Below are 72,089 nucleotides of genomic sequence, written 5' to 3'. Positions count from 1 at the left end.
TTGGTTGAGCATGCCTGTCTAACAGGTGTGCAAAGATAAACATCACAAAATAGGTTCCCTCTGATTTGTTCAGAGGCTTGTGTGTTTTTGCTCAAACCAGTCACATCTGGTACAGTCACTTCCCACACTTGGTATTTGTGGTCTTTACTGTGACACACCTTTGCAAAATGTCCACTTTTGCCACACTGCCTGCAATTTACATATTTTGCAGGGCATCTGGGGTAATTGGCAAAGTGCATTGTAGATCCACAATGATAACAAGTACTCTCTTGGCGTACGTATCAAGCTTGTGAAAATTTTGGGTTTGCAGGTTCATTTGATGTGTCCTGATGGATGGGGTCATGTCCGTATTTCCCCACGCTGGTATTGTATTTACATCCTGAAAGGATGTCGACGTGCCGCGTGTAATCGCTTTTGCTTCCTCCATGGCTGATTCGATTTGTGCGCCATTGTGAGGGCTTTCTGCGGTGTTAGCTCCGGTTCCAAAAGAAACCGTTCACGTATATGAGCTGCAAGGGTTTTTTTTACATGAGCTTATCTTGTATCATTTCATCAGAGAGGTCACTAAACTCGCAATTAACCGCAATCTCACACAAAGCAGCAACGAACTGAGCAGTGGATTCACCTGACCTTTGTGCTCATTGACAAAACTTTTTTTCGTTCAAAAACAACATTCATCTTTAGCATGAAAAAGGCTGTTAATACACCACAGCAGCAGAGTACGTGCCCTCATCAACTGGGAGGGTATAGGATAAACACTGCCCATCACTTCCTATGCAGTGTATAAGCAATGCGCACTTCCTCACATCAGAAATTGCATTGTCATTTACCACCAGCATCAAGTTCTCGAACATGTTCATGAGGAGCAACATGTTCATGGGATAAAATGTATTGAAGGCTCACCCACACTTGGTAAGAATGCAGCAGGCAGTGTAAGAGCAAGGTGAACCACCCTTGTCATCAATATGTTGTGTTGCAAAGTCAGCTCACACAAAGGATCTTTAGCTCAACCACTTGTAATGGTATATCCTGCTGTCCCCTCACGAGACAGCCCGTTGACGTCATGCTCCAGGAATGTAGACTATGGAAGTATGGAAATGACTGAACCTGTGTCCACCAGCATTTTCGTTGACGATTCCACCACATCAGTTCCGGTTCATCATGCATTAATTCATATTCATGCAACTCCCAACACCACAAGGTCCATAATAACAATTTGTATTGGTGTCAAAGCCAGTGACCAATTGCAAATTAATAGTGGGATTATTGCAGAGATGGCTTTTAGGGGTTAAAGATGTATAGCTTAGAAACAGCTATTTCCTTTATTGCATGTTTTAGTTTAAGAGTGAGCTCAAATTCATTGTGAGAGAATACGTATTGATATTGTGTCGAAAGCCTGTTGTCTCCCGTCTTAATGTTTGTGTCTGAAACTATGTTTTCCCTTTACCATTTATAATGTTTATCCTTCGAGATCTGTTCTTTATGTGCTTTTTCGGGACTAGGGGCCTTGCATACCAACCAAGGCACAAGTTTTGGCGCGAGTGTGCCGGGCCTAGAACATTCGAGTATAGTCGAGAAGCTCTGCAGACGGCTTGCCCTTGAGTGATGCCTGAATGGCTCCAAACTTCAGTGTACCGGCCTTGGCGACTTTACGGAGCAGGGTATCACCGGAGGTAATAAAAGGGCTGGCTGTCGGAAGCTCGACGTTCGTCTGGTTTGGGGTTTGGTGAAGGAGAACATGCTGTGGAACTCGAGCATGGAGTCAGAGCATGGAGGCCACTTTCACCCTATCCATCCATCTCCAACACAGAGGCAAAATCCCAGTATCATGTTAATTTCCCCTTCAGACCTGCGTGACCACGTTGTCTGCCTGCTTCTCGTGCTCGGGACACATTCATTCTGATTCGCACACCCGTACGGGCTATACTGCAGTATTCCGTGTCTTGTGATTTTTCTCTCTAGTCCTTCTCCTGTGTAATGCTTGAAGCCTTCAAGGATGACATAATAAAGACCTTCCGACCATACAAAGCTTCAGGGCACATATCTCTTGCATTGTAAAGAAGGTGATTATAATGACTGCATTGCTGTTCTCATCCTCTCCATCTGAATACACACTTTGAATTCACTGGGTCTCATTTATTTATTTGGACTATCACGATCACTGGGGAAATTGCTCTGTTGGCTTTTATAATCCTTTGAGGATAATTTGGACTTGAGCGAGTAATGCTCCATTGAAATTACTCTCCTGCTGGATGCAGCAAAATGCTCACACACGGTGTGGAGAGAAATCTGACGCATTTCCAGAATGGCCACAGACTATCCAAATTGAAATAGGTATCGGTGCAAATAGGCCCTTCATCCGGCTCGGAGTGTCTGGACCGATTGGCCGACATGACCACCGTACCAATATAATCAAAAATGTCATGATTTTACTGAACGTGGTCCAAAAGTCCTGCCCCAGAGGGTAGCATGAAAAGATGTTCTACGAATAAAAATAATTAGTTTACGGGTTTACTCAATTATTTTTCGGCACTTTCATTAACAAATGATAACATAATTATGATAACTAGACCAACACTCACTCGGTAGAGCGCATACCTCCGCTAAGCTGAATAGTTTACATTTTGCATCCCAATGGTAGGTCAGATCTGGATCCGAACCTTCACCAAAATCTAATTGCGCTTGTTCTTGTCAACTAATCAATGAGGCTCCCTGACCGAGAGAATCTGGTGAGCAAGATCAGCATCAATAAAGCGAGCAACATGTCTGTACAGCCATAGCTGACGCTCACAGACTATACAGGAAACAAATCTCATCTGAATCTCTCAGCAAAAGTTTGGCAGACACATAGTCGGATAGTCCAAACATTGATAGCCAAGGATTCTCCAAACAGATCTGTTACTGAAGGAGTTAAATCTCCATCTCAGATCCTTGATCAGAGTTCAAGTCTCACATCCGTATAGCAAGATTGGAAGCACCAAGGAGTTAAAGTCTCGGACTTTCGTCCTCCTGCACAGGTACCGACAGTGCCACACCACATGGTTCAGTGAATCCGTGACTCCCCAGGTCCGACCCTGTTGACTCCGTATATGGAGACGTGAATATCACGGTAAGGTAAGTGAATCTCTCTGTGACCTCAACATCCTTGCCACAGACAGGTATCGTCAACTGGAAAATATTGTGGGGGTTACATTCCTGGAAAATGCTGTGATAGTTAAATGAGTGATTTGAAAAATGGCATTGTGTATGCTTACCATCAATGTCTCAATGAACTTGCTGCCTTTTGTAATTTTTCCACAATAAAACGTTCAAATTGTCCACTTTTTTGAAACACCCTGTATGTATATATTGTTACAGTTGTTTATCACTACATGGACTTTACGCCGCACCTTGACAATTTGAAGTGTTGTTCCCCCCGTAGTTGGCAACTGTGATAGACAATCCAAATTTCAGATAAATTTCATCATTGATTCACTGACCAACATTAAATTTTTTAAAAGTCTTTTTCAAATAAAAATCTATCTTTGTTTTCATCAGGCCACATACCCATGGAAAAGACGAAATGAATCAGAAGCTGCATTTTGAATGCAAAAAGGGCGACATCTTGAGACAGAAGAGCAAAAAGAAGCACGATTAAGAATAAATCAAGAGAATAAGGCACAAAGAAAAGCAAGTTTGTCTGTGATTGATTTAAATGTATTTAAAACACAAAACAGAAGTTTAGCAGAGATTTGTTCGTCAACAAACGGATGATGAGAGGACATCAAGGAAGACACAAATTCGTCTCCAGCATTAGAGAAGATGGCAGGCAATGTTTGAACACCAAAGGCAGCTTAAACAGGAGCAACATCACTCCACATCCAAAGATATGGAGTTGAAGTATGCCAAAATGGCGGATACAAGGCAAGGAATATTATCGAAGTTGTAATTGTTTTGTGTGGTGAATATATAAATTAATGAATTAATAAATGAAGAAATAGTGCAGCTTACAGGAAACAAATATGACATGAGAAACACTCACACACACACACACACACACACACACACACACACATATATATATATATATATATATATATATATATATATATATATATATATATATATATATATATATATATATATATATATATATATATATACATATATATTGGGCCACTGAATTAATACACCAGGGGGTTGACTCAGCCTGTCATCCTTCCGAGGTCGGCGAAATGAGTACGAGTGTACTGGGCCGGTGTATACCCGAGTTAAAATAGGTGTACCATATCCCTGTGTTGTAAGAGGAGACCAGGGTTGCGTCAGGAAGGGCATCTGGCGTAAACATGTGCCAAATCACTTTGCGGATCATACGGATGATCCGCTGTGGCGACCCCGAACGGGAGCAGCCGAAAGAAGAAGAAGATGATATGTATATATGCTTATATATACTTGCAAATACCACCCTTCACACTGCTCATGGGAATACTAAATGGGTGGAGAGAGGAAATTGGGAGGAGAGAAAGAGAGGGGTGTGGGAGAGGGAGGAGGTGGAGGGGGAAAGAGAGAGGAGGGAGGGGGAGTAAGGAGGGGTGTAGAAAAGGAAGGCAGCAAGAGGTGAGAGGAAGGGAAGACAGACGTGCAGTGGAGCATTAATGATGATTCATAGTCTCATCAAATGATTCTGCTTAGAATAACAGTGAAGATGAAAACAAAATAATGTCTGAAATTCATTTTCTACTGGTCATACCATACATACCACCTGGAGACAAACACCGCCTGAACATGTCCGGAGATCATCGCAGTCTGGAAACAAAACATCACTGAGAGATAAACACGGCCCAGACACATCCAGAGCCAAGCTGTCTGGAGACAAACACTGCTCTGAGACTTCTGGAGACAAACTCCCATCCAGACACGTCCACAGACAAACTCCCATGTGGACAAAAACGCTGCCTGGACACGTCTGGAGTAAACACTTGTCCAGATATGATAAGCTGCCTGGAGATAGAAACTGCCTTGATATGTTCGGAGTCAAACATCGCCTGCAGGTATCCAGCGCTTAGCTGTCCGGAGACAAACACCTCCCAGATATGTCCGGAGAAAAAAGCTGCCCAGACACGTCCATAGACAAACATTGCCCCGACACATCCGGTGACAAACAAACACTGTCCAGAGATAAACAATGCCCAGACACGTCCGGAGACAAACTGCATCCCAACACCTCCAGAGACAAACTCTGTCCAGAAACATCCAGAGACAAACTCGGTCGGGACACAAACACAGAGAAGTCCGGAGACAAACACCGCCAGGACAGGTCCGGCAAAAAACAAATGCTGTCCAGAGATAAACAACACTCGGAAATGGCCAGAGACAAACTCCGTCGAGACATGTACAGAAAGAAACAATGCCCGAACACATCTGGAGACAGACTCCATCTGGACACATCTGGAAACAAACATTGCCCGGACAAGTTCTGAGACAAATGATTTCCAGACACTTCCAGAGACAAACAATGCTGGGACACGTCCGGAGACAAAGTCTGTCCTGACAAGTTTGGAGACAAACAACACCCAGACACGTCCGGACACAGACACCCACTGGAGATAAACACTGCCCAGATACGTCTGGAGACAAATACCATCCGGACATAATCACGCCCTGATATGGAGGGAGAGAGAAAGAGAGAGACAGAGACAGAGAGAGACAGAGAGAGACAGAGAGAGACAGAAAGAGACAGAAAGAGACAGAGAGACAGAGAGACAGAGAGACAGAGAGACAGAGAGACAGAGAGACAGAGAGACAGAGAGACAGAGAGACAGAGAGACAGAGAGACAGAGAGACAGAGAGACAGAGAGACAGAGAGAGAGAGAGAGAGAGAGAGAGAGAGAGAGAGAGAGAGAGAGAGAGAGAGAGAGAGAGAGAGAGAGAGAGAGAGAGAGAGAGAGAGAGAGAGAGAGAGACAGCCTGTTTGCTTGTGGGTGCACGGCAAGGCTGGGCGCAGGCAACGGACCAAGGCACGCTCACACAATTCAGGACATTTTATTTGACGCAAGGCGACTTCTATTTGGTGAGCGAGACTGGATTCCCCCCCCACCCCCACCCAAATGAGCTGCTGGGTTCCCTTGTCTCATGTTTAATTGTTTAGGCATAGTGATAAGCATCTGCTCTTTGTCTCTTTTTCTATCAGTGCCTGATTAATTCTTTATTTGTTTGCGATTATTCTGATTGATTTGGAATTTATTTATTTTTACCACACGGAAATAAAAAGTTCTTTGTATTCATTTATTTTCTTATGAATAAATTTATTTGTTGACGTTCCAACCTGTCAGTGCTTGTCCTTTCCTTCCATTGATCCAGCATTGTCTGAACCTAGATCAGGTCAGGGAAGGTGTGGGAGCATGTGTCAGAACAGCGCGTCGCTGCGACCACTTTCCGCCAGTACTCCAGGGGCATCCGTCTGGCCATCACCCAGGCAGATGCCAGGCCCATCCCCATCTCCTTGAGATGATGGTCAACCTGCTGAAACCACGAGGAATGTGGTCGGCCCACTGGCCTCCTCCACTCATGAGACTCCCTCAATGAGAGAATCTGTTGAGCAGGATCAGCGTCAGGAAAACGAGCCACATGTCCATACAGCCGCAACTGACGCTCACGGACTATGCAGGTAACAAATCTCATCCGAGTCTCTCTCAGCAACCACTCGGACACAAAATCCGACCAGCGATAGCCAAGGATTCTCTGAAGAGACCTGGTAACAAAGGAAGTCTCCATCTCAGATCCTTGGTCAGAGTCCAAGTCTCGCATCCATAGAGCAAGACTGGAAGTACCAAGGACCTGAAGACTCGGACTTTCGTCCTTCCGCACAGGTACCGGCAGCACCACACCCCATGATCCAATGAATCCATGACTCCCCAGGCCCGACCAAGACGTCTATTGACCTCTGACTCACAGCCGGCAGAGACATGAATATCACTGCCAAGGTAAGTGACTCTCTCCACGACATCAACATCCTCACCACAAAGAGAAACAGACAGGACAGCAGCATCCAAGATGTCACCGAAAGCCTGGATCTTAGTTTTGACCCAAGAAACCCGTAATCCCAGTGGCTCCGACTCCTCATTCAGCACCTCAAGGGCCCCCAAAAGGATATCTAAAGTCTCCGCAAAGATGACTGCATCATCTGCAAAATCAAGGTCCGAGATCTTCACATTCCCAAACGATGCACCACAGCTTGATCTCTCTGACATCCTCCCTAAAATCCAGTCCATACAAGTGCTGAAAAGTGTGGGGGCCAGTACACACCCCTGCCGAACTCCAGTAACAACTGGAAATAAGTCAGAGATGGTACCACCACACTTCACAGCACTCTCAGAACCAGAGTAGAGGTCAGACATCACCTAGATGTTCAGACATCATCACCGAGTTGCTACAAAATAGATCGACTGGAAGGTAATTACCAAACTAATTGACCTGTTATAGTTGGCACGCATCAGCGGTTAAACGCTCGGCTGCCTGAATTAAGATCTAATCAAGATAACGTTGGTGCTCTGCCGAGGGCACGCTCCCCGTTCAGGAAGCCACATGACCTCCAGTTATACAGCAAAATTAGATGGTGGATACTGGAACTAGTGGTTAGCTGATTGGCGTTCATGGTTCGAAAGCAATCCACTATACCACGAAGTTAACTGTGACCGAGCGGTGGCTCCAAGTCCAGGTCTTCCAAGGACAAATGGCGATTAACCCCTCATAAAACACCCGGTACCCGGTAGCCGTAACTATAATATATATATATATATATATATATATATATATATATATATATATATATATATATATATATATATATATATATATATATATATATATATATATATATATATATATCACCCATTTATCACGGGGTTAAGTTCCAACCCCCCCCCCCCCGCGAAAATCTGCCAAGTAGCGACCATATGTTTATTTTATTATTTATATATATATATATTATAAAGCTTTATGACCCTCCCCACACTCTTATTAACCTTTCCCATACTCTTATAAACACTTCCTATACTCTTAAACATATATATATATATATATATATATATATATATATATATATATATATGTATATAAACACACATGTTGTTGTTGTTGTTGTTCGTCTTGTTGTTGTTCGTCACAATTCTTCTTCGTTGTTGTTGTTCGCTCCCGTTAGGGGTCGCTACAGCGGATCATCCGTTATGATCCGCATCCTGATTTGGCATAGGTTTTATGCTGGATGCCCTTCCTGACGCAACCCTGGTCGCCTCTTACGACACAGGGATAAGGATTGGGTTTCGCCTTGATTCCGGGTTGCCCTACACCCTCTCATAGCGCGGCTCAGTGCAGAGCTCCCGTCCTCAAGCGATCCTCAAACCCAAGCCTCCGAGTAGCCGGATTACAGGCACACGCCACTACACCCGGTATATATATATATATATATATATATATATATATATATATATATATATATATATATATATATATATATATAAATATATATATATATATATATATATATATATATATATATATCTGCCTGAATGATATGTATATATATATATATATATATATATATATATATATATATATATATATATATATATATATATATATATATATATATATATATATATATATATATATATGCCTGAATTATATGTATGTATATATATATATATATATATATATATATATATATATATATATATATATATAATTCAGGCATATATATATATATATATATATATATATATATATATATATATATATATATATATATATATATATATATATATATAATTCAGGCATATATATATATATATATATATATATATATATATATATATATATATATATATATATATATATATATATATATATATATATATATATAATTCAGGCATATATATATATATATATATATATATATATATATATATATATATATATATATATATATATATATATATATATATATATATATATATATATATATATATATATATAACCGCAAACTATTCAGTCAATAATTCCAGCAATCTCCATGCGTGTGTCTGTCTGTTTGTCTGTGACCACCGTTTCTCGATGACCGCCGGTCCGATCTGATTGAAACTTGCCAGGAATATTGGTGGAGACCCGCGGATGTGTCTTTTCGAGGTTTGATATCAATCGGACGAGCGGTTCCCAAGTTACGGCCATTTATCTGTCGACCAATGACAAGACACGGTGATATGACGTCACGAATGACGTCACAATTAATGCTTATTTATTTTTTTTTCCACGATTGATGTCACAATTCTTTTTTTTCGTTTGGTATGACGTCACAATTGACGCTGGGGACCTGAGTATGTGCCTTTTCAAGGTTTGATATTAATTGGACAAGCGGTGCCCAAGTTATGGCCATTTATCTACCAAACCAATGACAGCACCCGCTGCTATGACGTCACGATTAATGTTTATTTATTTATTTATTTGTTTTGTTTGTGAATACATTTACAGAGAGAGGGGTGAGAGAGGAGGGGTGAGAGAGGAGGGGAGAGAGAGGAGGGGGGAAAGAGGAGGGAGAGAGGAGAGTGAGAGAGGGGGCAAGGGAGGGGCGAGAGAGGGGAGGGAGAGAGGGTGAGAGAGAGGGGGCGTCACAATTCAAGAGAGGGGAGAGAGGAGGGGCGAGAGAGGGGGTGAGAGTGGGGGCGAGAGAGAGGGGTGAGAGAGGAGGGGGAGAGAGGAGGGCAAGAGAGGGGGCGAGAGAGGGGAGGCGAGAGATGGGGAGGCGAGAGAGGGGAGGGAGAGAGGGGGCGAGAGAGAGGGGCGTCACAATTCAAGAGAGGGGGTGAGAGTGGGGGCGAGAGAGGGGGGTGAGAGTGGGGGTGAGAGAGAGGGGCGAGATAGAGAGGGGCGAGAGAGGGGGCAATAGAGGGGGCAAGAGAGAGGGGCGAGAGAGGGGAGGGAGAGAGGAGGGGCGAGAGAGAGGGGGCGTCACAATTCTTCTTCGTTTGATATGACGTCACAATTGACCCCGGGGACCTGAGTATGTTTCCCAGGTGTTTCCCAAGTTATGGCCATTTATGATACGGTTGGTCCGATCTAATGGAAAAAAATGCCCCAATCCAGTCTTTGTTTACGAGAGCGAAAGAACGAAGCTGCACATACTGGCACGCCTCACCCACGAGAGAGGGTACTGGCACGAGAGAGGGGGAGAGAGGAGGCGGCGAGAGAGGGGGGTGAGGAGGGGGGGTGAAAAAATGCCCCAATCCAGTCGTCGTTTAGGCATCTACGGGCATGCACCTTCCGGCCCGCACATACGGGCCCGCACTAGTATATATAAAACCGCAAACTATTCAGTCAATTCTGTCAACGTCTAACTTTCCGTTGATTTACTTCACTGAGAATCCTTGGCAGTCTTATCAGTTAGTGTTTATTTTGCTGTCAAAGGAAACATCATCGCAAAAAAAAAAAGAAAACCATTTCGAATTCACTTCCAAACTCTCTCACTTACAAACCGAACCGGGAACTCGTTATAAATCGTTACTATTTCTTCCACTATTCGTCTGGTGGCAGAATATGGTTTTGAAGTGGGAGTGTCTTTTGGGATATTATATATAATATTTTGTTGCTGTTTCTCGTAGAACTGACCCTACTGATCATAAATAATCCAGGTGGCAAGCTGGCACCGTTGGGGATTTTAATTTTATTGAATAATTCAAAATGGCCACCACCAAAATACCTTTCTTCCAATAACTCGGCCTAAATTATACATAGAGACTTGATTTCGATTTCAAAACCCATGTTTTAAAGGTCTAGAAACGCAATAAAATACATCACTCTGGTCTACAATGTCGTTATCAACACTTTTCAAATGTTTCCGCATACAAAAATATCTCAATGAAGGCTGACAACATTATGTTAAGCATATAATCGCTCACTTTTTCAATTGACTTGTTTTGTGTTAAAACCTATATTATCTTACTCTTGGGATGCAATTATAGACATAAACGAATGATAACATGTTACTTGTACAATAGTAATCGTAAATTGTTTTTTTTTGATAAAATGATACAAATTTGTATCACACATCTTTGTTAATACAAGTTACACCATGATGTCCTGTTTATTATGAAATATCTTTTCCTCTGCATTATGCTACAAATAGTCATTTCACGATGCATTGGAAAAGGAATTCCAAGGAAGGACTTTCTCTGTTTGTTTTGCACTTTCTTCCAGATATTGATGTGGTGGTAGCTGAGAATAATGAAATGTCAAATAATTACTGTTTCTTGTAACCAATATAACTTTGTACTATTGGGGAAGGGTCTAAATATTGCATGCTTCTAATTTCAGACAAGACCATAGAAAGCCACAGCTGAATAACAAACTGACATCAATGGGGTCATACCTATGGGGGGTTGCCAAGGTGACAGTGGTGAAAATCCTGAAATCCAGGAAAAGACTGACGAAGATAGGTGAAACACAAGAAGAGATGCCCCAGTGCCATAACAGAGGCCACTAAATTCATTGCTGCGTGATGTGGATCACCTACATTAGATGAGATGACAGGACTTAGGTATGAGTTATGGTCGAATAAGATCTCCAATCACAAGCTCTGTTCAACTCCCAAGTTGAAGGCTCACCCACCAACAGCAGAGGCATTCGAGGAGCATGTTTTCAGGGCACATCTCCAAACAGCTATCTGGAAAGCAGCAATGGGTGCAGATCCACCAGCTCTGAACCCAGTTCATTATGGATGGTCAATGCACATGGCTTATAAGACGTTTGTGCCGGTTGCATTGCCACCAGTAGAGGTGTTGAAGACGATAAGGTCTGGATGCACTTCTTCACAGCCATGTTCAACATCCTGTTGCAGCTGCTCTGCAGCACAGCCATCATGTTCCACATGTTCCATGTTCTGTGCTTGTCATGGCAACAAGGAGTGCAGGAATGAATGCACCATTACAGCTAGCTGTTCCAGTGGATGATGAAAACAATGAACATGACAAAGAAACTGAATTTTAGGACATTGAAAGACCTAATTATGATGACACATATCACGAAAAGCTTGTGCTTTTTTTTTTTTAGTGTGGTTACCATGTTTGGTGGTGTTGGTTATTGGAAAACAAAAAACATTCTACTCTGGACAATATTTCAAGCAGTTTGTAGATTTTGTCATTTGACACTTTGTCATATTTTGATACAGTAAAATGCAAACAAAACTGAAGAGTGATATTGTCTGACAAGACTACGAAACAGAAGTATTTGAAAGGAAAAAAAACACGAGTCATCCCAAAAAATTCAAAAGCGTGAGAAGGAAGAAACCAGTGATGATTGTCTTTGAGAACTTTCCTTCTGGCAATGTTCATGACTTCTCTTTTCAGTTTGTTAAACTGAATATGAAAACCACTTGGTGACATGGTCTTCAGGTGTTGTGGCTTCTTTCAGGCTGTTTCGTGTTGTCCTTTGGAATCGAGGTTGTTGGTTAAAGTGTCTTTTTCAGAGGATATTGGGGTTCTTTTCCTCCTCTCCCATTTTCGTTCAAAATAGGGGTTTGTTGGGAGATCTCCTGGAAAGACATCTGTGGGACTTTCTTGAAGAAAGACAAGTTCCTGGTGACTTGCTCATCTCCTGCCCTTGCAGTCAGCATAGAGCCTCTCTTCGCTGTAACGTCTCGAGGTGATGGGTCATAGTATGGAGTGAATTTGTTCTCCCTCTTCTGTCAAACGAGGACAGTGTCACCCATCTGAATATTTGGATGAGATGCATGGTGTTGGGCGTCGGCATAGCATTTCATCTTTGATTTCAGGTTGACGTCATGTCTTCGAATTGTGTCATCCAATGGTGAGGTTCTTCTTTCACTGGCAATTTCAGGGAGTCTTATCTTCATCTTTCTGCCAAAAAGAGCTTCAGTAGGGCTAACACCTGTGCTGCAGTGTGGTGTGGCTCTGTAGTTTTGTAGGAACTTGAAAAGTTCTTGTCTCCACACCTTTCTTTCAATTTGTGCAGCCTGGATAGTCTTTTTGAACATTGGCATATGTATGCAATGGGATCTTGCAATGTCGATGCTCACTTCATACCAAGTATGAGCAGGCAGTTCAGTCATCCGGAGGGGTCCTGAAGAGTGTTCTTGAGTTGTGGCAAGGCAGGCAAGACAGGATTTGACAGTAGTCTCAACTAGGTGGTCAATGTGTGGGAACCTCACTTTCCAGTGGATTCATCCCTTCATCTTACTGATGCTGGGTGACCTTCATGGGCGATAGGGCTTGCTGCTGGAGTGACTTCAGGATGATGACTTGTTTACCGCATAGTAGAACGTTGTGCACATCACTGATGAACAGTTCATCTCTTACAGCCTTCAGTATCTGTCTGATGTAATCAGCTGTTATGTAATCAGGGTGGTGTCTGACGTAATCAGCTGGGTTCTTGCCGTCTGACTGGTAATGAAGCATGAAATTATACTCCTGAAGCTGCAGGTTCCACCTTTTGATGTGGGCGGGGGTCCTGGAATTGGGAGAGTTGTAGATACCTTCCAGGGGCTTGTGATCAGAGATGACTGTGAAATGATGGCCATAAATGTAGAGATGAAAGTGTTCACAAGCCCAAACTTCCGCGAGTGCTTCATGTTCCCTCTGCCAATAGCGAGATTCCATGTCGGTGAGTGCATGACTGGCATAGGTGACAATGTGATGAATGTCCTTCTCGTGTTGTTGGGCTAGGACTGCCCCATTGCTTTCGGGTCAAGCATGCACAACAACTTTTGTTTCCAAGTCAGGGTTGTAGTAGGCCATGACTGTAGAACTAGTCAGATATGACTGAAGTTCTTTCACAGCCATCTCATGTTTAGACGTCGACTCCCATGGTATATCACTGTGTGTCAGATCTCTCAGTGGCTTTCTGATCTTGACAAAATGTAGAATGAAACCTGACATGTAATAGGTCATGCCTAGGAAACTTCGTACTTCTTTTGCATGAGTGGGCCTCGATGCCTTGTGGATGGCTTCCACCATCTTTGGGTCAGGCAAGATGCTACTCTTGCCAAAAATGCAGCCAAAGAATTCTATTGTATCCTTGTTGAATTCGCATTTTCCTTTGTTGAGTGTCAGGTATCTTTTTTGGAGGCAAGCAAACACTTTATTCAATGTGTCGTTATGCTCAGTCTGGGTCTTGCCATGAATAAAGATATCATCACTGGTGTTGAGGGTTCCAGGGATATCGGATAAAATCTCAGCGATGTGGTTTTGAAAAATTGTGGCTGCACTCGTGACACCGAAGTTTAAATATTTGTAACATCTCTTTCAAACATGGGTCGAGAATGTAGTCATGCTTCTCGACCCTTTGTATATCTCCAGTTGGTGATACCCAGAGTTCAAATCGAGCTTGCTGAACTCTATTGATTTGTTCAGTTGTATAAGAATGTCATCGATTGTTGGCATGATGTGTCTGGTTCTTTTGATCACCTTGGTTGGGAGTCGCATGTCGACACAGATGCGATTCTCGTCGGGCTTCTTGGGCTTCGGTGCTGTTACGATTGGCGAAACCCGGGGAGTTGGGCTATCAAACTTTTCAATAATGTCCAGGCTCTCAAAGCATTCGAGCTCTTCTTCTACTTTCTTCTGCATATGGTATGGGATGCTTCGATGTGGCTGAGCCGTTGGTTGAACTGTTTCATCGACGTACAGCTTGACCTTGACATCATTAATTTTTCCAATGCCTGTGAAGATATCACGGTACTCTTTGTACAGATCTTCAGTCATGTTTCAAAATGTGGTAAATGCGAAGCTGATGAGACCGAGCTTCTGTGCTGTGTCAGCGCTCATCAGATTGCCACTATGGAGTCAAGCTTCTGTCTGAACAATGAAAAATGAGGCCGATGTCTCCCTGTCCTTGTGTTTGACTTTTACGTCAACCTGGCCATGTATTGGTAGAGGCGTGCATGACCCGTATTCATAGATCGGCATACATGGTAAGGAAGACTTCAACATGCACTGGAGTGATTCAGTATTCCTGAATGTTTGTTCAGTCATGATGTTCACAGATGCACCCATGTCCATTCTGAAAGGAATGGGCTCACCTTCAATGTCAATGTTGACGAGAGGAGTTGTTGTTTTCTTGCCAGACATGCCAAACATGTATTCTTTGTCCGAAGCATATTGAGTTGCTGGCTGCTTGAAGTTCCTCCCTTGGGATTATTGGATGTTGCATTTGCAGTCACCCGACCGGCAAACATTGGCATAGTGTCCCTTCTTGGAGCAGTTGCAACAAAGCTTATCTCTGGCAGGGCACCCCTCTCTCGGGGATATGGTTGTCCACCACACCACCCACAGTCCTTGAAGCTCTGCATTGTCGGGTGTGTTTACCATGGAGATGGATGGTTATGTCCACTGTGACATTGACCGGATGCAGGGAAGGTTGATTGACATCCTCCCCTCTTGGACCTATTAAAAAACGAACGAGACTGGTGCAGATACAGTATATAGTATTTATAGATGTTGAGGATCCACCCTCCATTTGACTGGCTTGAGCATCAGAAATTTTGAGGGCACATGCCTGGTCAAGCAGGGATCACAGCATTGTATCTCCGTCTCAGGGAGCATGTCTTCTTAACCACTGATAGCTGCATCCTAACAGAATTTGGCTCTTCATCTCCCTGTCCTGGTCAGAGAAGTCATAGTGGGCTGCCTGGAGTCAGAGACAAGTGTACAAACTGTCTATTGTTTCACCAGTATTCTGTTTCAGCTGTCTGAATTTGAATGTTTCAAAATCAGTGTTCTTTTTGGGTATGAAGTGGTTGGTGAGAGCGACAACAATCAAGTCACATGCACCAATATCACCTTGCTCGGCTGCTGATAGGAAGTCATATATATTGTTGTGGTTCTGGAAACCGCATCCCTCCAACACCAATAGCAGCCAACATACAGTGGTCCTCAGGTATTTCATTAATGTACATTCAGATAGTCTCTTCCTTCTTGTCTAATGGGACAAAAGGGACAAGTGGATTGTGTAAATCTCAGAGTTAGGTTTCATTAAACCTCTGAACTTCATTCCTACTCTGCCTTTTTTTCTCTATTCCTGAGGTAAATCCAAGCAAGGGGTCCTTGCGAGGCTGGCAGGCACTCTGCTCGGACGCCCATCTGTGTGAACCACAGCCGTGCCCTTCGCACAAGAATGTGTCCTCACAGAAGATCAAGAGAGAGCCAACAATGAACACTAGCACTGCACGGAGCATGTTCCCCAAAGCGACGACCCCCCACCCACTGTTCAGACGATCAGATACAGAACCAACACACCAAAAGCTAACAACATATAGTATGCATGTGGTGCACACTTCTTAAATAAAAATATCCATAAAATAAATGCATCTGTCTTCTTTTCAATCCAAATCTCCATCTACTAATGATATCCAATTCCCTTCCCTTAATTCACTGACACAGATCAGGGCTGGCACCGTGCACCCCACCGCCTCTAATAACCGTGAACACGATGGTCGATGACGGGTGGACTCGCACTGACCACGTGTACAATGGCGGAGCCGCACACACTGTATGGGGCATGCTCAATGGCAGGTGGACCCGCGGGCTGACCAAGTGTACAACCCAGCTCAAATGGCAGTCCTGCGCACACTGTATGGGGCATGCTCAATGCCGGGCGGACCCGCATACTGACCACGTGTACAATAGCAGACTCGTGCGCACTGTACGGGGCATGCTCGATGGTGGGCGGACCCACATGGTGACATGTGTACAATGGCGGACTCGCGCGCAGCCCATAATACTTTGTAATCATACAGAACGGGGCAGGAAGAACACATCTTTGGTCGGGTCTGCGCATGGGGTTACAATAACATCTTACCATCTGTCTTCACTCACCACCACTGTCACAAATGTCTCCCGTGGTGAGCAGATATCCTCCTGCATCTCTGCTTTGATGCAGCTGCTACTAGGCAGAGGCATGCTGTGCGGCCAGAAAGCTCGGGCAGTGTGGTGCACCACGGAGCAGGCACATTGACCAGCGCCAACCGCGGGTCGCCAGGACACAGCACGGGGTTCAGTGCAAGGTGATTCATATCACTGAGTTTGGTGCAAGGATATTAAAATCACGGGGTTCGTTGCAAGGCAATTCATATCATAGAGTTCAGAGCGAGACAATTCCGCAGCTTGGAACCATCTTGCTTGAAGTAGAGTGGAGCCGCTTCCAGCCATTACGGCCGGGCCGTGCAGTGGCCGGTGCCAACCAGAGCGCCTGATTCAGGTGACGACACATCGCTTCAGGGTGGTACCCCCACTCTGCACCGCGGGGTTTATAAAAGGCGGATCGCGAAGCTATCAGTCCTCTCTCTCTCCCTCACGCGCTGGATCTCCAACTTGCCTTCTCCACCCACCCTTCTTCACCGACCTGCTTGCTGGCTACAGCCTTTTTTTACGAATTTGCCTGCAGACTCCGCCTTCTTCACCACCTCATCACCACTCTCCACCCACTCGCCTTTGACTCTGTCTCTCTCTCCACCCACTGGCTTTCCACTCCGCCTTTCTCCACCCACTGGCTTGTGATTCCACCCAAGTCCCTCGCTTCACGCCAGAAGGTCACATCTCATTCTTTGGACGACCCTACGCTACTTGCATGAAGTGCCACGAAGCAAGAGACGATGCGCCAGCTGTCAGGAAGGTATCGCCCAGCCATGTAGAATATTTTGCTCGATTTGAAACAGGAAATCCTCATCGGCAGATTTAGTGGTGTGAGTTTTATGAATGCTCACAACAGGAAAAACACAGCTGGTGTGCACCAAGAAAACCGGGCAGGCTCTTTTATTGAATGGCGATCACTTAATTGATTAAACTCAGGTCGCTGCCATGCCTCCAGCCTCTCTCTCCCAGAACACCTTCTCTCATTCGTCGAAACCCAGCTCAAAACTCATTGGTTAGTTTCTATATTCAGTTTTAGAGAATATTTCATCTATGTTTAATTTAGGGCGAGTTATTGGAAGAAAGGTATTTCGGTGGTGGCCATTTTGAATTCTTCAATTCAAAAAATCCCCAATGGTGCCAGCTTGACACCCGGCTGATTTATGACCAGTATGGGTCAAGCCTCCGAGAAATAACAATAAAGTATTCTATATATCCCAAAGTATGCTTTAGTGGTCTGCTACCACACTATATCTTTTTATGTACATGTGTGAGGGGTACAAAATAAATCTGACAATACCTTGTGTGAGTGGAGGCAAAAAGTTTCACGGGTGGTGTATATTCTCAGTGTCGCTGGTTTTTACACCTTCCAGATGTAAAAATATATTTATAACCACAAATTATTCCGTCAATTCCTTCCAACAAATCATTTTCTTTTCGTCCATTTTACTCACCAATAAAACTTCATTGTTTTGGAAAGGAATGAATTATCGTACAAACGGAACCTCAGACTCACCTATCTATATATTACGAAAACTCTCATCATGTATGTATGTATGTATGTATGTATGAAAGTATGTATATATGTATGTATGTATGTATGTATGTATGTATGTATGTTCCCGAAATACAGCCAAAACGGTACACGATAGCACAAACATTTTCAGCCCACCTTACTCACCATTCGCCTGCGGTGTGCAGTATCAAGTCTCGTTAAAATCGCACAACGAAAAAATGTTAAAAAGATCAATTCCCGATTCAGTCAAGTACTCTTCGGGAGAATTTGATTTATGCAAACAACCTCAGCGGTATAGTTCGCTGGAGTGGGAGACTGTTTTTTGTTCGCTGTTTGTTCGCTGGAGACTATTTTTTTCTTGAAATGATTTATTTTAAAATCTCAAACATTTAGTATAAACAAAGAACGATTTATTTTTAAGCATAAAATAAACATCGCCATTTTGATCTCACACTTCCATGTTCATTAATAAATAAAATTGTGTTTAGAAGATTATGCACAATAATTTATTCGACTTTCTTGTCTCCGTTTATTTTTTTTTCACATTGTCGCGCAATATCAAGTTTCGTTCAAATCGGGCAACGAAAAAAAATTATTAAAAAATCAATTCCCGATTCAGTCAAGTACTCTTCGGGAGAATTTGATCAATGCAAACAACCTCAGCAGTAGAGTTCACTGGAGCTATCTTTTTTCTTTTCTTTTTTTTGAAATGATTTTTTTTATCAACTGCTGTCACTACGGGAACCCAATGGGTTCACGGGTGATCTAGTTCCGCATAATAATGCTTCCACTTTCTTTTCATCCACATAGTGCAGTGCAGTGTGTGTATGTCTGTCTATCTATATATCTTTATATCCATTTATCTCCCTGTCTATTTATCTGCCTATCTGTTGTCTGTCCTCTATCACTTCTCTCCCTGCTTCTCCAACCATCCCAATCACTTAAGGTGACTGATAAAGACTAATGGTTTAGTTTTGATTTTAAAACTGCTTCTCAATAGTGTAGCATGTATGAATCAGGTTCAGAATGAGCCGACCGGAGGGATGCAAATGTCGCCACATGTAAGAGCATGCATGTATGCAGGCAGACCTTTGCCAGGTAGATAGGGTGGGTATTAAATGCCCCTGCTGGTTTTATATGGAACCCAGCGGTTAAAAAGAAAATGTTGCTGTTTGGGTGAGTTTTATCACCCTTCCCTTTCTCTACCCTCGCACTTCCTTCTCTTCAAGCCACCTTCCCTTCTCCTCACACTGCCTTCTCTTCCCCTCACACTGCCTTCACCTCCACTTATGCTGTCTTGGGTTCACTGACCCTCACACCGCCTTCCCTTCCCCTCATGTTTCCTTCAAATCCCATCCCCTCACACTGCACATTCTTTTCCCCCTCACGCTGCCTTACCTTTCCCTCTGATCACACTTGCCCCACCCAAACCCCATCCCCACTCCCCCTCCATGCACTTCGCTCTCACCCCCTCCCGGAATGTATAGTGAGGTTTGATGAGGCGTTGCTCTCCCTAACCCCCGTCCCCATTCCTCACTCTTCCCACATTCATAGCTCACCCTTCCCTCACCCTCTCTGAGCTCCCCGCGTCCTCCTCTCTCTGAGCTCCCTGCCTTATTTTCCTTTCTCGTCGTACTGCCTCCCCTTCCCCTCCTCTCATGCAGCCTCTCCTCCCCCTATACTCAAACTTACCTCCTTCCAAACCCCCTCCACCCACATGGACATCTCCCAGCGGCCTCTGTGTGCTGTATTTATGTGCTGTTTTAACATACCCCATTTTATTCAATCCTGAACTATCCCCCCACCCCCTTCTCCACAAGTCCCACGATGAAACGCATCTAAAACCCTCCCCTCATCCTTAACTCCTCCCAAACCCACTCCCCATTCCCTATCCCCTTATTTCTCCCCATCATGCTCACTCCCACCATTCCTGGAGTGTGTAGCAATGTTTAGTGAGGCTTCGCTCAGCCCACCCCCACCCTTCATCACTCTTCTCCCCCTTTCTTCACTCCCTCCTAGCTCCCCCACTCTTACTCCGTCCTCATGCCCTCCTCGCTCCCTCCTTACTCCACTCATTCTCACTCCCACCCCCTTTCTCCCATTTCCCTTCCCCATCTGTCCCTCCTCTCTTCCCCTCCCTCCCTCCTCTCTCTCCACCTCCGCTTTCCACCTCTCTGTCCCCCCTTCCTCACTCCTCCCTTCCCTTCTCCGTCCTCTCTCTCCCCATCTCCTCCGTCGTGTCTTCCTCCTCCTCCTCCCCTCCCTCATCTCTCCCACCCCTCCCTCCTCTCTTTCCCTTCTTCCTCCTCCTCTCTCTCCCTCCCCTCTATCCTCTCTCCCTCCCCTTCATCATCTCTCCTTCCTCTGTCTGTCCTCTCTCCCTCCCTTCCCTCCCTCCTCTATCTCCCCCTCCACTCCCTCCTCCATCCCCTCCTCTGTCCCTCCTCTCTCCCTCCTCCGTCCCTCCCTTCTATTTCTACCGGTTTAGTTTCTACCTATTTCTACCGGTTTAATAATCCCTTCAGCGAATTGACGGGTTGTATTTGTTAGTATATCATATATGACACGATTAGAATATTTAAAATGCAGCGTGACATCATTGAACTGTTTGAAACACACAAACAAACACACACACACACACACGGATACACACCCAACGACTGCAGAAATGACAAAATAAAAATACAAAGCGAAATATGAACAAAAATACCACTACTTTTGGCCGAAACAATGCAGAAAAGCAAGAAAATGACCAAATACCAAGATCTGAAAAATGAGGTCAAAAGATCCTGGAAGCTGAAGAATGTCGAAATTGTGCCAGTGATGAATGGAGCAACGTCAATGATAAAGAAGAACCTTAGGGAGATCCGAAAAAGCATCCCTGGGACTATTACTACAAACAAACTGCAGTCGAAGCTGTCCAGGCCTCGGGAATTAACTTGAAAAGACCTCTCGGAACAAAAAAAACTTTGAGAAGAACAAAACTTCGCAGCTTGTTCCACGTACCATGCATGGGTACGTTACCGAAACGGAGGTGGATACCTCAAGACCTGAGATGACTCCGGTGCACCTACTGAAACCCGCATGTGTAGTTTACGAAGGACACAGACGCACACTGGAAGCATGCCAGGTGGTGCCCCACAAGACCCTCATTGAAATAGCGATGATCGTTTTTGGAAATGGACGCAGCGTGCGCCCATCTTGTGTGCTTGCCCAGTGGAGAGGCCTTGCATTGTCGGATGCTCTGGTTGCCTGCCCTCTTGAACGAGCCCCCATCGTTTTCGATCACCACCCCACATGAGGCAGTGAGATAAGTGACGGAAAATGTGGATGATAGGAGGGAGAAGAAAGATTCTGTTGAGAGAGAAAAAACACAACCCCACAAATTGGAGCACGCTCCTCGGGATGTCGTCCCGTCTCACAATTTGGACGCGGATGGGATAATGAATGAGACGTGTTAATTGTCGCAACCACAATCAGTGGCATCAGATGTGAGGCTCAGCATGAAGATCCCTCCCTCGCTCTTTCTCCACACTCAAACTTATTGAAAACCTCCACGGAATGATAGTATGCCGAAGACGTTCAGCCTCAATATACGACAACCCCCACAGGTATCAGAGTTTTTGTTGTTTTTGGACCTAATAAAGTTGAGGCTCATGGAAGGGCGAAAACACAGTACACATGAGGGTGCAACAGAGCAAAAAATCAGTAGAAGGAGAGGGGTGAAATAGAGCAACAGCAGGGGTTGAGGGACAAAATGGAGAGGAGGAGGAGATGGGACCATACTCTGTGCAGAGCATTGGTGCTGTCTAAGTAGTCTCCTTGGCTATTGCACACAATCCTGGATAGGTCGCCACTCCGACACAGTATACCAGCCTGCTGACACTCATTTTGCCGACCTCAGAAAGATGACAGGATGAGTTATCCCCATCTGGTATTAATTCAACAGCTGAGCAGGATTTGAACTCAGGACCCAAGGATCCAAAGCCCACCACCCGAACCATGAAGCCAATACCAGGCATAAAAGAGAGAGAGACTTGGACAAAATAAGGGAGGGGAGTAGGAATGGGGCGTTGCAGAGGTGGACAAGATGGATACAGACGCAAACTCACGAGAAGGGCACTCGGTAGAGCGCGTACCCCCTCCATGTAATGCCTGATCCACGAGAACATATTGGGCCCAATACATTTTTGAAATATCATGTTATACGGTACTATATCGTTTTTAGCCCTATCTCTCAACGGTGAATAATCACTTTAAAAATTAAATAATCCTCATATCCAGATCCAGATGCGGAACTTCACCAAAATCGAATCAATTCGTCCTTGTTACACACCCAACGTGTCCACCAAGTTTCATCCTTCATCCGAATCCGTCAACAACTTTTTGAGATATCATGCTATATGTCATTAATGGCCCAATCTCTCAATGGTGAAGAATCATTAAAAAAATTATAGTTGTCGGATCCGGATCGGAATCTTCGCCAAAATCTAATCAGTTCGTCCTTGTTACACACCAAACCGGTCTACAAAATTTCATCCGGATCCGTCCAAAACTTTGTGAGATATCCTGTACACAAACAGACAAATTAAATTGCTTGTTGAGCAAGGAATTGCCAGAATAACATTGTCATATCTCCATGATCTCTGAAAAAAACAAAAACCTGGAAATCAATTTGGTTCTTATAAGTCGATAGTGCGACTGTTTAATGAGTTATTGCACTTAGTTTAGTCATGATAATAACTTGGAAGTCAATCGGACTTGAAATGGCGTTTTTATTGAAATTTGAAAATTTTGACTCGACTCCCCTGACATTCGACTCCCGACCGCTAAGAAGGGTGTTGGTGTGACACCCCAATGAGATATATGGTTGGATGCAGAATTGGAAGATGCACATTTTGGATTTGGTTTGAAGTCGATACGACCATTTTAGCGGACGTTATTGCAAAAATAAGAATTTCGGTTTTTCGGTGACCTTGACCTTGACCTTTGACCTAGATTCACCAAAAACAAAAAGTGTCTAAGTTAGACCATGGCCGACGGCTGTACCCAGTTTGGTCATGATCGCTGAAACGGTGTGGCTGCTACAGGGTAAACAAACACACAAACAGACAGACAGACACACACACAGAATGACACACACAACCGACCAACGTAATTGCAGAAATCCGAAGTATTCCGGCAATTAACAAACAGACAGAAAGGAGGTGAAAACATAACCTCCTTCACCTTCATTAGCGGAGGTTAGAAGAAGGAAAAAAACTGGGTTTGGAAAGACATGGGTGAGGGGGGAAGGGGGTTAACAGATTAGAAAAATATCATGGTTTTGCATGGGGTATTGTCTAAGATGGTGATGAACAGCTGTCTTGAAGACCTTTCGGGAAGAACGAGTTTGAAGGGAATGTGGAAATTGGTTCCACAAGTGAGAAAAAGAGGAATGAATGAGTGCAGGTGAGCAGTGATTCTGGATTTCGCGACTTTCACCTGAAGGGGGTTGTTTGATGGTGGTGGACTGCGTGCGTCATGTAGAAACCCGTCATGTAGAAACCCGTCATGTAGAAACCCTGACGAAGCACAGAAAGAGCAGATGGTGCGAGACCAGAAAGGTCGAAGACAGAGAGACCACCGACCTGTCTGCGATGGGAAATTGATATGACCATCGACTCATTTCCATCGCATGAGATTCTAATTAACATGTAAGCCATTGTTTCCACGATGTCAAGTGGAGCAAGGTGTGAGGGAGGGGTGCCAGACTGGAGGGGAGAGCGGTATTCCATCAAGCCTTGGATGAAGGCCTTGTCGGTCGATAGGAGTTCAGGTGTGCCAAGGAAGGGCTTTGTACAACATTCGTGGTGAGTATGCATAAGAACGTCTTTGGGCCAAGTCTTTCAGGAATTAGCTGGCCATGGATGAAGTTTGACTGAAGATTGCAAGAATTTGGAATTGGTTCAGGGTGCCGGCGATAACATGCGGACTCTTCATGAATAACACTGGGATTCTTAACGTTTACCGGCAAGCAGAGCTACTCGATGGTTCACCTGGCTTAAAGTCCTTCCGATGGATGCCACGCACATTGTTGCATCACGTCATGCGAAACACGGGTTTGGTCGAGAGTCAAATCCAGGTGAGAGAGCGAAAAGCCGAGTGTGCTTACATTTAAGCTATCCTGCCATCCCCAGTGGGCCATTGGTATCACGTTTTGGCCCAATGCTTTCACAGGGGTCAAGCACCACCACTTTTGATCATGGAGCTATAACTGCCTCGATATCGATATCTCGTCACGAGGATGGCGAACCTTCGCCACGAGAAAACGTTTATAGCAAAGATTCCCTTGAACATGTCACACCCACACGGGTGTTGTGCAGTGACAATCAGTACGGTGTACTGTCTCAGCAACCTGAGATGACTACTCTTCCACTCCAATATTACCATTATCACTTTGTTATGGGATTGGCCTGGGGAAACGTTTTCTTGCACCAAATATATCACAAACCGCCTGGCCAGTCCTGATGTTCGAAGAGGTGGTGATTTTGGGCAAGAATTTGGAATTTGTTCAATGTGCTGGGTAAAACTGACCTACCCTTCTTGAAGAACAACATGAGATCTTTAACATCCACAAACTAATTCAAACAGACAGGACACCTAGCTTAAAGTTCATTCGAGGGACAACAGGCTTTGAGGTGCAACGCCCTACCTGTGAAGCACCGATCAGGAATCAAATCCAGCTTCGACAGTCGAAAGGTAAGCGTAGTTATGGCTCATGAGCGTTGAATCATAAAATCAAAAACGAGAATAGCACATATCCGGTTTCGGATCTTCACCAACATCGAATCAGTTTGTCCTCGTCACACACCTCATCTGATTCTGGACCTTAACCAAAATCGAATTGGCTTGTTCTTGTCACTTGACCAACACATCTATCGAGTTTTGTCACAAGTCGTCCAGAACGTTTTGAGATATCATGCTGTACAGTTTTTGGCCCGATCTCTCAATGGTAAAGAATCACTTAGAAAATTCTCAGATCCGGATCCGGATTCGGATCTTCACCAAAATTTAGCCTTGCCGTCCTTGGCCAGTCACCGATACAAAAAAAAAAAATCAAAAACGACTGCTTGAAAACTGTGACCAAAAATAGTGTGAAAAACAACCAGAAAAACAAGCAGACAGACAAAGACAGGTAAACAAACAGACAAACCAGTAGGCGACATGGGTAGTCGCTATATAATTTCATACTTGTCATACAGTTTTTGACGGATCGGGCTGAAATTTTTTGACAAAGAGGTTGATTCCTATGAATGTTTACCGACAAGCAGAGCTACTCGACAGGACACCTGGCAACGGATACCCCTTCTGAACTTCCCTATTCCACCTCTCTCTGAGCTCCCTACCTTATTTTCCTTTCCCGTCGTAAGGGAAAGCCGTTTCTGAGTCAGCTCAGAGGGGGTATCCGTTGGTTCAGGGTGCAATAAGAAGATGCCACATCTCCTGAAAAACAAAAAAACGCAATTCAGACATCGGAAATAATTCTTCCTGGAAGAAAATCCGACTGAAGGTACAGTAATCGAAAGTGCGCATAAAAGTGCGGAAGCCGATTTTTGATTTTCGGATTTTTTTTTTTTTCGGATTTTTCAAAAATTTCAAAGTCCCGTTGCTAGGCAACTGTGGCATCCATAGCAACGGTGCTCAAAAGCATACAACTAGATCCTGGTATGAACCTACCAGTCAAGTTTCATCAAAATCGGTTGACTCCTCTGGCATCCAGAGCTGTCCATTACATACATACAGACAGACAGAAAACCTGAGAATAACAGTAGTCTAGCAACCACCCAACAAACACTACAGACCAACACACTTCGCAAAAGAAAATTTTTTTTTGCGAAGTAACAGAGAGACTGGGGTGAAAACAGAAACTCGGTCCACCTTCGGTGGTTGAGGTATCAATTTGCCATTTTCCGACCATTATCGCCCCTTACTGGGATGCAAAGCAGGTTCAACGACCATTCGTGTGTGATGGATTCAGGAGCAAATCCACAGGGATGCTGGACCACCGTTGCATCTTTGTACCCCGAGGTCCAATAAATGTTTGTAAGATTTTCCGAGAATGGGGTAATCGCTGACCAGTGGTTGTTTGGCTGGTTGGCCAATTCCCTGGGTCAATGCAGATCAGCAGTGCAGCCAAATCTCAATAATGACATCCATGATGTTGAATCCACCATGGTATTCCTTTCAAAAAAAGGAAAACATCAAGTTGTGAGAAAAGTGTTAATAATAGCGAGAAAAGAAAATGTCCCACATTCCATATTGCAGGTAATTCAACCCAACATACTAATAATTATAATAATACAAATAATGAACTATTATTTCTGAACTCTTCATAATTATGCACTCGCTGCCTGCTGAAGTTCGGAAATGACAAAAACAAATTCAGGTAATGCTTTTTATTTTATGCTGTACCGCACTTTAAAAGGCCATTAAAGGATGCTTAATGCTTCCTTATTTTCATTTAATGAGCAGTAGCTTACGACAGTTCGGCGTTGGCGTTCTTCCTTGCCAGCCATTCCATGCGGGCAGAATCCGATCCAACTCGAAGGTGTAGTACCTCGGGAGGCACTGGATTGTGGAGACAGTATAGACTGAAAAATTCATTACATCTGCAACGTGGACGTCAAAGTGATTCCGAATGAATTGAAGTATCTCCCAACCACACGTCTGTGTCAGTATAGACTTTCCAAATTCCAGGATGTCCTACTCGTACCATTCCTAATTGACCTCATGTAATTCTCATTAGCACCGTTTATATTTTATAACTGTTTCAGTTATTCACGAGGGTGTGTGTGTGTGTGTGTGTGTGTGTGTGTGTGTGTGTGTGTGTGTGTGTGTGTGTGTGTGTGTGTGTGTGTGTGTGTATGCGTGATCAACTTATGTTGTACAATTTAGCTTCTGTCACTGTAGGATTGATCACAAGAGACATTGGGTGGTTTGCTCTTGCCTTCTGAGCGTTATGGCCATGGTCTGATTTTGAACTTTCGCAAGGTGCCAGCGAGTGCGTGTAGATTGAATGGCCAGCCTGCTTACCGATACTATCCCGAAAGAAAAGCAACTGTGGACGACACTCCGAAGTAAACACTATTCCAGCTGGATTCGAACCCATACTAGATACCGAAAGGCGAATGTGCTCAGTCGTCTAATTAACTTCTCAGTCCACCAATATATTTTATTCTTGTTCTACCTTGCCTCCAACCCCCTGTACTTTAAGTCATTGACTTCTTGTTTTACTTTTCTAATCTCTGCCAGCTCAGTAGTACTTTCTCTGTCTCCATTTTCTGTTCTGTCCCTTTCATTCACGTTATCTTTTCCAACGCATCTGACTTCGCCTTCCTCTATTGTTCAATCCTTGTGTTAGAGTAGGGCAGCCAGGCCGATGCCATGTGCAGTATCTATTATCTGAGGTCTTTATTGGCACACATTGGAACTGTCGTCTTCTGCTTTATACCTCGTCTTTGTAACATTGTTGTTTCTTGCCCTTTTCTCATCTCTTCATTTGTTTTTTTTATGCACTCTTCAAACTCAATTAGTCAAATATTTTCTGCAGTCAATGCCTTTCTTTTGTTGGCTTGCTGAATATGCCAGATGGCTAATTTTTTTTTTTTTGAAATTTTGGTGAAGATCCGGATCTGGATCCTACAATTGCCTCCGCCACCGAAGGCGCCATCGAAGTGTGGATGTACGAGGTCATGTTTTCACCCCTTTCTGTCAATCTGTCTGATTATAATTTGTCTGTCTGTAAACAAGATATCTCAAAAACTTTTGGACGGATCTGGATGAACTTTTGTGGCAGGTTCGGAGTGCGACATGGCCGAACTGATTAAATTTTGGTGAAGATCTGGATCCGGATCCGGAGAATTTTTAAAGTGATTTTTCAACATTGAGAGATAGGGGAAAAAAATGATATATACAATGATATCTCAAAAAATTGAGAACAGATTCGGATGAAACTTGGTGAATGAGTTGGGTAGGTGAGAAGAATGGGCTGATTAGATTTTTGGGGTCTGGATCCATATCCAGTCTATCAGTGGGATAGAAAATGTAAACTGTTCAGCCTGGCAGATGTATGTGCTCTACCGAGTGTCGTTTTTATCCATGTTGATTTTTTATGGTGATACCTTTAACCTTCCAGATTCTGCATGGTTTTTCGAATGCAGTAATAGCTACTCTGATTCATTATTTTGCATCATGCTTACAGTTATTAAGATATCATCTGCAATTCGCGAGCCAGTTCTTTGATCATCTCTCTGGCTATTCGCGAGAGCTGCCTCAACACTGGCGAGTCAGGCAGTTCACTCAAGCAGATTGTCAGGGAATGCAAGCAGCCGTCTCTCTTCAGGACTGGTCTCCTATATCCACTGCCCTTCATGTTAACTCATCCTGGTAATTCTTATGCAGAAACTTGCTCTCTCGATAATGTACAGATTCATTCCATCTCATCTTCAGTTATCTTACCCCGCTTCTTACTCCTGGTATACAGAATCCTGTGGTGAGGAAGCTGCTATGAAACAACTTGTCTTCTCTTCCTGGAAGAAAATCCGACTGAGAGCAATCTCAATGCCTTCCAAAAAGTCCACAAGTTTGTGTCCACTCTCAGGAGAGCCAGAAAACAACATCTGTCCAACCTCAAAAATGAACTTTCAAACTTGTCTTCCTCCTCTTAAACCTTGTGACACCTTGTTATATCTGTCTATGGAGTATTCTCCCCTTCCATCCCTTCTCTCTGTTCAAATGGCATTACAATCAATGCTTATCTTTAGAAGGGTGAATGCCTTACTTATGGTACCCATTTTTAGCTGTCTTACCCAACTGTCCTGGACTCTTGTGCCTTTTGCGCCTGAGAAAGTGAAGAATTTTCTTTGAACTCTTGACTCTGACTCTGCTACTGGTCTGGACAGCATCAGCTCAACCTGTTCTGCTGCTCTTTCCAGGTTTTGCCCCCCACCCCAAATCAAGTGTCTGCAGGACGCATGTGGCCCACCAGTAGCCCCCTCCCCTGTAAAACTGCTGAAATCCAGAACCACTGCTCACCTTCACTCATTTATTCCTCTCTTTTCCCACTTGTGGAACCACCTTCCACATTCTCTTCAATCTCATTCTTCTCTTCTGCTCTTCAAGACAGCTGTTCACCACTTTCTCACCACTATGCCCCATCCAAAGTCATGATATTTTCTAAACCCGTTAAACCACCCTAACCCTCCCAACATTTTGCCTATGTATCCATCTTGACCAGTCCTTGCATTCTCCCCCTCACTCTCATCGTTACCTGGATTCATTGTATGTCCATCTCCATCAACTTCTCCCTCCGCCCTGCGATTGGTATTTCCCCTTTCTCCTGCTGCTCCCTTTGCAATGTTGTCTCCTGGGCTGTGTTTTGTCCTGGCTCTTCCACGAGCCCAGACCATGTCAAAAAAAAACAATACAGCATATCAGCAGATGTGTACCATAACCTACTCTAATAGAGTTCAATTACATTTTCACCCTGTACAGATATATTTTTAGATCAATACCAAAATAACTTGTACATTTTGCCATTCTGGGAGAGAAATTGATTGGTATAGATTGCAACTGAATCTGTAAAACATATTTAATTTGGCAATCCTGTGCATGAACATGAAGAGATGATAGACTGGAAACTTTCCAAACTAGTGCATCTTCAGGCAATCGCTCTCAAATCATGCAACTTTATGCAATTTTTACATGGTGGCAGCTGACCGGACTCTACTGCTCTCTTTGTCCTGAACAACTGATATCACAGCTCATTAACCTCACTGTTATTTTGGCCCGGCTGCTTACAATCAGCACATGAAGTCCTGAAGAAGGTTCAAGTTTGTGGGCAGTGAACATTCCTCTCCTAAGTGAGAGAATGGTTGTTGGTACACGATGCTTTTCTTTGCTCTTCTGCTTGAGAGCCTTGAGCTTTCCTCGACCTCAAAATGAACTTACTGTGCCACATCCAGTGAAAGCGTGATGTCTGGGTTGGGCTTTACAGATATTCTGACCAACTGCTGTGCATGTGGCAACTTTACTCACGTCAATGAATCTCTTCTGAATTTTGGGACTTTATATCCATCCGTCAATCGGGACCATACTCTGTGCAGAGCGTCGGTGCTGCCTAAGCAGACTCCTTGGCTATTGGGCACAATCCTGGATGGGTCACCACTCTGGCACAGGATACCAGCATGCTGGCACTCATTTTGCTGACCCCGGAATGACGACAGGCAGAGTCAACCCCACCTGGTATTAATTCAACAGCTGAGTGGGATTTGAATTCAGATTCATCGGATCCCAAGCCTACCGCTCCATCCATTAAGCCAACACCAGGCGTACCATATATGATGTACACATAACAACCAAAGTTACTGCTGGGAGCCAGAAAAGTAGAAACACATATGTATCTTCCAAGACATTCATCATGGAGGTATACTCTGATGCAATGCGTCTTACATGCGGCAGCATATGGGTGTCTGCTTCTTCCTGACTTGGACCCAAAGCTTTCTGCAAAAGTTTGGGGTTATTTTTCACTTTTGTGGTTTTGTGCTTCTTTAACATTTGTGGGAAGTGAAACTGTGCAATGCAGGTACAAAATTAATTTGTTTCTGTGAAAGTCAATTCAAGATCACAGGTACTTTTAAGTACAGTATCTATCAAAATAAATGTCAGTGTGCGTCTCCATAACTCCAAAACCATGAAACATAGTGGCCTGAAAGATTGCTTGCATACCACGGGAAATTCAAGGGACGGCAAGAATGGAAATTGAGTGTTTGGGTTAATTTAAACACCACTTTTGAAGATAATTAACGGAATTATTTAATTATCGTTTATCAAGGCTCATCATTGGTCACCTCGCTGTCTCTCTCTGGGGTCTTCATCCAACATTTGTCTTTTTTTTTGTCTGCTCAACAATACATTGACTTAAAACAGGCCGCAACAGTTTCTTAACAATAAAGTTATCTTTTTCACTTTCTTCACTCATATTATTGAATGTCTGATCATCATACGAGGAAATACAAGGAAACGAGACACAGGTGCAGGCCATTCAGCCCATCATGCCTGCACCAGCTCAACACCACACTAATTTATCAATGCAAGATCAAAAGAAGAAAATGCAAAATGAATGAATCTTTCCACACCACCCCTGTGTTTGAAACAAGACTGCACCCAATCCTTCCTGGCTCGTATCCATGTCCAGGTTAAAGATCCCGTCATCGGTGGGATAAGCTAAAACTGGTGAGGATGTTAAACACCACTTTAGTTTGAGAAAGGCATCGTTGCATTCCCGTGTCCAATTATACCTCATCCCCTTCTCCATAAGTCAGTGAAGGGGCCTGGCTAGCTCCACTAATTTTGCCAGAAAACGCTAGCAAATCGGAACAGAGTCCAAAAACCCCCGCACGGCCGCACCTCTTTGAGTTTGCAAGGTACGGGCCACTCCTCCACTGCTGTGATTTTATCTGGGATGGTTTTCATCCCCTTGCGACCTGTCAAGTGACCGAGATCGTCCACCTCTTTTGCGAACAAAGTGCATTTTTCTGGACTCAATTTCAAACCCGCCTGTTTGAGACACTCATACACCTGCTTCAAATTGGTTATAGCTTGGTCACAGGTTTTAGTGTGCACCAGGATGTCATCCAGGTATACCAGGCTTGACTGCCATGGCATTCGGCCTTGTAAATGCTCCATTAATTTCTCAAAGGTGGCGGGAGCGTTGCAGAAATCAAACGGCATCACAGTGAACCGATGCAGTCCCTTACCTGGGGAAAATGCTGTTTTCTCCTTCTCTGCTTTATCCATCTCCACCTGCCAACACCCTCTCTTGAGGTCGAAAGTTTTCAAACAATTTGAGCCTGCAACGGCATCAAGGGTATCGTGAATTCAAGGCTGGGAAGAGGAGTCTTTGAGTGTCATGTTAAGCTGGCAATAGTCCATAGAGAAACGCATGGTCCACATCTTGAATCTTTTGAATCATCTTTTGAATCTTTTTCTTTTGAATCACCACAACCGGTGACATCAAAAGACTTCCTGAGGACTCAATGACACTTACTTCAAGCATCTTTTCCACCTTCTCATCAGCTTCTTCCCACTTTCTCTAGGGGAGCTGTCAGGCGGGATGATGAATAGGCCAGCTTCACTGGTGTGGATCTGATGTTTCACCAAGCCCGTATGTCCAATGTCCTCGGAAGACAAAGAAAAGATGTCAAAATGACAGTTAATTAATTTGAGGAAGGCCTCCCACAGAGCCTCCTCTCAATCTACGGTACTCCGATTTACCACCTCACAAATGGGATTGGGCCAATTCCTGCTAATTTCTGGACATTCCCTCTGGGGTTGTTCCAGCTGGATGTTTTTGTCTCACCTCAATAATGTTTACAACTGGGGTGCAGCTGGCTGACTTTGTGCCATGTCCTATAGTACAAGGTTCTGTCCTGAGGTTAATTATTCTTACTGGCACAATGGGGCTCTTTGTGGTCACGAGGGCATGGCGCACAACTAAGTCCGGGATGGCCTGTCCCGCAAACCACAGGGCTCTTGCTAGTTCGGGTGAGCCTGCCATTGCACCGGGACTATTGTTTTGGCGCCCTTTGGGGATGGTCATGGGATCAGGAGCATCTCGCTCTGCTCTCTTGTCTGTACTGAAACCCCCTAATGGGGGCTTTTCAAACCCCCACCTGGAGAATGCCCCAGCCCAGGTTGATCACCCATCCATCAGCGGTCGACAAATCTAACCCAATTAGACATGGGTTGCACACCTCGGCAAACTATACCTCTGTTTTCCTTTTAAACTGCCACAACTTGAGGGTTACAAATCCATGCCGATTATGGTGGCACTTGTTCCTGTGTCCGCAACGACATCGACTACCACGCCTTCAATTTTGCACTAAATTATCAAATGTGTCTTGCCAATCTGTCCACAAGAAATGACTTGCCATAGAGGCGAGAGGTCTGGTCCATCTTCCACTGCTGAACGTAGCCCTGTATGTTCAGCACTTATTGGTTTCCCAGGACCTGGCTGTGTGTGTGTGTGTGTGTGTGTGTGTGTGTGTGTGTGTGTGTGTGTGTGTGTGTGTGTGTGTGTCTCATCTGGTGCACACTGGAAGGAGTTGGCCAGCCGGTGGGTCAGGGTCTATTCCTACGGGGATATCTACAGTCCCATGATATGGGACCCAACTGGACACAGGAATAACATGTCACTGGGTAAGGTATAAGCCTCCTAAGTTTCAAATTCCTTCCCCTGTAGTTTTGAGTTGGGACATTCCCTGGTGACCTTCCCAATGCCATCACTGCAGCCGCCTGCCATGGCCCACATCTTACCATTCGCTGGTCCACCATCTCCCAAACCATTCACTCCAGGTTTACCGCTCTCAGAGCGAACCCGTCCCTGGATCCGCCATTGATTGCAGGGCCCACCTGCCTCACAGTAACCAGATGACACTGACCTCCACACAACAGTGGCTTCACTGCCTCCCAGCAGGCTGCAGTGTCAGCCACCTCTGACTGGGCCCAAACAGACAGGTGTGCCCTGAGGTCTGGGTCTGTGAGGGACTGGATAAAATGGTCCAGGGCCAAGCTTTCCTGGGCAGATGCCCCCATTCCTGCATGTGCGATCCCCTCCGTGTGGCGAATATCATGGGCCAATTCCCCAATCGTGTTCTGGTGCTTTTGTTATCGTCCCACGAGCTGAGCTTTAACAAGCAGGCCCTTTTGTTGCTCTACTTGAAATCGGTGTTTTAGAGCCTCAATGAGGTTCGGTACTGACTCCTCATCATCAGAGACGGTGGTTTGATTCTCTGTCGCTGTACCACCCAATGCAGCCACCAGATGCACCAAACTCTCATTCGGGTTCCATCCGTTGCCTTGACCCACACACTCATACTGCATCAAAAATTCCCTCAGGTCGCTCTTATTGTCCTATGGGGTCAATGGCATCATTCAGTTTCCTGGGGTTTGAATTGTGCTTGCCAGGCCTTGCCGGGCCTATGTGTGGGCAGATCCTCCAAATCCAAGCAGTGTTGCATACACGTTTTGGCTCACCCCTCCCATCAGGCAAACTAACGGCTACCCCATTCTGTGTCGCTGCACATTCCACATTCTCCTATTTGCTCAAAACAGGGAGGGAGAGAAAGGAGGGAGAGGCAGGAGAAAGAGAGGAGGGAGGGTGGAGAGACAGAAGAGGGAGAGAGAGGAAAGATGGGGGGAGGGGAGGGAGAGATGAGAAAGGAGGGATGGGTGGAGAGAGGAGGGAGGAGGATGTAAGGAGCAGTGGGGGAGTGAGGACGGCAAGCAACGAGGGGTGGAAGAGTGAGGAAAGGGAGGGGGGAGAGCGCCACCTCACAAAATGTCTATAAATTCAGGGAGTGGTGGGAGCGAGGAGGATGGGGGTGTGAGGCTGGGGAAGTGGGAAGAGGGAGGAGGTTTGGGAGGAGATAAGCATTAGGGGAGGGTTTTCTGTACTTGTGTTTGGAAGGGGGACTTGAGGGGGAAATGGAGGGAAATGGCAGGAATGGTTCTCGACTTGCAATTGGTAGTGGGACCTAGGGAAAAGAAGTACAGAATTGAACAAGCCGGTAGGCGACAAGGGATTCGCTGGGATCGAAGCGCTGGATACTATGCTTTTCATTCTGACCGATCCACTGACGAAGATTCATTGACAAGACGTATTGGTTCACATACAATTGTTCCTCTGCCTGGCAAGATTTTTCCAATTGCGTATTTTGCCAACTGGCACTCCTCATAAAAAATGATCATAAATGGACACCCTATTTTTGAAGGACTACCATTTGAAAAATAATCGGTTTGCTGGTTTGTGCTGTGGAGCCTTGCGTTGCAGACACACACACACACACACACACACACACACACACACACACACACACACACACACACACACACACACACACACACACACACACACACACAACCCGATAAACTTCTCTCAATGCTCTTGTTTGACCACTCCTACTGAGTCACAATATTTTTCTTAAGCCACGCCCACTTTCCCTAAGCTCCGCCCCCTCTCCTAAGCCCCTCATAAAAAAGACGGTGAATAGACACCCGATTTTTGAAGGACTACCATTTGAAAAATGAAACCTCAATCAAAAATTGGCTCGAGTGAAATTTTCTAAATATCTCGAAGTGTTTAATTCCGAAGTCTCGTTTCTCTACATTCAAAACTGAAGGACAAGTATTGAAAATGCTGTACGCGGTTTTTCGGCTGCTGCAAAGCAAGGGGTGGTTGCTAGGCAACGAAATTCAAACACGCACATTCCCAGTATATATTCCACCTGTTGGCAAAGTTTCATCGAAATCGATTTGCTGGTTCATGCTGTGGAGCCTCGCGTTGCAGACACACATACACACACACACCCATACACACACACACACACACACACACACACACACACACACACACACACACACACACACACACACACACACACACACACGGAAAACCAGACAATTAGGGATATCTCATATATAGCGAATCCAATAAAATGGGGTACGTTAAAACAGCAACTCCTTCTCCTTTGTAAACAGCACAGGGCTGTGGATTGCATCATTGGCTGAGGGCACAGCTGTGCCGCTGAAGCAATGCCCCTTTTATCAGTACACTGATACTCATTTTGGTGACATCAGAAGGATAACACGTGAGTCAACCCCACCTGGTGTTAATTCAATGCTCGACAGGGGATTGACTCAAGATCTGAAGATCTTAAGCCAGCCAACTTAATCGGTAAGCAGCTTACACCAGACTGATAAAACATGATGTTAATACAGCAGGTAGAGACCACCAGGAGATGTACATGGGGGTGGAGAGGTGAGGGGTTTGGGAGGAGTTAAGTGTGAGGAGAGGCAGAGGGAAGGCAGCGTGAAGGGAAGGGGAAGGGAAGGCTGCATGAGGGGAGGGGAAGGCAGCATGAGGCGAAGAGAAGGTGTTGTGAGCGGCGGTGAAGGGAAGGCGGTGTGAGGGGAAGGGGAAGGGTGATAAAACATGCACAAACAGCAACATTTTCTTTTTAACTGCTGGGTTCTATGTACAAATTGGGTGAGAGCATTTAAAATGCATGCTATCAACGTGGCAAAGGCCTGCATGCATGCTCACACATGCAGCGACCTCTGCACCCCTCTGGTCGGCTCACTCCGAATATAATTCATACATACTACACTCTGGGGAAGCAGATTTAAATTCAAAACTAAACCTTCAGTCCAGAACAGAGGAGAAGGGATGGGAGTGAGAGAGGGGTTGGAGAAGGAGAGGCGTGAAAGAGGTGGGAGAGGGAAAGGGGTGTGAGAGGAGAGTGAGGAGGGGGAGAGGGGGAGGAGAGAGAGGGAGAGGGGTGGGAGAGAGAGAGTGGGATGGGTGGAGAGGGGAGGAGGAGGTGAGAGTGAGGAGAGGGAGAGAGTGGGGAGTGAAAGAGAGAGAGAGAGAAAGAGAGAGGGGTGTGTGTGTGTGTGTGTGTATGTGTGTGTGGGTGTGAGTGTGTGTGTGTGTGTGTGTGTGTATGATAGAGGGGGGGAGGGAGAGGGAGAACAACAGTAAGAGAGATGGGAAAGTGAGTGGGGTGTGAGAAGGGAGATGGAGAGGTGTGAGTGGAGAGTGAGGAGAGAGTGAGGAGAAGGAGAGGTTGGGATTCTAGCAGATGTGACATCCAGTTTAATGTCCATCTGACAGATGGCACACATATTGATGAATGACACTGCCTGTGAAACACTGGGATGACAGTTTATAGTTGGGTCGGGAATCGAACGCAGGCTAGACAGCTTTGAGTGAGCGTGTGTACCTCTTGGCTATCCTGCCGTGATGTGGCAATTCATTGCTTTGGACAACTGAAAACATGTTTTACCCATTGTAATAAACTAATTTATTTTGCTTTCCTAACTCCAGAGATGTCCGCATGGAGAAACGCGCTGCACTATCGCAACAAAAGCCTGGAGATATCGAAGCTTGAAGAGCGCTCCAACCAAGCACTTAAAAGATAAGGTTGAAGAAACATTTGAAAATGAAAAGTTTAATATTTTTATATGCATCAATCTATGTTGAAGTGATGGGTCATATAATGAAAGGAGATCGTACAAAAAGGTGGAACGTTGAAATAAATTTTCACATTTTCAGTGAGCGAACCACCACCCGAGGGATCGTATTACAACATGGGTCCAAATTCAAGTGAGTCGTGCCTGGACTATGTTCAAGTCGATCGATATATACAGTAACAGTGTGAATAATTTTGTCGTGTATGGCCATGGCTTACAAATGAACAACCAAGCAGCTTGTATAGCACTTGCCAAGTCGCTTAAGTATTCAAGCAAGCACTCCAATGAAACCGCGGATCAGGAACGGCAGGCTTGGCAAGCGATTAGCCATCACCAGATCATTCATATAAACGCCATGCACCCGGAGACACCCGGAATGGCAAGCAATGTCTGAATTGGACAAATGAACACTTGCTATTTTTTTTAGCAGTCAGAATTGCAGCTGAGATCAATTAAGAAGTTTACTTTTTGAAATTTGGCTGAGGTTCAGAGAATCTAGAGGTGATGTCATGTGGATAAATTAAATAATTACACGAACGCTGGCATCTCCAGGTGTTCATGAGCATTGCAATGTTTCCAGCTATTCATGGGTATGATGATCGGGCATTTGATGATATAAGTGAGCAAAGTGAAAAGTAAAACTTCATCACTAAGAAACGATTGCGGTCTGTTTCATATCAGGGCATTGTTGAGCAGGCCAAACTAAATAAATAAAGGCGAATTAAGACTGCAACGAGGTGACCAAGGATGAGCCTTGATAAAAGATAATTAAATAAGGCCATTAATTGTCTTCAAAAGTAGTGTTTAAATTAACCCAATCAACCAATTTTCATTCATTCACTCCCTTCGAGTTCCCTTAGGATTCGGAGGATCGACCCCACGCATTGGCCCCACAAGGACTGGCATGCAGAATTCATGCAAAGTTTCAGGTCACAAGGTTTCATGGTTTTGGAATTATGGAGGAGACACACACACATACACACACATACACACACACACTGACTGACTGACTGACTGTCTGACACAGTCATTTATTATCATACACTGTACATCCATGCAGTATAGGATGAAGGTCGTGAATCATGCATGAGCTATAGTGTAGGCTCTATATCCCAGGGAATGTAAAACAAGTTAAGCAGCATGTACCGTTGGAAATTCATTGTCGTCAAGCTACAGATTGTGTACAATCAGCTCGCACATGTATTTCTTGTTCACACTCTATCCTTTAAAAATGCCTATCATCAAGCAAGGAAACAGCATGTACCATTTTTAGAGCCTGTGATGTGACTTAGCTGAGGTTCAAACCACTGACCTCCTCAACTCCGAGCGGATGGTCGAACCATTATGCCACCAAGTTTGGTAACCATGAAGCCACCGAATGTTAAACTGCATATTAAAATGGAAGTATAATTGGAAAAGCAAGCTGGCAGGGTGGCAGCTTGCAAGGTGTTGTTTGCAAGTTGTGTTCGTTTTGAATATCTGTTTATGCATTCTGTCTCAAATGCATGTAATTGCCACTCTTGAGAGTGATGGGAAATCATGAAAGATTAAAAACTTAATGAATTCATTTGGATATCTCCATGCACTTTGTTATATTTTGAGCTCTTCATAAAGAAAAAAAAGGTGGGGAAGGGGGGTGAGGGTGGATTTGGTGTCTCCTCTCTTACTTCACCCATTTTTGTCATTTTTATCATTGGGGAAAAAAAAAGAAGAAAAAAAACATGAAATCTTCAACTGAATACTAAAGACAAAGCTTTCATGGAAATAAATTGTTGTTAATAAAACAGAGCTGATGTAGCAATTTCACAAAAAATAAAAGAGGTGGGATAACTTATAGTGGGCAACTTAGCTAAATATAGCATAACAATTGTGCATTTTGTGATGAAAGCACCAAATTTGGCACACCAGTAGCCTATCATATTATGAACAGATTTGGATATTGGGCCATCTCAAAATTTTTGATGGCAGTGGAAAATGGCTGCCACAGCCATCAGTGGCTGAATTTGAGATGGCCCAATATCGAAATCTGTTCATAATATGATTGGCTACTCGTGTGCCAAATTTGGTGCTTTCCTCACAAAATGCACAATTGTTATGCTATATTTAGCTAAGTTGCCCCACTATAAGTGATCGGAGCTGCAAGAGGCCTGGCATTCAAATGATAATGAAATCAATAGGCATGTCAATTTACATCCAGCTTATCAGGTATTTCATCATCAAGTCAAACACCAGCAAACGGTGTGAACATTGTTAATCACCGAAAAAAGGCTCAAATCAATGAAGTAACCAGTAACAATTTGTTAATCGGAAACATGATACAAACTGAGGTGTTAAAGAACAGGATGATGAAAAACATGATTAACTTTTTGACTTTGCGTATAAAAGACTTGTATTTCTTCGCTTCATATGTATGTATTTTAATCTTGTCTCTGACGATGGGCTCAAGTCAGAGTTTGAAACGTGTGATAAATAAAAATTCCATTCCAGTGATAGATTTTATTTTACCTTCAAATATGGTTCCAAGGATATGAATCTTCTCTTTCATACGTGATATATACATATACTGTGTATACTAGGAGGGCATGAGGCATGCTTACACACTGCAAGCAACCACTCGGATGCATCCTACGTGCAGACATCTAATACATTGAAGCTTGAAACATTTGATGAAGTGGTTTGTGAAAGAACTTTATAATCAAGAGCACGAGGTTGCAATGATATGCAAACCAAAATACAAACTAAAAAATGTTTAATATTCATAATTAACTCAATCAAATAATGATCAAAAAAATGGCAAGTCACATGACCTAAAATGAAATATAATTCAATATGCAATAATCAAAATGTGCTATCAAATGTTACTACAATTACTACATCTAGTGATCAAAAAATCGGTAAATTACTGAGATTACTTAGTAATTAGCAATTTAATAACATTTCAACACTTATGCACACACACACACATATATTTGGGATCGCGCGTTGCTCTCCAAACTCTCTGCCTATGAAATCCAAGGCGAACTCCACATGTTGCTTCCTGACTTCCTCCACTCTCGTATCCAACATGTGGCTCTAAATGGAATCCTTTCATCTCATACGTATCCCTGTTAATGCTGGAGTGCCCAAAGGCAGTGTTCTGGGGCCTGTCCGATTCCAACCATCATCGACATTCTCTCTGACTCTGGAAAATCTTATTTATTTATTTTGCTGATAACTCCAACCTCTGTTGTGACATCCCTTATTCTTCAGATAGACAGGCAGCAGCCTCTTCCCTCTCATCAGACCTTGAAACAATCAAAAGCAAGTCGATCACTCGGAATATGTTTTTCAATCCTGACAAATCTCATGCCCTCACTGTCTGTCTGTCTGTCTATCTATCTGTCTATCTGTCTGTCTGTCTGTCTGTCTCTCTCTCTCTCTCTCTCTCTCTCTCTCTCTCTCTCTCTCTCTCTCTCTCTCTCTCTCTCTCTCTCTCTCTCTCTCTCTCTCTCTCTCTCTCTGAAAGGACATTCTGGCAACCCTCTCATATACTTTCTTAACAATTCTCTTCAAGAAGTTCATTCACTTAAACTCTTGGGTCTCACTCTCAGCAATGGTCTTTCCTGGAAAAATCACATTTTAAAGTTGGCCTCCAAAACAAGCTGCCCACTGGACATCGTCCATCATACAAAGTCCATCCTTGACACACCTAACTCCTATTCACCTTCAAGGCCTTCATCGCAGCTTGATGGAATACTGCTCTCCCTTCTGAGCTCACGCCCCTGCCTCATGCCTAGCTCTGCTTGACACCATTTAAACCAAGGCTGTTAAGATCATTGAAATCTCCCACGATGAAGCTGAGTAGATGGACCTATCACTTTGCCACCACAAACAGGATGGTGGTCTCTCTGTCTTCTACTCCACCCTTTCTGGTCTTCCATCCTCTGCTCTCTTCATGAGTTGTCCCCACCGCTCTACCCCGCAGGTTCATGCTAGGCATACATGGTCCACCTGCAACCCCCTTTCACTCTCAAAATTCAGAATCACTGCTCACCTCCACTTATTTGCTCGTCTGTTTTTCCCCCCTCCTGTGGGACCAACTTCCACATTCTCTTCATTCTTATTCTTCCCTTCAGGTCTTCAAGACAGCAATGAACCACTATTTCAGACCACCTGCTGTCCAAAATCATGATCTGTTCTACCACCAATAAACCACCGACCCCACACCACACACCACACACTTCCAATTTTTTCTTCCTCAGACTTTCTTTCTGTGTTCATCTTGTCAAGCTACTGCATCCTCACGTACCCCTCATTCTTCACCGCAACCCATGTTTGTACATTTCCATCTATTTTGTATCTTGGCCTTGCCCTGCCTGGTGTTTCCCTTTCTCTTGCTGCTGTTCCCTTTGTCCTCTTGCTTCCTGATCCATCATGTGTTCTACATCTTCCATGAACCTGGACTTTGTATACAAAAACAACAAAAAAGCAGAGACCACTCAAAGTCCCAGAGACAATCAGACCATCAGCGTTGCCCACGCAAAAATGTTTTTACGATTACTTAATGGACTTTGAGGCGATTGTATTCCAAACCCTCTCATGTTTTCATGAATATGTATTTTGTTTGCAGCGGTGTAGGCGAATAAAAATCAGTGTACCTGATGATGCCACCAATTGTTACACTCTGGCATAGTGTCTTTATGTAATCTTAAATATATATATATATATATATATATATATATATATATATATATATATATATATATATATATATATATATATATATTTTTACAATTTTCCCATTTTTGATTTTCATGTACAGTAGAAGTGTGGGGTAAATTAATCTCCTTGTCTTAAAGGAAATCTTCCCTGAAGACTCCATTGTTTTATGTAACATGTATACTCTACCTTTTGCTTAGATACTTCTATGTATATGTGGAGAGAATGGGAGAAACACTGCAAATGAGCTGGAATGTAAAATTTGTCCCCAACCGGTTTCAGCGGAGGGGACTATTGGCTTGCTTTCCGTCTGTCCGTCTGTCCGTCAACCATCCCACCTGTGGTTTTTCAGACTTTTTTTCCATACCTTTGAACATATTCAACTGAAACTTGGTACATGGCTTTAATATGATAAGTTACCGAACAAACTCAAGGTTCAGGGCGTTTCGTCAATTTTTCACAGCGTTATGCCCTTTTTGGACTGGGAGAACATCAGATCGATAGGGGACATGGATTGTAAAGCAATTCTTGCTCTTGTTTTGACATCTATGCTGCCGGCTCCAATGTATAGATCTTATTTATTAACCGGTAAAGGCTACCTAAACAGGGATGATGTGTCGCAGACGGAGACGGCTGATAAGAGAGTATACTTAATATCAAACACAGTTGTTGACCTTAGGGGAAGTTAATTCGTGGAACACACTTGGTGCCGGCAGCGATTTCCTCTCGGTAGACAGCAGGGCACGTTTTTAGAGGAGAAATCTTCCTGAATTATCCTGAATTGGATGAAATAAAGTGACCTCCACCAACACAAGCAAGCCAAAAAAAAAAAACATAACTCCCTGATTTTGATCTTTTACCTTTGTATGATGCAGACAACGACAAATCAAAAATAAATTTTCAGCATCTCCACAAGAGCTGTTTGAAAGTATATTTATGCCAGCTTTCATCTCCATTGACTCAAATGCAGGAGAATTGTCATGGAAAATGTGTGATGTGTTGCACCTTTGACCCCTTAAAATCGCAGTGGGGGGGGGGTAAATTGAAGTATAGGGTGTATCGAACCAACTGGTGACTGCTAATTTGACCAATTCGGCCTCTACATCAAATTTGAAAAGGAATTGCTGATCCGCTAAGGAATGGTGGGTGTGCAATTTTAATTTGTTGGGAAGAAATAAAAAGGAAAAACAATACAGCTCCCATCCCTGCAGGAGGACATAATAAAACAAAGAAGAGGAATCAATAGAGAATTATGATCTGGATCAAACATGAACTGTTTTGCGCACGAAACAAAGAGTCAAAGAGTTAAAGCATGATCCATTCATCCATCAGGACCACACTCTGTGCAGAGCGTTGGTGCTGCCAAAGCAGTCTCCTTGGCTATAGGGCACAATCCTGGATGGGTCACCACTCCGACACAGGATACCAGCAAGCTGGCACTCATTTTGCCGACCTCAGAAGGATGACAGGCAGAGTCAACCCCACCTGGTATTCATTCAACAGCCAAGTGGGATTTGAACTCAGGATCCTAGGATTCCAAGCCCACCACCCTAACCATTAAGCCAACACCAGGCATAAAGCATGACACATAGTTGCAAACATCAGATATCATTGAGCATGGAGTGCATGAAATAACATTGATGATTACAATTAATTTATCAATCTGGAATTTAGAAGATAATTATCTGGAGCAGGTTTGTCAATCCTACAAGTAAATAACATTATCACACCAGATGTAGAGATACATAAAACCAAAGGGAGTGGGGTGGGGGAGAGAAAATTCATCCACTTTGCGAGTTTCATTCACAGGAACAGCAAAAGGAAGCAAGATGCTGACCGCTTCACAAAGCTTCCTGATGTGTAGGAGGGAGTGGGAATTTGAACTAATTGGATAACCGAAATCCAAGATCATTGCTCACCTCCATTCATTTGTTCCTCTATTTTTTTCCTGCCTGGGAAACCAACTTCCACATTCTCTTCAATCTCATTCATCCCTCCAGGTCTTCAAGACAGCTGCTCACCACCATCTCAGATCATCTCCCATCCAAAACCATGATCTTTTCTACACTTGTTAACCTATCACCCCCCCCCCACTCGCCACCTCACCCCCCTCCTCCAAGCCATCCTCCTTCCAAATTTCAGTTTTTCCTTTATGATAGTCTCCTGTATCCATCCTGTGCACTCCATGTGCCCTTCCCTGCAAAACACCCCCCACCCCCTGCTATTGTTCCTAATTTTGTCCTGTTGCATCCTAATATGTTCAGTGTTCTAACTCGTCCACGAGTCTTGACCCTGGACAGGTACTTGGAAATAAAATAGGATAGTTTGGAGTCTGTACAAGCGTATGATAACAACATTGATAAATCTCACTCCTTGAGTCCCTTCCCCTTCTCTTCAATCTTAATTCTTCTTTGTAGATAGGTCTATTTAAAAGAACAATAAAAATGCAGAAAATGGAAGGTGCTGGAGAACACAGTGCCCAAATGGTTTCTGATGAGTGTGGAAGATTGCTCGGGAAGGTGCGAGCCAGTGTGGGGGAGTGGCTGCATGGGTGTGAGGTGCAAAGTGACTCCTCTGAGACTGCTTCCCTGCAGAGGGTGACCATTGACAGCAATGTGGAAGTACACGAGGATCCGTATGGCACTCAACAGCACTTACCCCAGCAGAGCATTGATCGATGATGAGTAGGGCTGAATTGTCAGTGGCGAGTTCAAAAAGGTTACATGAATAACATGCAGTAGTCCAACATACAACAAAATGTATAACAAGCTGTGTGGATGATATGTATATATGTATATATATATATATATATATATATATATATATATATATATATATGGAATATCCAATCAGCTCTCAGCTAATCAATTCCCCAGGTGGATGGGATCATATAAATTAACTCCTCTCATGCTCTTCAATTCAAAGAAATCTGCATAAAGCAACCAAGGAAAGAGATTGGTTATTGCCTCCAATTATGGGTGAGACGTCATTAGTCTCGCTCCAAAGGGGATACGAGACTATTGAAATACCACTGTCTGTCTGCGTATCTGTCTGTGTGTGTTTGCAGTGATTTTTTTTGCTTTAAAAATGGTTTTCTCTACAACCACTTGTCTGATCGATGCGAAACTTCAAACATAGGAAGGGGAGCACGCCATGGAGCATATTTTATTGTTAACTCTGATGTTATAGGTACACATGGTATGGCAGCCATATTGGATTAAAGGAAAAAAATGGACGTCATTTTCTACAAAACAGCTCAACAAAAAAAAAAAATTCAACTCGGCGATCTGTTATAAACTCCCCGTGGGGTACATGGAGTGATAGCGATGATGCCATCGGTGAAGTGGTATTCCAGCCGTAATTGGTTGTATTGAAATCCTTATCCGAAAAATCTGAAATTTTATATATCTCATCTATGACCCGATTTGAGTGAATAATAAAATTTATGACATCATCGGATACATGCATGGTATGGCAGTCCTATTGGATGAAAGGAAAAAATTGGGGCATCATTTTCGCTAAAACCACACAACGAAAAAAATTGAAACATGGCAAATGTCATCAACTCCCCGTGGGATATATAGGGTGATAACGATGACATTATCAGAGAAGTGGTATTCCAGCCATAATTGGTTGAATTGAAAAATCTTATCCAATAAATCTGAAACGTCCTATATCTGATATATGAACCGATGTGAAATGGCCCATAATAGCAGTGGGCCATAATAGTAGCGTGTTCAGTTAACAATGCTATTATTGTTTCGAATAACCGTGTGAGGTGAGACTATACACTCAATGAGTGTCTTTCTTGTTGGGTTATGTTAACTATAGTTTGACTGCTATTGACATTGCACATAGGAGCCTCGTTGGTGAATGTTTCTGTTGACGCAATCGCTGATGATTCGCCAACAAGCGATTAAACAGACCTGGCAGCTGAGAGGGACAAACAGCAATGGGATTCTCATGTACTCTATGTGCTACTTGTGAATTCCTGCAGCTGTGGAGGAACTTGGGTTGAGTTTGAGTTGAGTTTTTGAAGCTTTCTCCGGATAGAAGAGCATATATATATATATATATATATATATATATATATATATATATATATATATATATATATATATATATATATATATATATATATATATACACGGTATATAGTCGTGGGGTATGCTTACACATTGTAAGCGAAAATGAACCGTGCTTCCAATTGTCTCGGGTCGCTCATCTTCTTTTGTTTTTTTTATTAATTTTATTTATTTTCATCGATTTATATTTTTCATTCACGGATGCTTTCCAACAGTTCTGTGATTTTTCCCGGTGTAACGGCTTCGACGACTGTCGGCACGCAAAATTTCAGCTTCCTACGTCACCCAGAAGGTACCGAACATTAATATCAGTCAGTCAGTCAGTCAGTTGGTCAGTCAGTGGTCAGAATGAGCTTTATATGTTAGATACAGTATAGATATACGAGGGTGAGTCAAAAGTATCCGGAATGATTCATTAACTCCACCACCGAAGGTGAAGGAGGTTATGTTTTCATCCCTCTCTGTCTGTTTGTTTGTTTGTTTGTCTGTTTTTGTGCACGATATCTCAAAAAGTTGGGGACGGATTCGGACGAAACTTGGGAGACATGTTGATGTGTGACAAGGAAGAATTGATTCAATTTTGGTGAAGATCCGAATCTGGATCCGGATCTGATAATTTTTTAAATGATTCTTCACCATTGAGAGATATGGCTAAGCTGATATATAGCACGGTATCTCTAAAAGTCGTGGACGGATTCGGAAGGACCAACGGGACATTTGTCCTGAGCCCAAACTCCAGGGGACCCACGAAAAGCATACGATACGTTTATTTATTTATAAAGCGAGTATTATTTATTCCCTTGTTGACTCGAATGTTGCAGAGCCAGTGAAGTGGTACATGGGGTCACATCTGCTATGTGAGTCTGGCAATTCTACTTTCCCCATCCAGTTTTTGATAAGTTTGTGTGAACGTTCCATCAAAATCGATTTATCAATTCGATATATCACTTTATTTAGCTCTAACTGATAATTACCTCCACCAACGAAAGTGGAGGGAGGTAATGTTTTCACCCCTGTCTGTTTGTGAACAAAATAATTCAAAAAGTTGTGGACGGATTCGAACGAAATTTGGTGGAGAGCTTGGGTATACGACAAGGACGAAATGATTATATTTTGGTGAAGATCCGAAATCGGATCGATCGGAGAATTTTAAAAGTGATTTTTCGCCATTGATTGAAACGATATGAAGACCACAAGGGGAAAACCAGAGATGTCACTTTTTCTACATTTCAGTGTTATTGCACCTGCCAATAGTTGGCAACATAAGGTTTCCTCTCACAATATTACTTTAACAAATAACCAGGGGTGTCACGTAATTTATATGGTATAAAGTTTAGCCGTGCAATGAAAAATCAAGTGTTGTCAAAGCTGAACAAGTAGAAACCCAGAGTTGTCAGTACTTTTCTCCTGGTTATCTCCCTTTCATTCATGTTAACTGTTCCACCATAATATTCAGAGTTGAGAAACTAAAAAATGAAAGGTTGTAAAACTTTCACAGCATAAACTCTGAGCACTACAATGGCCTATTTGGTTATATTATGGGCTCCGTAGTTGGTGCATATCGTGGTTCAAGCCTGGTCAAACCTTTATTGTGACATTTATGGGACCCACGCCGTGGCTTAATGGTTAGCGCGTCTGAGTACCCATCCTCATTCGATGTACCCACCGCCCAATCAACCTGCTTAGGTATATGAGGGAGTCACATGAGGTGACTTCGGCTATCGCGGGGCTGGTTTATCCTTGGTTTCCTCCCGGTTTTCCATCATATTAAGTAGTACAGAGTAAGAAATGGAGAATCCGTCGTCATATAAGTGAAATACCATTGAGTATGGCACTGAACACCAATCAAACAAAAAAAACAATGACCGTTTAATGTTGAAAAAAATAATCTGTGATCACCAAAATCATGTAATGTATGCTAATAACCAACAAGCATGAATTTGCGACACATCCTGGGTTAAAATTGCATGGCAATTATTAAACAAGGGAATAACCAGTGATGTCAGTTTGCAACATTGATTCGTTCTTTGCTCTTAAATTAAATAACACAGAAGCTTGGCAAATGCTTCATGCTTAATTTGATCGGCCAATGATCACTCTTCCTTTTACTGGAAAATAAATCTATATGAGAGTTATTAAACAGTCCACTAAAGTCTTGAAACTTTGTTTTTCAGTTTCTTCAAAATTGACTTATCCTGACATCTCTGGTTTTCCCCTTGTGGTCTTCATATATATTGTATGATATCTCAAAAAGCTGAGGACGGATTCAGACGAAACTTGGTGGGCTGGTTGGGTATGTAACAAGGATGAATTGATTCCATTTTGGTGAAGAGCTGAATCCGGATCCAAGAATTTATAAATTATTTTTCACCAGTGAGCACTCAAGCAAGCGATCCAACAAAATGGTTGATTAGGAATGGCTGGCTTGGAAAGTGATAGCAAACTGATTGGTAATGGAACACCTTAACATGGCATTGTTTTTCCTCAGGCAGAAAATGGCAATAAAATGTGGAAGGTCCTTGGGATTTTTTGCAGTCGAGTCTAAAGCAACATTGGCTAAGCATGTGCGAAAATAACACGACGTCCTCTTTTTGGGGCCATCTTTGTCGAAAATATCACGGAGTCCTCTTTTTGGGGCCATTTGGTTGAAAATATCATGGAGTCCTTTTTTTGGGGCCATTTTGGTCGAAAATAACACGGAATCCTCTTTTTGGGGCAATTTGGTCGAAAATAACACGGAGTCCTCTTTTTGGGGCCATTTTGCTCGAAAATAACACGGAGTCTTCTTTTTGGGGCAATTTGATTGAAAATATCACGGAGTTCTCTTTTTGGGCCATTTTTGGTCGAAAATAACACGGAGTCCTCTTTTTTGCGCCATTTTGCTCGAAAATAACACGGAGCCTTCTTTTTGGGGCCATTTGATGGAAAATAACACGGAGTCCTCTTTTTTGGGCCATTTGGTCGAAAATATCACGGTGTTCTGTTTTTGGGGACATTTGGTCGAAAATAACACGGAGTCCTCTTTTTGGGCCATTTGGTCGAAAATAATGCGGAGTCCTCTTTTTTTTGGTGTTTTGGGCCGAAATATTTTTTGTCCCCAGGGCCCCCCCCCAAAAAAAAATCTTAATCCACCTCTGCACAACTGAGCAACGCTGGGTACCCACAAGGTAACACCAGGTACCCCTGCTAGTAAAATATCAACATATACAAATATACACCCACAGATAGATACACATCATACCTGATGTTGGGTTAACGGTTAAGGTGACCAGTTAAAGACTTTTTCGATTCTTGAGTTCAAGTCCTTGTCATGCTGTTGAAAGCAACACTAAATGGAATGACTCAGCCTGTCATCCTTCCAAGGTCGTACTCGCTTAGGAGTAACAGGGGCACTGCATCATTGACATAGTTATGCTTCCAGAAAAGGATGCAACCAGCAGCCCCAGGCTGCATATCAAACAACAACAACAACAACAACAACAACAACAACAACATACACATTGATGCTGACCTTGGTTGATATGACTTTTTGAACACCATTCGTATCATATTAGTGATAGTTCTGCAAGCATTGAAGAAATTAAAATTCCATATGAGACAAAAAATAGAAAATAATGCACACTGCAAAATGTGATTAAAAAGGGATCAATTAATTTCTAAACCTTGTCAAGCTTCTCGAAACCTTGACCTCTACACGGTGGATTACACGAGAGTGTTTTCCCCTGAATTCATTTAACTGACGGGTGAAATAAAATAAAGAACCGGAGGGATTGCATCAAAGACGCTGCCGCTGGCGCAGAAAATGAAAAGTATCAGAATCGGCGGATTGTGTGTCCGTGGCACACCGGCTCGGCGGCTATTTTCCGGCCCAAAAGCCGAGGCAAACACACAACTCCTGCCTAATGCAATCAACGCTGTGATGGACCGCGAGAGATGCGAGACATCGCTTGCGCGAACCTGTTCGCCTGCGACGGTTTTATCGGTGGAAACACCCGCGGGCACGGCGACAGGTACACGAGAGCCGGAAAAAAAAATCGGATTTGCTTTAACTAACGCCCAAATGTATTGGTCAGTTAATTCGGACATGAACTGCATTCTTCACTAATGGCACTGGAGACGAAAGGAATGTCTATCGTCGTGATCTGCTGAGTCAACACTGATCAGCTTTCATGGAAATTGCATTCAGTATTCAGAAGTACGAAAATGTCAACTCTTCTGTGAACTCCATGAGTGGATTTTTTTTTACAATTTTCCCATTTTTGATTTTCATGTACAGTAGAAGTGTGGGGTAAATTAACTCCATGAGTCAACATTGGCCATAAGGTCAACATAGGCCAAAGGTCAACTACTTCAGTGGGATTTCTAAAATTGTAAATTTTCTTCCGATTTACTTGAAATTTGAAGAGGATTTATATTTCAGGTCACTGAATTCAACCACCAATTATTTTTGAGGTCAACATCATCCAAAAGGTCAACAGAACTGAATTTCTAATATTGTTAATTTTCATCCGATTGACTTGAAATTTGAACAGGATATATATTTTAGGTCAATGAATTTAACCAGCTAATTATTTTTGAGGTCAGCAGTGGCCATAAGGCCAACATCGGCAAAAGGTCAACGACTTTGATTGGATTTCTAAAATCCTCAATTTTCATCCGATCGATTTGAAATTTGAAGAGGATTTTCATATCATGTCAATTAATTGAACCACCAATTATTTTTGATGTCCACATAGGCCAAAAGGTCAAGATAGGCCGAATTTCTAAAATTGTAAATTTTCATCCGATTGACTTAAAATATGAAGAGGATTTATATTTCAGGTCACTGAATTTGTAAAATTGTCAATTTTCATCCTATTGACTTGAAATTTGAACAGGATCTATAATTTAGTTCATTGAATTCAAACAGCTAATTATTTTTGAGGTCAACATTGGCCATAAGGTCAAGATCGGCCAAAGGTCAACCACTTTGGTGGGATTTCTAAAATTGTCAATTTTCATCCGATTGACTTGAAATTTGAACAGGATATATATTTTGGTCAATTAATTCAACCAGATAATTATTTTTGAGGCCAACATTGGCCACAAGGTCAACATCGGCCAAAGGTCAACTACTTCGGTGGGATTTCTAAAATCCTCAATTTTCATCCGATTGACTTTAAATTTGAGGAGGATTTATATTTCAAGTCAGTGAATTCAACCAGCTAATTAATTTTGAGGTGAGCATCGACCAAAAGGTCAACATAGGCCAAAGTTCAACAACTTAGGTGAGATTTCAAAAAATCATCAATTTTCAGCCAATTGACTTGAAATTTGAATCAGATTTTCATATCATGTCAATTTATTGAACCACCAATTATTTTTGATGTCGACATTGGCCAAAATAGGCCGAATTTATGGATTTGTAAATTTTCATCCGATTGATGTAAAATTTGAAGAGGATTTATATTTCAGTTCACTGAATTCAACCACCAATTAATTTTGAGGTCAACATCATCCAAAAGGTCAACAGAAGCTGAATTTCTAAAATTGTCAATTTTCATCCGATTGACTTGAAATTTGAACAAGATATATATTTTTGGACAATGAATGCAAACAGCTAATAATTTTTGAGGTCAATATTGGCCATAAGGTCAACATCGGCCAAAGGTCAACTACTTCGGAGGGATTTCTAAAATCCTCAATTTTCATCCAGGTCAGGTCAGGTATGGGAGCATGTGCCAGTACAGCGCGTCGCTTCGTCCACTTTCCGCCGGTACTCCAGGGGCCTCCATCTGGCCATCACCCAGGCAGATTCCAGGCCCATCCCCATCTCCTTGAGATGATGGTCAACCTGTTGCAACCATGAGGCACGCGGTCGGCCCACTGGCCTCCTCCACTCATGAGACTCCTTCGCTGAAAGAATCTGGTGAGCAGGATCAGCGTCAGGAAAACGAGCCACATGTCCATACAGCCGCAACTGACGCTCACGGACTATGCAGGTAACAAATCTCATCCGACTCCTCAGATCCTTGGTCAGAGTCCAAGTCTCTCACCCATAGAGCAAGACTGGAAGTACCAAGGACCTGAAGACTCGGACTTTCGTCCTCCCGCACAGGTACCGGCAGCGCCACACCCCATGATCCAGTGAATCCATGACTCCCCAGGCCCGACCCAGACGTCTATTGACCTCTGACTCGCAGCCAGCAGAGACATGACTATCACTGCCAAGGTAAGTGAATCTCTCCACGACCTCAACATCCTCACCACAAACAGACACAGAGAGGACAGCAGCATCCAAGATGTCACCGAAAGCCTGGATCTTAGTTTTGACCCAAGAAATCCATAATCCCAACGGCTCCGACTCCTCATTCAGCACCTCGAGGACCCCCAAAAGGATGTCTAAAGTCTCCGCAAAGATGACTGCATCATCTGCAAAATCAAGGTCCGAGATCTTGACATTCCCAAACGATGCACCGCAACTTGATCTCTCCGACATCCTTTCTAAAATCCAGTCCATACAAGTGCTGAAGAGTGTGGGGGCAAGTACACATCCCTGACGAACTCCAGTAACAACTGGAAATAAGTCAGAAATGGCACCACCACACTTCACAGCACTCTCAGTACCAGAGTAGAGTTCAGACATCAGATCGATCAGTTTTGGTGGCACCTCACGAAGACCAAGAATCCTCCAGAGGACATCCCGATTCACTGAATCGAACACTTTACAGAGATCAACATAGGCTGCAAGCAGCCCCTGCCGAAACGCTCGTCTGCGTTCGGTGAGGACACGAAGTGCAAGGATACGGTCAATCGTTGACCTCTTTGGTATAAAGCCTGACTGCTCTGGACGCTGGTGCTCAAGCAGATGGTGGCGAACCCTATCCAGAATTATCCGAGCAAAGACCTTGCCCGGCACTGAGAGCAGCGTCACCCCTCGGTAGTTGTTGCAGTCTTGGCGATCACCCTTCCCTTTCCAGAGAGGGACAACATGGCCCCTCTTCCAGTCAGTTGGGATGATGCCTGTGTTCCAGGCAGAGCACAAAACTGCATGCAACGACACGAGTGCAGCATTTCCACCAGCCTTGAGAAGTTCGGCATGGATGCCACAAATCCCTGGAGCTTTGCCCCGTTTCAACTGGTTCACCGCAGCCCGTGTTTCCACAAGCGAAGGTGGACCACAGTTGATTCGAGGGTCAGCAACAGGGATTGTAACACCCTTGACGTCCAACTTGACAGCTGGGGGATCAGCCTGGTACAACCGCTCAAAGTAACTGGCCCAGCGGGCCTTCACTTCAGACTCCTCTGTCAAGAGCCGACCACTCTCTGCTCGAACTGCAGTGCTCCGAGGGATGGGCTTGGATGAACGTAATGCGCGAATTCCCCTGTAAGCGGGATGAGAATCACCTGTCCACAGGTGATGCTCTACCCCCTCACAGATTCCTCGCACATAGGCCTCCTTGTCCACCCTCAGTGCATGTACAGTTTTACGCCTCAGCTCCCTGAACAGCTCAGCTCTGCCATTCAGCCTGGCCCTGCGACTCTGATCAATGGTATCCAGTGCCCCTTGAGAGACAAAATTCTTCTTTGCCCTGCGGTGAGCTCCAAGGTATCCACTGGTAACATCAAGGACGGTGGTCTTGAAGGCGCTCCACAACTCTTCAGGACCCCCCAAAGCACCCAGACCCCCCAAGTGTCCACTCAGCCTGTTCGCAAACTCCTCAGCTACTCTCTCATCCCTGAGCTTGGCAACATCCAGCCTAGAGATGGGATGGTACCATTCTCCAGGATTTAAGGTGCAGCTTTAGAGTTGCTACAACAAGCCTGTGGTCAGTATTGAGGAACTGAGCACTCCGGTAGACCCTGCCGTTCTGGATCATCCTCCAACGACCGTCAATGAGGACATGGTCAATCTCCTTTGCCACACCGCCAGCGTTGGAATACCAAGTCCAGCGATGAGCTTGTGGGCGCTGAAACCATGAACCTGCCACCCTAAGTCCATGACTTCTTGCAAAGTCAAGGAACTTGGTGCTATTCTGGTTCATAGTTCCTGACCCATGGGGACCAACACACACCTTATAACCGTCCCTATCAGTTCCAGTCGATGCATTGAAATCCCCCAAGACTAGAAGTGTATCTCGTCTGGGGCACTGATCAACCACAGACTCGAGTGTGGCGTAGAATGCATCCTTCACGGTGAGATCACTCGCCTCAGTCGGAGCATAAACAGAGACCAGGGAAATGACACCTAAGGAGTGACGAATCCTTAATCTCATAATACGCTTGTTGACCGGTGTTACCTCAATTATCATTTGGGTCAGCTTATTGGACACAGCCACAGCAACTCCTTGGGTATGGTAACCATCAGAGCGACCAGACCAATAGTAGCTGTAACCACCCACCATTATCTCGCCGCAATCCGGTCTCCAAACTTCAGAGAGAGCTGCAATCCCGATGTCCAAACGCTTGAGCTCAGATGATAACAGAGACAGGTGATCATCCTCTCTTAGGGATAGGACATTCCAGGCACCCACCCGAAGGGACCGCCTCAGGTTAACCCATGGAGACTGGCGTCTGATGGACGACACCTCAGCACCACTCCGACACACTCTCCCGCAATCTGACCCAGGGATGTTACCCCGTGGTTTCCCTCCTATCAAAGATTCGGGGTCCCGAACGCTTTGCCCCAATCCTGTCATCCGGTGAGCTGCCCTGCGAAGGGAAGCTGCACAGGAGGTACTCCCATGGAGTGGGTTTTCAGATTTTTTTTGCGTTTTTGCGTTTTGCGGAATGAAGGGTTTTACGGTGGCCGGAGTGCAAATCCTGCCACCAACCTCCTAATAAGAAGTGACCCAACTGCAGGAGGACGCCCGCAGACACAGTTGGGCACTAGATATGGATGGCCATTCGCTCACAAGGAGCTCCTCCGCCATTTGACTTTCGTCCTCCCGCACAGGTTCATCCAATTGATTGACTTGAATTGAATGAAAATTGACAATTTTCATCCAATGGACTTGAAATTTGAAGAGGATTTATATTTCAAGTCAGTGAATTCAACCAGCTCATTAATTTTGAGGAAAACGTCGACCAAAAGGTCAACAGAGGCCAAAGTTCAACAACTTCGGTGAGATTTCTAAAATCCTCAATTTTCATCCAATTGACTTGAAATTTGAAGAGGATATTCATATCATGTCAATGAATTCAACCAGATAAATATTTTTGAGGTCAACATTGGCCATAAGGCCAACATCGGAAAAAGGTCAACTACTTTAGTGGGATTTATAAAATCCTCAATTTTCATCCAATTGACTTGAAATTTGAAGAGGATTTATAATTCAAGTCAGTGAATTCAACCAGCTAATTAATTTTGAGGTCAACGTCGACCAAAAGGTCAATATAGGCCAAAGTTCAACAACTTAGGTGAGATTTCTAAAATCCTCAATTTTCATCCAATTGACTTGAAATTTGAAGAGGATTTTGATATCATGTCAATTAATTGAACCACCAATTATTTTTGATGTCCACATAGGCCAAAAGGTCAAGATAGGCCGAATTTCTAAAATTGTAAATTTTAATCCGATTGACTTAAAATTTGAAGAGGATTTATATTTCAGGTCACTGAATTCAACCAACAATTATTTTTGAGGTGAACATCATCCAAAAGATCAACAGATAGACCGGGAGCCCGCAGGGGTCAGGGTAACTGGAAAGCTAACAAATTTTCTCATGTATAGTAATACTCTATATCCATCCCTACTCACAGAAATGGACATCTGCTGTTGCGCCACTGGTGGGTGTGGTCTAGGGGGCCATTACAATGTACTCAAAAATTGAGCTAGATCAGCTCCATTACCTAACAAACTAAAACCCATCAAAATATAAGTTGCATGTTCTCATATATTATTAATGATCAACGACAGACATTTTTAGTGGTGGGGTACCCCCGCCAGACGCCAAATACTGTTACCCCAAAATTACGCGAGATCAGCTTGTGAGCTAACAACTTGAAACCAGTCTCAAATTGTTCAGCACAGCCCACTGCATCAGAAATCGCCACTGCCAGACATTTTCAGTGGTGGGGCACATGCGCCAGACGCCCCGAAATGGCCACACCCTGTAAGCTGACCGAGATCAGCTTGTGAGCTAACAACTTGAAACCATTCTCAAATTGTTCAGCACAGCCCACTGCATCAGAAATTGCCACTGCCAGACATTTTCAGTGGTGGGGCACATGCGCCAGACGCCCCGAAATGGCCACACCCTGTAAGCTGACCGAGATCAGCTCATGAGCTAACAACTTGAAACCAGTCTCAAATTGTTCAGCACACCCCACTGCATCAGAAATCACCACTGCCAGACATTTTGAGTGGTGGGGCACATGCGCCAGACGCCCCGAAATGGCCACACCCTGTAAACTGACCGAGATCAGCTCATGAGCTAACTAAATAAAATCACCCCCAAATCGTTCAGCGATGCCCACAATATCAGACATTTTCAATGGTGGGGTACTCCTTCCAGATGCCTTTAAAACATCTTCATGACGGGATAGCAGTCGACTGGCCATGGTCATGGGCAAAGCAATATATGTAATTGGGGTGTTATCTTAAAATCAATGTAGGCATTGAGAAGAGGATGATTGATAAAAACCAGCTCTAGAACTAATAAATGACTGCTGTATTAGATTGATTTGTTCATTTTTGTTCCACTGTTAATTTTAAAGTAGCGGCAGATTTACCTTGTAGAAAAGTGGCGGCATTTTATGATTTTGATCCCTGCAAATACGTATGAAAGAAACTGTATAAGTGTATTTTTTCAGCTTGTTTGATTACTGCCTACACAATGGATGCAGAAAATACAAGTTCAACATTAGGAGTGACAGTGTCAGAGGAGGCACCTCAACTTCAAGAAGCACAATCCCCATCTCTGGTTAGTTTTCTACTTTATTCTCTTAATTGAATGGAAGAATACACCATCACCAAGAAACTGATGTCGCTATTTGGTAGCACAGGCCCAGGAATCTAGTGGCACCAAAAAGGTATTCATTATCCGTCTTCTTAATTTTAGTACAACAGTGTAATGCCACCAAAATTGTGTTTATTTTAGCCCTAATAAAGTATTTTCACATAGACCCTTCGCTAGAAAACTAAATAAGTTTATTTCACTCACTGTGTTCCATCACCAGTACTTCCTACAATCAATACCGAAAAGGTCATAGCATAGCGTTTGAAACCTTTGGAATAGAAAGAGGCAAATGACAAGTCGAGATCAATAAAAGTACCATACTATCATTTGACTTAGAGCTAGGGGAGTTGACAATGTGTTAGCGCAACACAATTCAGATACCTTCTCAAGCTAATTAAGGTGTCTTTCTCATTTCAGGAAATCGATTGTTCCAGTACCCTATGTTGCTACATCTGCCAAAAGTCTACGGACGAAGACAGCAGGCTCAAGACATTCAACAAACATAAATGAAGCACAGTAAGGAATGCTGCTACCTCACGCAAAACTCAGAAATCAGATCAGTACTCCGACATCACTAAAAGGATATCACAAAGCAATCAGGAATCAACTCATCGTTATCACCCTTCTTGTCATAAATACTACACTGCCGTGAAGCGCCCAAGAAATGCTCATACATCCGATGATGCACCCCCTGCCAAAAAACCTAAAATTCAAACCAGAACCTGCAGTGTCCTCCCAAAAGACGATGATCTGAAAGAAAAATGCTTATTCTGTGGGATGGGCTGAAAAAAGATAAAGGGCAAAGTAGAGCCAAGGCAATATATTAGAACAATGAGTGGTTGTGAAACAATTCGCAATCGAGTGAAGTTCTCCAAAAACGAGCGTCTCAAATGTCTTGTTAGGACTGGTGTTGATCTGATCGCTGCAGATGCATCGTATCACAGAAATTGGCGCTCAAAATTCCTTTTGGAAACCGACAGCCTTGAAAAAAAGGTTCAAATAGAGTGCTTGGATCAAAAGCCTACACCACAAGCTTGCCATAAGAGTGCCTTTGCCTCTTTGTGTGCGTACATTTAGAGTGAGGTATTTGAAAAGCAACGGTCAGTGTTGGTCTCTGCCTTACTTGACATCTACAAAGCAGAGTATACAAGCATCGGAGGAGATCAGGAAGAAGTTGAATCCTACCTGGCCCAGAATTTGCAAAGGAAGATCAAAGATTATTCTGGAGATCGCATGAGAGTGAAGCTTGCAGACCAATGGAAAGGTAATTTTGTTTTCAGTTCATTAGTCCGGGAAGATGATGCAATGGCTCGACTCCATAATGAATCAAAAGAACATGAACAGAATAACAAGTTGCGATGGGCAGCTCTGCATCTTCGATCCCAGATCATGACACTTCCAAAAACTAGGACACCAAACCCAGCCACAGTACAGAATCTAAAGGAACATTCCCCAGACATTCCCAAACAGTTAGACCTGTTCTTCAGGAGTCTTCTTGGTAGCCAAACACCAAGCTTCCGTGGAGCGCATATGGATAGCCTTGACAGCAAGGCGACTTCAATGGCATCAGATGCAATTTTCAATGTTACACGCGGGACTGTCAAACAATGGAAGCACACAGCCATGGGCCTTGGTTTTGCTTCACTGACAGGATCCAAGCTGTCATTGCAAATTTTGAACAGGGCTGGGCACAGCATCAGTGACAGTGAAACCAAAGGTTTGGAGACTGAATTTGCGTATTCTGTGGAATCAAGTGACCGCAGTGCACCAGATGGCATTCAGTTGGATCCACATCTAGCCACTGCCTCTGTCTGGGATAATAATGATGCCAATGTAGAGACATTAGATGGCAAAGCAACGCTGCATACAACTGTTGGCCACACCTACCGGAATGTCCTGCCAGATGCAATGGGTCCAAATGCTAGTATGACCGACTTCCGGGAGGGAAGAAACAGACGGAAATTTGTGGGGGCTGAGCGTGAAATCCTGCCATTTAGAAAACCTCTGAAGACAGCCAAATTTGTTTGCGCCACAACTTCAACAGCCGAGAATATAAAAATTCAGCTGAAACCCCTAGACCTATATTGGTTTTGGAGGTTACATAATGGGGACACTCCACTACACTCTGGATTCATCAGTAAATATATGAATGACACATTGCCTCTACAACACATTTGCTACATGGATCCGATATTGAGATCACCAACGAACAATGATGTTGTGAGGGAGACGATGATCCGTACATTGAGAGTTGCAGAGGAAACAGGGCAGGAGTATGCCATCGTAACCTATGACCTTGCTGTAGCTTTGAAAGCATATTCTTTACAAGAAGTTGAAAGGCCATTGTTTAACAAGTTGTTGATAATGCTTGGCAATTTCCATGTTGAATTATCTTTCTATGCAACGGTTGGAAACCTGATAAATGAAAGCAGCATAGAGTATATTCTGACTGAAGCCAAAGTACTTGCTGAGGCGTCGATGGTTGGGTTCATAAAAGGGAAATTTTACAACAGATGTACCCGAATTCATGAACTCTTAGCAAATGTTTTGGAGAAGAATATGTACGAGTGCTTTGTTCTGGACTTGTCATTAGAGGAACGCGAGGAATTTCATGCAGTGATGAACAGAGTCCCTTCTGATCCAAACCTGATGGAAGCTGCACACATTGAAGACCCAATCATCTTGCAACATCTTCAGAAGTATGAAGTATTCTTCCACAAGATTCTTGATGGTGACCATGGACCAACAGCACAGTTCTGGGGAATTTACATCTTCCTCATCAACCGTCGACACAGAGAGTTGCAGAGGTGCGTTAAGACTAATGACGTCAGTGGATACATTAATGTCATTCCATCAGTACTCGATGTTTTCTTTGGTTTACATCGCCCGAACTATGCCAGATGGGGAACACTTTTCCTTCAGAAATTACAAGGTTCTGACCCTAGATTGCTTGCGGTGCTTGAAAACGGTGCATTTTCCATCAGGTGAACCAAAAAGAATTACAGTAGATCTGCTGTTGATCTCTCCCTTGAACAGTCTGTCAATCGTGACTCTGGATCGAGCATGAAAGGTATTGTTGCTTTCCGTAATTCAGAAAGCGCTATGCGGCGTTGGTCACTGACCATGACACAGAGGGCTATGGCTGTCACAGAATTAAGAACATTTGCAGGAATTGAATTTGGGGAACCTGCAGCTTCTCAATGCCGACCCTCCAGGATAAAGAAAGACAATGACCATATGGCTTCTCTAAGTGAAAATATCGATGCATCCTGCAATCCTTTCATTGTTGAAGCTCCAGCTTCCTTGGTGAATGTCGCAACTGGACATGCAGCATCTAAAGCTACTGAGGAATATCTACTGAAAACGCTGAAGCGAGGCCAGGAGGCCAGGGAAAAGTTCCGAGAATAATGGGAGGGTAATAGCGACCGGTTTCTCCAGCCAGTGTAGCGCACAAAGCTGCAGAACTTTGCAGCTGAAAATGTGAAGAAGAAAACCAAACTACCGGCCATGCAGAAAGCCATTACGAATGCAGAAAGTCTGCGGGATATGTTTGTACGCATGATAGTGATTATTGCAGAAAAGACATGTTTTGACCTTCATAATGTCCTCACCTTCCCAATCATCACATATCCCCTGTCACTAACACACTGCGATGGATCACATGTTAAAACGGAGAAAGTGGCCTTGTTGAGGAAGCTTGAGGCGATGCAGACAGAGCCAATCATTGAATCAGCCCGACCACATGATGACCATGTCCAGGTCTATGATGGTGGATTACTTCTGCATTCAGTTGTCTCCCAAACCAACATGGGCGTGTCTTATGCATCGATTGCCCGTACAATTCTATCTGTCATTTGCAAAGGGAGGGCGACCGAAGTCCATGTCTGCCTCGACAAGTATATTGAAAACTCCATCAAGGACAGCGAGAGAAAACTGAGAGGAGCTGTCGACCTGCAGTATACCATCACAGGACCTGACCAGAAAATCCGTCAGAGTGGGCAAAAGCTGCTTGACAATGGAGTGTTCAAAAATGAACTTGGGAAATTTCTCCTCCAAGAATGGAAGAAAGACCATTACTGGAGTATCTATAGGGGAAAACAGTAGTTGTTTCCTATGGTGGCAAGTGTTTCCAGCATATTCCTGATGAACTACAACCAACGATATCTGTCTCAAATCCAGCACATCTCCAAGGTGACCATGAAGAGGCAGATACCCTCATCGCCTTCCATGTTGCTAACATAACGGCCAGCCACATCATCGTGAGGGCATCGGACACAGATGTATTTGTAATCCTGCTCGGTGTGATTGGAAGGCAGCGACCAGAGGTTAGGGCCATGGTTACTATCATCATGGATTGCGGTATGGGAAACCACCAGCAAACCATCAATATATCTAATATCGCAGCCATCCTTGAAGCAACCAAGCCAGGACTCCCAAGGGCTCTCCCTGGATACCATGCCTTTACGGGATGTGACTTCACGTCAGCCTTCTACAAGTAAGCAAAAAAAATGGGCCTTCAGCAAAGATTCAAATGAAGTCTGCTGTATGAGAGGGAAAACTGGATTTGTTAAAAGATTTCAGATTTCAAATAAGAAATCTCATCAGCATTGGTTTAGGGCATGGTATCTGTTAGCATAATTCCTTAGGAATAGGAAATCATACAACGCTTGTGCTCCTGTTGAATTAAGATGTTCCAAGATTCCTCTTTGTGGTAATGATTTTCTCATGCAATTAATTCTTTTTTCAGGAAAGGCAAAGTAAAACCCTTCGAAATCATGAAGAAAGAAGAGACTGGCCAATTTGTTGATCTATTCATCGGCATGGGAAACATAGGTGAAAGTGTTGATGTTGATGTTGCTTCGGAGTTCGTCTGCCAGATGTACGCACAAAGAAAAACCAAAGATGTTGATGAAGCACGATACAAAAACTGTTGGATATGACTGGCAAACTTGATCAGGTAAATTAGAGTGGATAGAAAATTCATTCCTGTAGTATTTTAATAAAATTTCATTAATTTTCATGGCACTAACCATACCCTTTATTGCATTTCAGGAGAATCCACTCGCAAACATCAAACAGGTTGACTGCGCACTGTTGCCGCCTACTCGCCGATCCCTGGAAATGAAGATTCGCTGAGCTCAGTATGTCACAACGCTGTGGACCCATGCCACTGCAGCATCTCCTGGTGATGGTTTGTCCCCCACAAATTATGGATGGTTCACAAACAAGGAAGGCAGACTGCAACCTCTTTGGTTTGAGGGCCCTGCAGCTCCATCTAGTCTCTTTAGCAGGAAGAGGATCTACAGTGACAGTGATGAAACGATTATAACTGCAATTGATGAAGATCTTCATGAACTAAGTGATTCAGATGGAGTGAGGACTCTGATTCAGATCAAGATGATGAAAACTTGATTGACACTGAATAATTGATATGACTGATAGAAATGTTCATCTTTTCTTTTATCTTCTCATGAATTGTTTCATTTATCTCACTTAAAACCATATACTCAAATATCATAAGGTTTCAGAAAGCTCTTATCCATATGGATGGACGTCCATGTATTCACATGCTGTGTGCTCTCGTATTCCTAAGATTGACTGTTTAGCACAACTTATTTGTCATACAAATTAAGCAATATTTAATACGCTTAATTTCTTTTTCTACTTGATATTTTCTTTTTCTACCTGATTTTTAAGTTAGCTCATGAGCTGATCTAGGTCAGCTTACAGGGTGGCACCATTTTGGGGCATCTGGCGCACGTGCCCAACCACTGAAAATGTCTGGCAGTGGTGATTTCTGATGCAGTGGGCTGTGCTGAACAATTTGAGACTGGTTTCAAGTTGTTAGCTCATGAGCTGATCTAGTGTAATTTTGGGGTACCAGTTTTTGGCGTCTGGCGGGGGTACCCCACCACTAAAAATGTCTGTCGTTGATCATTAATAATATATGAGAACATGCTACTTATATTTTGATGGGTTTTAGTTTGTTAGGTAATGGAGCTGATCAAGCTCAATTTTTGAGTACATTGTAATGGCCCCCTTGACCACACCCACCAGTGGCGCAACGGCAGATGTCCATTTCTGTGAGTTGGGATGAATATAGAGTATTACTATACATGAGAAAATTTGTTAGCTTTCCAGCTAACCTGACCCCTGCGGGCTGCCGGTCTAAGAAGCTGAATTTCTAAAATTGTCAGTTTTCATCTGATTGACTTGAAATTTGAACAGGATATATATTTTAGGTCAATTAATTTAAACAGCTAATTATTTTTGAGGTCAACATTGGCCATAAGGTCAACATCGGCCAAAGGTCAACGACTTTGGTGGGATTTCTAAAATTGTAAATTTTCATCCGATTTACTTGAAATTTGAAGAGCATTTATATTTCCAGTCAGTGAATTCAACCAGCTAATGAATTTTGAGGTCAACCTCCACCAAAAGGTCAACATAGGCCAAAGTTCAACAACTTAGTTGAGATTTATAAAATCCTCAATTTTCATCCAATTGACTTGAAATTTGAAGAGGATTTTCATATCATGTCATTTGATTGAACCACCAATTGTTTTTGATGTCCACATTGGCCAAAAGGTCAACATAGACCAACGGTCAACAACTTAGGTGAGATTTCTAATTTCCTCAATTTTCATCCGATTGACTTGACATTTGAAAAGGATTTATATTTCAAGTCAGTGAATTCAACCAGCCAATTAATTTTGAGGTCAACATTGATCAAAAGGTCTACCGAGGCCCAAGGTGAACAATGAAGGAGGTATTTCTAAAATCCTCAATTTTCATCCAATTGACTTGAAATTTGAAGAGGAGTTGCACATTTGGTCATTGAATTTAACCATCGATTATTTTTGAGGTCAAATATGTTTTATGGATTTTGCAAAGTGTCATGCTCTGCATGATGTCTTCTTGTTGCTTTGTTTGTCTGTTTGTTTGTCTGCACAGAACGTTTGTGTTTTTCTGCACGGCCGCTTGTCAGATTGAAACAGAATTTTCAGCATTGGTGTAGGTACTCATGGAGAATGTTTTAATTATAATTATGACGTCATAAGTCACTTGTTGTGGCAGCCATATAAAAAAAACGGAAAAACTTTGGACCTCTGTTTCTCTGAAACTGCACCAAGGAAAAAATTGAAACTTGGCACATTGCAAGTACTCCTCATGGGGAATGAGTATGATTTTTTTAATGACATTGCAGGTTCCTTTGTTATGACGCCTTAAATGCATATGTAGAATACTACATCTAATCAGTATGAAAATTTTTGAGAAAAAATATTTGTTGACATCATCAGTCATGTGATTAGGCAGAAATGCTTTTTTGTATTATTTTTAACCTTCAAAAATCTTTTTCTTTGAAGTGGCTTAACAGATCAAGGCAAAAATATACACGTATGACCACCTGTCCATGCAGAACAAAACGTTCACACATATTATGTCATAGGTTACATGGTTTGGCAACCATATTGGATTTTTCATAAAACCAATAAAAATACACCACTCAAAAGATGTCCTGACAAGGGTCTGCAATCTCTGATTGCTCTATTTATTGTTCTGTCTGTTTGTCTGTCCTCTTTTTCACCAACAGGTCATAATTCTAAAGCGATGATCATGAAACTTTACTAAGTTGTTGAGGTAGTCTCAACTGAGAAGCCTTTTGATTTTGAGGTCAAAGGTCAAAGGTCATCTTGAGGTCAAATTTCTAAAATCGTCATTTTTCATTTGATTGACTTGAAATTTGAAGATTTGCATATTGCGTCACTGAATTGGGAAAACAACTATTTTTGAGGTCAAAACGTCAAAGATCAACTCAAGGTCAAACTTCTAATATCAATTTAAATCTGAAAACAATCAATTTTAATCTTATTGACCTGAACTTTTATTAAAATTGTCAATTTTTAATCGAAATTAAATGGACAATTTGATGTATCCATGGCAACCTTTGGAGAGAGGGGTGGATTTTGCAAATATAGTGCTCTGCACGACATCTTTTTCTTGCTTGTCTGTTTATTTGTCTGTTTGTTTGCTTGCTTGTGTGCAGGATATCTCAAAAAGTTGTGGACGGTTTTGGACGAAACTTGGTGGACAGGTTGGGTGTGTGACAATGACAAATTGATTTGATTTTGGTGAAGATCCAAATCCGGAACCAGATACTCGAATTTTTGTTATTTTTTGCAGTGACTTCACGATTGAGAGATGGGGCCAAAAACGATAAATGGAATGATATTTCAAAAAAAAAAATTGGGCCTGATATGTTCTCCTGGATCAGGCATTGCATGGTGGAGGTATGCACTCTACCAATCACCATTCTGGTTTATCCCATTTCAAGTCTCAGCGTCTTTGTGCCAGATGTCTTGAACAGTCTTGGGTAATATCTCCTGCCAGCTCTGTTCTGGCAGAAGATCATAGCTCTGTCGGAACAAACTGTAGATTCGGACATATGTTTGTGAATGTTAATTGAATATGTTCATCTGGTGATCAAGCAACAGAGCTAGTGGAAACAAGAAAAAAAATGAAACTGCAATGTATGTATGGATGTAAGATGGTCTGCCTGCAACCAGATGCAGCACTGCACGGGATGAAGAACCCTATGACCGGACACGCGTGATTAGATCGACACCCCCCCCCCCCCAAAACCCTACCGATCCAAATGTCAACCAATGAAGACCAAAAACCCTGATCTGTTAATTGCACGTTATAGTTAATGCAATTTTCTTGAATTGGTGACATCATCGAATCCCACTAAACACCGATACATTTTCTTGATTATATGCGCACATTTTATTTGCTGCATTATTACATATAAGCAGATTATGCACAGTGCCATTTTCACACCTGAACGCTTTCTAATTAAATTAGTTAATGGGGCGTTTAACTCAGTCACTGCTGATCTGCCTTCTCACTGCCTTAATTACATACCAATCGGGCCGTTAAGCTGAGAAAATCGAATCTTTAAAAAAGTTTAAAAATCTATTTTGAAGTGTTTATTGTTTTGGAATAAAAAAAAAATTCTGCTTTGTGACGATGCATCCGCTTATTCTCACTAAAATGGTGATTGTCGTGTAATATAGTTCACTAAAAAAAAACAAAAAGAAAGAGGACATTTATAAATTTTGTTATAATTTCAATTGGAATGTAAAATTACATTACTGGTCCACCTTCGGTTGGTGTTTGATGGCCAGATGATGGTATTTTAGCTTGTGTAGTCTGAACCACTCCCACAATCTGCACCAACTGCCAGATTGGGGTCAGGAAAGGCATTCCAACTTGCATTTGCATATCTGCTCTCTACGGATGGTTCAAACTATCCGTTCTTTGAGCCAAGAACGTCTGATTGATCTGTTTAGTTTGAAAAGAAACCGTAGGTAAGGTTTGGGGAGAGACAATTTGCACTTTAAATCAAGAACTGCATTTCTCACTGTCCATGTACTGCTCTTACACCTACCTTTGGCTGCGACTTGCAATCCACTCTCACCTCTTGTTTGTATGTGTGTTGTACCATCCTCCAAACAGTGACAACTCCTCCTCCGCCTCCTTCTCTTTCATGTACAGCATAAGGCTGCGGGTAGCATCATTGACTGAGGGCATGGCTGTGCCACTGATGTAATGACCCCATTACCAGTACACTGGTACTCAATTCGCCAATATCAGAAGGATGGTAGACTGACTCAACTCACCTGGTGTTAATTAAATGGCTGACAGGGACTCAAACTCAGGGCCCTAAGATCCCAAGCCAGCCACTCTGACTGCGAAGCCAACACCAGGCTTAGTAACAACTCCATTAACATCGCTCTCGCAGCCAACATAACCAATCTTTGACCACCCATCCAAACTCTCTCTTCCTCATATGTGGTGATTCATATTGTCACCATGCCAATTGGCTGGGTGTTGGTATCTCTCTCACCAGCCATGGCACTTCAGCAAAAGACTTCTGTGACTCGATGGGACTGACTAAATCTGTGAAATTCTGATCCATATTTCTATAATGGCAAATCCTACTTTCTGGAATTGGTAATGAGCAATTTCCCTGGAAATGTGTCTTGTTCTTTCTTTGCTCCAATTTGTTCACATGATCATGTGCTTGTAAGTTTCAACAACTCTCTGGCTAATCTTAGAGAGCTGCCTCAGCACGGGCAAGTCTGGCAGTGTATTCAGGTAGATTGCTAGGGAGTGTGAGCCACCATCACACTTCAGGACTGATCTCGTTTATCTTCTTCCCCTGACATTAACACAGCCTGAGATTTCTTCTTCAACAGAAACCTACTCTCTCTTATGCACAAATTAATTCCATCTCATTTTCAGTTATCATACTCTTCCTCCCAACCATGTTACACTGAATCCTGTGGTGAGATAGTTGCTTTGAAACAACTTGCCTTCTCTTCCTGGAAGGCAAATCCGACCGAAGGCAACATCAGATTACTCAAAAAAGCTATAATAAGTGTGTCTACTCTCAAGAGAGCTAGAAAACAACATTCATCAAACCTCAAGGATGAACTCTCAAACTTGTCTCCCTCCTCTAAAACCTTGTGGTGCCTTGTTACGTCTGTCTCCAGAGCATGCTCCCCCTCCATCGCTTCCCTCACTTCAAATTACACCACAACCGACTCTGCTCATGAGAAGGCTGAATGCCTCAATTCTGGTTTGCTTACAAATATTTTATCCCAAAACCCCTCGCTCTCTGTACCCACCCTATCCAGTCACATCCAATGGTTCTGGAATCTGTCCTTTTTCATCTGAGAAGGCGGAGATGTTTCTGGCAACAATCGATTCTGATTCTGTAACTGGGTCGGAGGGTATCAGAGCACATCCTTAAAAATCCTCTCTGCTGCTCTTGAACATCCTATTTCGACTCTGATTGCCCTATCATTTGATCTCGGTCGTCTTCCATCCGCTTAGTTGCCAGGCAACATTACTGCATTACATAAACATGGGGTAAAAATGGATCCCCTTAACTTAAGACATATCTGCTTACTTCCAATCATCATTAAACATGGTCATGGGATCCATCATCACAGTTGATGTCAAATCCTTCCTTTTTCACAAGCAGCCTGATCTTACACCATCAGTTCTGAATTAGCTTGGTCATTCTGCACTGGACATGCCGCTTCAGCTCTCCCAACAATGGATGGAGGCTCTCAAATTCAGAAATGAGATAAGAGTCAGGACATATCTTAAAGATTTGATGCAGTCTGGCACCCTGCCTTGCTTTGCAAACTCCCCACATGCAGCATCCAAGATCAACTCCAAATATGTATGGCTTACTGATTCCTCTACTCTTGCAGCTAATGCATGGCTCTCAATGGGACACTTTCATCTCCTCTCCCTGTCAAGGCTGGACGGTGCCAAGGCAATGTTCTGGGCCCATACTATTCTTAACCATCATAGTAGAGGATAAATGGGGCTTCTGAGGCATCCATGCAAATGAATAGGGAAAAGGGGGAAAACTCTGAATTAACCCTGGAAAAACCCAAAACAGGAGACTGATTCCTCCCCATCCAATACAAATGAATAGGGGAAACTTTCTGACAACCCCTAAAAAAACCTTAAACAGGAGACTGTTTTTCTCCCTCTCCCATACAAGCTCATGTTAAATTGAGACTGATTTCCCCCCATACAAACTAATGTTAATTTGAGACTGATTTTCTCCCCCTCCAGACAAGCTCATGTTAATTGAGACGGTATCAAGACCCCAAAAAACCCAAAATAGGAGAATGATTTTCTCCCACCCCCCACCCCCGCCCCCTCTGACTCTCGGCCCATCAGGTCAAAATAGGATACTGATTTCTACCCCATTGAGCCCATGTTAAATTGAGACTTACTGATTTCCTTTTATATTTTCATTCCACTCAAAGAGTGATCCAATGAAGATTTGTTCATGTTTTACTCGAGGTAATAAATTAATTTTCCGATTACATTCATCACCATCGAGTATATTCACATATTTTATTTTAGAACCTAGTTCTTGGTTTATGTGTCTGTTGGGCAGAAATAAAATGATAAACTTCTCACAATGCTTTTGTTTGACCACCTCCTGATCCACATATCATTTTGAGATTGTAGTAAATTGTTTTTCCATTGTTCAATTGATAACCATCAAAGTTTTCAGTCCATTCAAGATATTAATTTTTTTTCTTGACATCATCCAACTTATTTGTAATTAAATTTATCCGCTTATTTGTTTTAGTTACTTTTACCCCGGTTATTTCTTCAATAAGACTTATTTGATATTTCTCACATTCGTTATGTTTCCCATTTAAATACCAAGGCTGATTACATCTCCACACTTTGGTTTGGTTATTGCTTGGTTCTATCATTCATAAATCAGTAAAAAGACGCCGCTTAACACTTATACTTATAACCACAAGGGATGCTCTTGATTCCATTCTCTAAAATATATATATTTTATCATCAAAAGCTCCTAATGCTTTCTTATTTATCTCTTCTGTATATAATTGATGTTTATATCTTCATAATGTATTCATTTCTCTGTACTCTTCCTTCTTTAAGGTTAAACGGTTGAAATAATGTTTAAAGTTTATAGTTTCCTTGATTATATTTTTCTTTATTCCCTTTAGCTTCTTATCACACCGTTCAATGTTATTATTATCAATATACGTAAAAGCATAAGACTTTGATCTCAAACCCACAAATTCACTCATGACCGTTCCACCCAACTCATCCTTAAACTTACCAATAACCTTTTCATTCTTTAATGAAAGCAACATACAATCAGACTTATAATAACTTGTGTCATATACATCAATATTATCATTAATATCCTCATATACATCACTTGTCTTAATTTCTAATATAAAACTATCTGTATCCATATATAACAATGACACATTATCCTTATACTTTAATTTTAAATTCTTATAGTAATAGTAGTTTTATTAACATTAACGACTTCGACAAGTCAAGAATTGATGTTCCTATATAAATACGTTTATCCATTTCAATACTCTCTTTTTTCAAATGAATAGCACAAAAGTTCTCTGAAAACACCTCCGCTCATTCAAAACTTTGTCTATTACTTAACTTTGAAACCTGTTTCCAAGATGTAGAAAGTCTTATGTTTTGTCGATTCCTAACATTTTCCAGAGTCTTTCCAAATACAGCATTATTCATTAATTTATAAAAGTCCATCTCAAAATCTGTTTTTGCTTCTGTTCTCCTTTTTGTATTAAAATCAATATATTTTTTAACCAATGACTTTGCTTAAATTTCAAAATTCGATGATTTTTCACACTCTCAACCCAGCAGATAAATATTGTCTCAAGTTCCTTTGATGTAAAACATAACTTTCTTTATCATTTAATGTCGTAAGTAGTTTTTCTGGTGATTTACCTCCTATATTAAATGACTGTTGATAATCACTTAACCATTCTTTTATTGGACTTTCTTTATCAGGGGCAAAAGGTAGGTATTTATGTTTGTTATGAAGTTCTTCTGAATATTAAAATAAACCTCAAAATAACATCCAACTTCAGCTTCATCCAATTATTTTTGAGAGGAGATAACAATGTCAAGTAAAACTTTTTCATAATGTTTTTCTTTAACCCATTTAAGTTTTCCATAAGGTAAAGATTGAGACAAAGCCCACCCATACAAATTGTTAGCATCCCATACAAATTGTTTGTATGTACAAATACACAAAAACCATACAAATTGTTAGCATCATAAAAACATCATAAAACAAACTTCAAGAAGAATGTCTCCCTCTTGTGTAGTAGCTGTCCATTACCGTTTGGTTTCTCTCATGAACACTCATCAAAGATAATGAGGTTCTTTTTTGATTTATCCAAATCTTGGGGAGAAGGTATGTCATCCGTATTATCACGAAGAATACAAGTTATCAGTTTTGATTTCTTTTTACATCTCTGTGTATCACAAAATGGTTATATTATATCTTCAATGTTGTAAACATTTAGTTTGTTTTGAAGTTTAAATAAACCGATTATATCTTCTTTTTGAAGACCAGCATTAAAACCTTGTGAGAGTAGTTGATATTCAGGTTGAAAACTCGACTTTGCGAAAATTATTAAATTATCATGATCTAAAAACTTGGGAGTAAGGAGAATCTTTAAAAGGAAGCAGGTTCTTCCACATCCGCTTGAACCAACTATGAGACATCTTAATGAATTTAGAAGATTTTTATGGTTGTTAAATTTTATCTTATTTTGCCAAATGGGTAAAAAATCATTCATTTATATATTTGGAAAACAGGTTATTTAATTTTTTTAATGGCTTTTTTCGAAACTCTATATTTTATCCTAAGTTCGGGATTAATTTCAAGATAATCCATTATTTTCTTTATACAATATCTTGTGTTGATATTTCACTGAAAATGACAATCGTGAATAATATATAACAACAATTCTTTGAACATTTCTCTTATACATTCAGTTTCTTCCATTGTAAGGAAAGGTGTGTTATCTCCCTCATACTTTACATTCATTTCTCTAATCAATCTTGGAAAGTAATTCATTTTTGGTGTAAATCTGAAGGAATTATTTTCCTTTCTATATTTTTTATTATCATTAATTAGAAGATAATCACAGAATATACATTGTTTATAGGCTTTTGACTCTGTGTTTAATCCCCGTCTTTCACACGCAGGACAATTCTCAAATTTGTCATACGGAGAATCAGGGAATTCAAGAGGCTCAAAATCTAGCATATTTATAAAGTACAACTTTACTTAAACTAAAATTCATCTTCGGTATCATCTTCGGTACTTTCACAATCATCTATAAAACTACTTTCATAACTGTCGTTTGAACACAAACTCTCAGTATCATAACTGTCATTTCAACACAAACTCTCGTTATCATAACTGTCATCACTCTCATAATTATCTTCAAAATCTTCAGTTGA

The 72,089-nt window shown here is 42.7% G+C and overlaps 2 pseudogenes; both read left to right on the top strand.

The window, feature by feature from the left end:
- The first annotated feature begins 59,518 nt into the window (after positions 1 to 59,518).
- Positions 59,519 to 61,346, top strand: LOC147008650 (uncharacterized; annotated as a pseudogene).
- A 194-nt stretch (positions 61,347 to 61,540) lies between these two features.
- LOC147008649 (uncharacterized) lies at positions 61,541 to 62,618 on the top strand (annotated as a pseudogene).
- Positions 62,619 to 72,089: the final 9,471 nt, after the last annotated feature.

Source organism: Eptatretus burgeri, chromosome 18 (assembly GCF_056783735.1).
Source record: "Eptatretus burgeri isolate ZD-2024b chromosome 18, Ebu_testis_v1, whole genome shotgun sequence".
In the NCBI taxonomy this organism is placed as follows: Eukaryota; Metazoa; Chordata; class Myxini; order Myxiniformes; family Myxinidae; genus Eptatretus; species Eptatretus burgeri.
This window is presented reverse-complemented; position numbering and strand designations above follow the sequence as displayed.